The sequence below is a fragment of the Sus scrofa genome, chromosome 15 (assembly GCF_000003025.6).
Source record: "Sus scrofa isolate TJ Tabasco breed Duroc chromosome 15, Sscrofa11.1, whole genome shotgun sequence".
Taxonomy (NCBI): domain Eukaryota; kingdom Metazoa; phylum Chordata; class Mammalia; order Artiodactyla; family Suidae; genus Sus; species Sus scrofa.
This window is the reverse complement of record NC_010457.5, coordinates 23,386,204-23,458,292: the sequence shown is the minus strand read 5'-3', so window position 1 is coordinate 23,458,292 and position 72,089 is coordinate 23,386,204. Positions and strand designations below refer to the sequence as shown.

Below are 72,089 nucleotides of genomic sequence, written 5' to 3'. Positions count from 1 at the left end.
ATGAAAGATCTTGTGTCTCAGCGGACTTTTTCTGCATTTGAAGCAGTTTACAGGAAGGCAAAATTGGGAAGGAGGGCTGTAATGACATCTGGGATTATCCACTCATCCCCGCAGGCTAATTTGCATCCTACACCCTATCTGATCTGCGGGGACCAGGGGATTTAGCCCCAGATCCGTAGCTGAATCATCAGCCCTGGAATGACCAATAGTTGCAATTTCTAACCCCAGAGGAGCAAGAGAAAAAAGTACTTAGAAAACAAAATGAATCCAAGAAATTTAAGTCTCTTAATTTGGAAAGGTTAAGAGACTTAGAAATTAGGAAACACCTAATTAGGAAACACCTCCCTGAGCGTATATGTTAGAAAAATAGATCAAGACCAGATGACACTTGGTAAATTTAATGTATAGATTTATAGGATGAAGATAGAGGGTCATAAAGAAATATCCTACCAATTAGTTGCTTGTTAGTGAAACTGAGCTGTAAGGTGTTCCAGAAAAGCAAGAACTATTTTGCAAAAGGCATGGATTTAAATACAAATGCTAGGGAAAAAAAATCCCTCACTGTCCTGCTTTGCTTTCTTGGATGAAAACACCAATTCCACCCAAGATCCTTAGGGGCAGAAAGTCTTATGATTTCCAGAAGCCCTAGACTTTCATTCCTCCCTGGGGCAGGGGATGGGGAGATTGTACTGAGATGAACTGAGATTCTTGAGCCGCAGGAAAGGCCCCGGTGCTTCCTCTTGGTCCCTCTATCCCAGGCATGATAACTGGCCGCTAACTGAACTTAGAAGTGGGAAGTGGGGGAATAATACTTTCAAGTCGCCCAAATCATGCCAGCTGGGCTCCCCTCTGCCTCGTGCTTTCTCCTCCCTGCCTCTACTGTTTTGATCTTTCTCTTCACTGGAGTTTGATTTTCTGCAGGAGGTAAGAGGGAATTATTATCACGCCTGTCATGGATGTTCTTTGATGTTTATAATTTCGTATTCCAACACATTCCAGGCACACTCTTTTATCTCTGCAAGTTTGAATTCTCTTTGGGGCTTTACGGAAAGTCTGCTCTATGCATGCTCTTCCTTTAGTCAAGCTTAACTTTTATCCTTAAAAATACAGTTTTATTGTGCATGGAATTATTTTCCTTCTAAGAAATTTTTCTTTCGATCCCTAAGGGTTACAGAGAAAGCAGGGAACTTTCAAGATTCTCCCTCTCTTTTCTTTTTCTTTCTTTTTTTTTTTTTTTTTTTTTTGTGCCTTTTCCTTCAGCATCTCCAAATACTTCCCAAGTGATGATGTGACCTGAAGCTCATGTTTGCCAACTGAGAGGAAACGAAGGGGACGAATGAAGGTGCAAATCCACCTATCAAGGTCAGGAAGGACATGCTGATGTCCTGCACAGTGGTCCTCTTGCCTCCTTGCAGCTGTCACCCTAACAAAGGAGTGGTGACCTTGTCACACCCTGCTCCAAACAAGGCCCAAGGTAACACGAAGGGCCCCTTCCCTTCTTTCCTCATCTACCTCATTCTCCCACTTTCTTTTCTCATGTCCTTTTTAAGTCCTCAGAGTTGACACCCAGCTCCCCTTTTTTGGACCAAAGGACTTGGTCCCCTGGGTGCTGGGGAAGCTACCACAGACAGTCCTCCACCCCCGGCTTCTTCTGGAAGTGCCTCTGCTGAAGGGAGTCTCTGGGCCAAGATTGCAATCCCTTTCAGGAGCCCTCAACCATACTCAACACAGAGTACAACATCTTGGCCACTTTTCCCAACTTGAAACTCAGAAGTGTCACCTTAGCTTCAGAACCCCCAACGGGCTTAGCGGCAGCTTTTGTGAAGCCTGCACCACAGCTCAGCTTATCCCTCAGCCCAAACCATCCTTCAAGTTCCTTTAGGTGATGTTTCCCCTGAGTCACACCCCAGTAAACTCACTGCACACTGACCTCTATCCCAGCATCTGTGTCCAGCTGAGTAGTGGTGACGAGGTAGCATGCCAAAGACACAATTTGATGGAAAAAAAGGGGCATATTAAATAGGCTGAGAGCAATGCAAGATTATGGCTAACAAAGAATTGTAAGTTACCATTCAAACAGCACATTCACGGGAAAACATCAGTGGGGTAAGAGTAGTGAAAGGGGCTTCATGGAGGAGGCGGTGTAAATGCTGGGACTTATTGCTAGGTAGGGTTTGAAAAGAAGAAGGAACAACACTGGTTGCTTTAGATAGAGGGAATCACTCAGATTTGAGACTGAATATCCTTAGTTTGTGAAACAGGAGTTACAGGAAGGCAAAGCAGACACCATTTGCCAGGGGTTAGGGGCAGCTAGATAGGTGGTCGCGATATGCTAGATTGTAGTTAAATATTAGCTTTGGAAGGACTTTGACAGCCAGACTGTGACATCCAATACCCACAAGTGATGAGAAATAAATAGGCCTATTGGAGCAGGTGAGGACACAAGGAAGCTTAACTAGGTATTGATGAGTCTGATTCAATGTTGGGGCTTGGTGGACAGAGATTTCACAGTAATGCTTGATGCCAGTTGTTGAAAATCATGCCTAATTTTACTTATTTTAACAAAAATCCACTATTTTCCACTTTGCTATTAAGGGGAAACTGAACCCAAATTTCACTATGTCTATAGCTGTTTTATCAAATTTTTTTTTTATGACATATGGAAGTTCCTGGGCCAGGGATTGAATCTGAGCTGCAGCTGCTGTGACCTATGCTGCAACCATGGCAATGCTGGATCCTTTAAACCACTGTGCAGGGCAAGAGATCAAACCCATGCCTCCACAGGGACCCAAGCCGAGGAGGTAGCATTTTTGACCACTGCACCACAGTGGGAAGTCCATGTTTTAATCAACTTTTGACTGTCCCATTGCAGTTACACTTTCTCCCTCCTGGGATGTTGGCACATAATGTGGGGAGTTTGAGAGAGGTACCAGGGAATGTGTGGCTATGCCTTTCCCTCCTGGGTATATATTTTTAGGAGTATTATTTTTCCAGCAGTTTTTATGACGATTTAGTGTTGGGACTAAATTGGAGGAAGGAAAGCAGGTGGGTGAAAATTCCACTGATGCAAATGGGGCCTGAAGGGAGCTTGGAGTCTAAGCAGGATCAGTGTTGTAGAGTATGTCACATCTCATTTCTTTTTATGGCTGAACAATATTGGATTGAAATGTATAAACTACATTTCGTTTACCCATTTATCTGTTGATGGACACTTGGGCTGTTTCTACCTTTGGGCTATTGTAAATAATGCTGTGATAAGCATAGATTTGCTGTAACAAAGTCCCTGTTTTTGATTCCTTTGAGTATATACCTAGGAGTAGAATTGCTGGGTCACACGGCAACTCTATGTATAACTTACTAAGGAGCCACCAAACTGTTTTGACAGCAGCTTCTCCATTTTACATTCCACTAGCAATGTGTGAGACTTAAAAACTTCTCCACATCCTCACCAATACTTGCTATTTTCCATTTTTAAAGCTATAGATATCCTGGAGTTCCTGTCGTGGTGCAGTGGAAACAAATCCGACTAGGAACCGTGAGGTGCTGGTTCAATCCTTGGCCTGGCTCAGTGGGTTAAGTATCTGGCATTGCCGTGAGCTGTGGTGTAGGTTGCAGACATGGCTCGGATCCCGAGTTGCTGTGGCTGTGGTGTAGGCTGGTAGCTGTAGCTCTGATTAGATCCCTAGCCTGGGAACCTCCATATGCCTTGGGTGTGGCTCTAAAAAAATAAAAATAAAATAATAATAATAATAAATAAATAAATAAATAAAGCTATAGATATACTAATAGGCATGATGTGGTATCTCATTGTGGTTCATATTTCATTCTTAATTGTGGAAATTATTTTTTGCATAGTTCTTTCCCCTTCTTTTGCAACAATTTTAATACACTAGCTCTATTTCTTGGATTTTTATTGTAACTCTTTTTAGAAACAGATAAACTGGACTTAAGCCACCTTAAAAGAGCTCACATTTTGTGTTACAAAGCTCTCCATTCAAATTGGTTTTCACTTCTCAGACGATCTTGTCATGGAGGATTTTCTCTCTTTTTCTGGTTTTTCTTTTTCAAGTCTCCTGTGTTATGCCTGTACGGTCCAGTGGAGACTTCTCTGTTTCCCAAGCATTTTGACAGTTGAACTCATCTAGTCAAAGAGCTGCTAGTCCTTGTTGTCTCTTTTGAGTAACATGTATATTCTGCTGGCAAGACATGAAATTTGCAGTATCATAGTGTTCTTTATTGAGGGTGAAATGATACAGGACTATGGAAGTTGCTACAACCAGACCCACCTCTTACCCTGCCATGACTGGCTCCATGATAAATCTGGAAATTGTCAGGCTGCCTCTCTTTACACTTCCCTAGCCAATACTAACCATTATTTTTGCTCATGACTTTAGGAAGGGGTAATGGCATTCAATCACAATGGAAAATAAAACTCTTTTCTTTCTTTTCCTTATATGCTTTGAACATGAGATAGAAGAAAGGTTTTTTTGTTTTGTTTTGTTTTGTTTTTTTTTGTCTTTTTGCCTTTTCTAGGGCCACTTCCCGCGGCATATGGAGGTTCCCAGGCTAGGGGTTGAATCGGAGCTGTAGCCACCGGCCTACGCCAGAGCCACAGCAACGTGGGATCCGAGCCGCATCTGCAACCTACACCACAGCTCACGGCAATGCCGGATCGTTAACCCACTGAGCAATGGCAGGGATCGAACCTGCAACCTCATGGTTCCTAGTCGGATTTGTTCACCATTGCGTCACAACAGGAACTCCAGAAGAAAGGTTTAAGTGTTGAATGTTGTTTCCAAATCTTAAAAAAAAATAAGCAAAAAAAAAAAAGAGTTTGATGAATCTGTTAACCTTTCAAGAGAAAACACTAGATAAATTAAGATCAGAAGGGACGATTTCAACATAATAAAGGTCAAATATGAAAACCCATTGTTAATATCATGTTAGATGGTGAAAGTCTGAGAGCTTTACCCCTAAGATTAGGAACAAGATGAGGATGCCCACTTTCACCACTTCTGTTAACCATAGTTATAGCCACAGCAATTAGACAAGAAAAAGAATAAAAGGCATCCAAATTGGAAAGGAAGAAGTAAGACGTGCCACTCAAGATATGATGTTACATGAAGGAAACTCTAAAGATTATTACACACACACACACACACACACACACACAGAGTTAGAGCTAATAAACAAACCCATCAAATTTGCAGGTTATAAGATCAATGTGCAAAAATGAATTATATTTCTATACACAGACCATGAGTTACCCAAAGAGGAAATTAAAAAACAATTTCATTTACAGTATCATCAAAAAGAATTAACTACTTAGGTACAAAATCAACCAAAGAGGTTCAAGACTTATAAAATTACAAAACAAATTGCTAAAAGAAATCTTAAAACACCCAAATAAATAGACATTCTGTGTTCATGCATTGGAAGATGATATTGTTATGACAGAAATACTCTCCAGAGTGGTAAAATCACAATGGCCTTCTTGCAGAATAAAAATATGATCCTCAAACTTATACAGACTCTCAAAGGGTCCCAAATAGCCAAGACAATTTTCTAAGAGAAAAGTTGTAGGACTCATAAATTTCCAAGTTCAGAAGTGACTACAAAGTGACAGCAATCAAAATAGTGTAGTACTGACATAAGGATAGACACAGTAGACCTCTGAAATAGAGAAGCCAAAAATAACTCCATATATTTATGGCCAATTGATTTTTGATATTGATGCTAAGACCATTCAATGAAGGAAAGAACATCCTTTGCAAAAAAAGGTGCTGGTACAACTGGATATCCACCTGGAAGAGAATGATGCTAGACCTTACCTCACACTAGCCACAAAAAATAACTAAAATACATCAAAGGCCAAAATGTAAGAGCTAAAACTATAAAATTCTTAGAAGACAATATGGAGGAAAATCATCATGACATCATTTGTCATCAGAGACATGAAAATCCAAACCACAATGAGATATTGTTGCAGAAACCAAAAAAAAAAAAAAAAAAAAAAAAGACATGGCAGTGGAAGGAGAAAAACCAAACTCAGAGATGTGGAAAAGCTAGGTTTATTCAGCACCAGTGCAGGCTCAGAGGAGTCACCTCCAGAGTCTGAGCACCAGGTCTTTGTTTTCAGCAACTTTTATACATTACAGGGTCTTGTTTTTCCCATGTAAGCATCCCCCTTTCCCCCCACCCCACCTTCCCAGAGCAGACAGTGTTCCTCCCTAAAAAACTGAGCAAGCAAGGTTACAGAAGTGGAACTGATGAACAATGCTGGAAAAACAATTAGCAGGGCTGCTGGCTTGGACATATGGTGCATAGTTACTACATTATTACAAGAAGGATGGTATGAGGCTAGCTTTTTTGCGGCTGCCTTTTTAGCCAAGGAGGGGTTTTTCATTAGTTAAAACTCTTATTTCAATATCACTTCACACTTTAAAGGATGGCTATAATTAAAAGTCAGACAATAGGATTTCCCTGGTGATGCAGCAGGTTAAGGATCCTGCATTGTTACTGTGGCTCTGGTTACAGCTGTGGCTCGGGTTCAGTCCCTGGCCTGGGAACTTCTGCATGCCTCAGGTGCAGCCAAAAAAAGAAAAAGTCAGACAATAAGCAGGGTTGTTGATAATGTGAAGAAATTAGGACCTTCATATATGGCTGTTGAAAATGCAAATGGTGCAGATACTTTGGAAAACAGCCTGGCAGTTCCTCCAAAAATTTAAACACAAGTTACTCTTTGGCCCAGCAATGCTACTCCTAGGTATATTCCCAAGAGAAATGAAAGCATGTGTTTGTACAAAACCTTGTACACAAATATTCATAGCAGCATTGCTTATAACACATAGATACAGAAACTATCCAAATGCCCATCAATGGACAAATGTATAAAGTGCATTTATTCGGCCATAAAAAGGGATAAAGTGCTAGTTCATGTTACAACGTGGATAAATCTGGAAAACATGCTAAATGAAAGAAGTTAGGCACAAAAGGCCTCATACTGTATGACTCCACTTTTAAGAATGATACAGAATAGGCATATTTATAAAAACAGAAAGTAGGAGTTCCCATCGTGGCGCAGTGGTTAACGAATCCGACTAGGAACCATGAGGTTGCGGGTTCGGTCCCTGCCCTTGCTCAGTGGGTTAACGATCCGGCGTTGCTGTGGCTGTGGCGTAGGCGGGTGGCTACAGCTCTGATTAGACCCGTAGTCTGGGAAACTCCATATGCCGCGGGAGCGGCCCAAGAAATAGCAAAAAGACAAAAACAAAACAAAACAAAACAAAACAAAAAAACAGAAAGTAGATTAGTGGTTGCCTGTGGCTGGAAGCAGGGGAAAATGAAGAGACTGCTAATGGTACAAGGGTCTCTTTTTGAGATGGTGAAAATGTTCTAAAATTGATGGTTGCCCAACTTTTTCTTTCTTTTTTTAATTAAAAAATGTTTTTTGTGTGCCCGAGGCATGCAGAAGTTCCTCAGCCTGGGATCAAACCCTCACCACAGCAGTGACCTGAGCCACAGCAGTGACAATGCTGGGTCCTAAACCTACTGAGCCACCAGGGAACTCCATGAGTCCATGAATATGTGAAGAATATTTTCAGTGGGTGGACTGTATGGTATATGAATTATAATATATAATATCTCAATAACACTACCAAAAAAGAGTTCAAAGGGACTAGACCCTTCCAGCCCTTCAGACCCTGTGGCCGCCCCCTAGCCTCACAGTTTCAATGCTCCAGTTTTAGCTGTTGACCCCAAGTTGGCCCCACTGGTTACTTTAGGGCTTCCCTGAGTAGAGGTCCATTGGCTGCTGCATTATTTCCCGCTGTTGCCTCCTGCCCTTTACTACTAATAAGCAGGTCTGTGCTGTTTGCTGCTTTGTCCCGCCCACCTGTGTTTTGGGATTCAACGGGACACTTTGTAACCTACTTTTTGTTGTAATTATTTGTCTGTGGCTTTTTCATTTTGCTCTCTGGTTGCTCTATTTTTTTGTGGGGGTTCAAAAAAACCCAAAAAATTATTCTGGTATAGCTACCACCATCTTCCCAGAATTCCTGCAGGAGATCTTTGTCAAGTACCCCTTTTTGACATGAATTTCAAAGGTATCCAACCCCTCATCCCCACCCCACAGGTCTTTTATCATCTGAGCTTCGTGGATGGTGACTTGGAGATGAGCAGGTGAGGATTTTGGGGGTGAGCCGTGACTGCCCACACTGCATTTTGTATGAGCTGAGGGATTGCACTTGAACTTCCTGATTGATCACAAGGGAATCCATTGAGCCCCTAGTTTGAACAACCTCGAGGCTCTGCAGCAGGGCTGGACTTTCCCAGGTTGTTACTCATATTTTCTCTTGAGCTTCTTCGATAGTGAAATTCAGCCCACCTATCACTCAGAGAACATCGCTATGGTAACCTATTCTGGCATGCAAAGCAGTTACTTGGAGTTGAGGGAAATGAAGGTGAGCCAAAAAACTGAGAATTCCAACCACTCTGTCCCAGTTTATTTTCTAAAAGCACGTAAAAGAATCAAGGAAACCAAATGTGCAGGGATGTGGCTGTGCTCCGTCCATCGCAGACGAGGAAGTGTATTTAGCCCAGCTGGAATTCGCAGGGGACATGACTCTAAAGCCAGCCAGGAGTGCTGGTGGATTTAATTCCTTGCAACACTGGGGTTGGCAGAAGCGTCTGTAATGAGAACTGCCAGATATCTGACTTTGGGTCAAAATAGAGGTCATTTTAAAGGCTTTTCTGTGGAATTATATTAAGATTTAAGCTCCAGTTTCTACAGCTCTGAACCCTGTTCCAAGGCTGAATGCAGAAGTCCAGTTTTTTGAACAGTTTCTCTCTTCCAAATGGTTATCAGGAATCCCAGTATCCACACATACAAATAAGTCTTTCGACTGGAAACGGGAGAGAGATGCTACATGAGGTTCCCATGACTGCTATGGCAAATTGCCACACATTGAGTGGTGTAAAACAACACAAATTTATCATCTTACCAATAATCAAAAGTCCAAAGTGGGCCCCTCTGAACTCAAGTCAGTGTCAGCAGAGCCTTTTGGAGGCTCCAGGGAGAATGTTTCCTTGCCTTTTCCAGTTTCTAGAATCTGCCTGCATTACTTGCCTTATAGCCCTTCCTCCATCTTCAAAGCTGGATGGGTAATATCATCAGATCTCTCCTTGGAGTTCCCCAGTGGAAGAGTGGGTTAAAGATCTGGCAGTGTCACTGCTGTGGCACGGGTTTGATCCCTGGCCCAGGAACTTCTACATGCCATGGCTGCAGGAAAAAAAAAAATCTTTCCCTCACTCTCTGATCTCTGCTTCTATAGTCACTTCATCTTCTCTGACTCTGATCCTCTTGCCTTCTATAAGAACCCTTGTGATCATAGTGCTATCCAGATAATGACTTCCCCTCTCAAGGTCATCTTTCAAGCACATCCAAAAAGTCCCTTTTGTCACATGAGGCAATACATTTGCGGTTTCTGTGGATTAGATGTGGACATCATGGGGGGCGGGTATTATTCTGGCTGGCACAGACCTCAACATATCCTCAGCACTCATATCCTAACCAGAACCTGGTCTCTTCTTCTGCTTTCCTATGAAGCTGAAAATCTTCCAGGTACTGGTGCCAGGGGAGCTAGAATGCCACCTTACATCTCAAAGCCAAGGAGGCCCAGGGATGCCCTGAGGAAGCAAACTCTTGTTAAGTGTTACTTAGTATGGGGAAGAGGTCCAGCAGGAAATTGTCATATATAAATCCATTCCTCACCTGCCAGCCTTCTATGAGGCTTTTCTCCAGGGACTGTCCTCACTTTCTCTTCCACCTTCAATCTCTCTCTGCTTTGACCAAGGATACACCCAAGCCTCTTCTCCCCTAAAAAAGCAAACAGCACTACCTTCCCAGGACACTACAGCAGCCCTTGACCCAGACAAAGTGGTAGTTCATTCACCCTTTTATTTGGAGTTCCCATTGCGGTTCAGCTGGTTAAGAACTCAATATAGGATGCAGATTCAATCCTTGGCCTCACTCAGTGGGTTAAGAATCCGGCTTTGCTGCAAATTCTAGTGTAGATCGCAGCTGCAGCTCTGATTCGACCTCTAGCCTGGGAACTTCCACATGTGGCAGGTGTGGTCCTGAAAAGACAGGAAAAAAAAGAACCTTTTATTTAACAGGAAATCAGTGCTCATTACACAGGACACGTGTGTCTGCTGTACAGGACTCATCACTGCCCTTCATTTTTGTGTCAGCCTACAAATGCATCCTACCCTTCTCCACATACAGAGCCCTGGGTATTTTCCCTGCTCTGGCTCACCTGTCTTTCTTACTACATACCTCACTCCTCATCATCCTCTCATGCAGCCGAGCTGGGTGTTTCTATCATTTTCTCTTGGCACAAGCAGTTCCCATCGCCTGGAATATCCTCCCAGTCCTCACTCTTCTTCTTAACCCAAGAGATCTCTCCCGACTGCTCCTGTCTCATGTCATTCATGAACACCCAGGCAGCATTAGTGTCCCATCCTTGGGGTTCCCAAAAGGCTCTTCTCACAGTGGATTGCCTTCTGTGTGTCCCCCTCCCTCCCCCCACAGACCCTGAGCTCCTTGAGGTCAGGGACAGAGCTGCTCAGCTCTGCTGCCCCAGCATGAAACACAGCTCCTTACACAAAGGAATTACTCAATACGGTTCTCATGGATGAATGAATGGTTCCAAACGTCCTGCTCCAAATTCTCTTCAAACTTCTGGTCCTCCATGCCCCCTCCCCGGAGATCCAGCTGAATTCTCAACGATGACTTACCCCAAACGAAGTTCCTCTTGTTTTGCATAAATCAGCACCTCTTCTTGATTTCCTTTCTGTTCAATCCCTATTTATTAAACTCCTACTCTGTGTGTTAGATACCAGGGATTCAAAGATGAGTGAGAATCAGGGAGTTCCTGTCGTGGCTCAGTGGTTAGTGAACCTGACTAGGATCCATGAGGATGTGGGTTTGATCCCTGGCCTTGCTCAGTGGGTTAGGGATCCAGTGTTGCCATGAGCTGTGGTGTAGGTCGCAGATGCAGCTTGCATCCTACGTTGCTGTGGCTCTGGCATAGGCTGGCAGTTGTGGCTCCGATTCGACCCCTAGCCTGGGAATTTCCATATGCCACTGGTACAACCCTAAAAGACAAAAAGACCAAACAACAAACAAACAAAAACAACCAACCAAACAAAAAAGATGAGAGAGATACAGCTACACCCTCAACGATGGTCTAGAGCAGGGTCTCCCAATCTCCATGTTACTGACATTTGGGGTGGATAATTCTCTGTTCTGGGGGCCTATCCTGTATGATGTAGGATATTTAGCAGCATCTCTGGCCACTACCCACTAAGTGCTGGTTGCATCCTTCTCTCAATCGTGATGACTAAAAATGTTTCCAGACACTGGCAAATGTCCCCTAGAGATTGGAGGCAAAGTTGACCTCCATTGAGAACTATGGGTCTAGATGCAAATATAAAGAGACAGAAAAGCAATTTCATTATGAGGTAGATACAAGCACAAAGTGTAAAAATGACCTGTAAGAAAATTAAGTTGGAACCTGGAAAATACTTGTTATCTATGCTGATGAACTGACCAAGAACCTAAAGTTTTACCACATGAAATAATTAAAAGGCAACAAAAGAGTATTTTCATAATGGGAAACGAGGGGGTTAAAACTTGTCCAGTCCTTGCTATGCAGCAGCTGCTTTGCATGAGTTGATTATTTCATTCTCACAACAATCCTGCTCTCCATTATTTAACTCTTGGAGATGGTTCTTTTCTCTTTACAGCACCTTGTTCTTGTGTTTATCTCATACCCCTCTCACAGTAAGCTTGTAGAATGGAGTTGGAATCACCCCCTCCCCAGGGGATCCCGCCTTCAATAAATGCTCAAATGCAAATTATCTAAACAAAAGTGAGGCCACCGCTCCTAAGGTTCCAGGCCTTTTAAAACTTTCCTCTATCAAGGCCGCTCTGGTAGCCCTGCAGCGGGAGCCTCAGGGCTTAGAGTCAAGCGGCCTGCGACTGGGCTCAGGTGCTCAGGCTCCCTGCTGTTTCCTGTCTACATCTGCATCTGAGGACGCCCGCGCCTGCCCTGAGTCGGAAGGAGCCTGGCTAGTGGGCACCTCTGCTCTCTCTATTCAGCCTCCCCTTTCCTCACGACCGGGGAAGGAGCCCCCCTGTCGCCCTCCTCTGCCGCCGAAGCAAAGACGAATCAACCCCCAATCCCAGGGTAGAGGGGCCCTGGGAGCGCAGCCCCCGCCGCAGCGGCTGACAGCTCCAGCCCAGCTGAGCTGCCCTCTGCTGGCAAGATGTGGAATCACAGAAACAATGCGACATCGCCCGAGATTTATTGATCTAAAGTGTCTGAAGCCATGGCTTATTATTTTTTAGGGCTGTAACTGGGGCATATGGAAGTTCCCAGGCTTGGGGTCGAATTGGAGCTGCAGCTGCCAGCCCACACCACAGTGACGGCAAGGCGAGATTCGAGCTGCGTCTGTGTCCTACACCACATCTTACCGTACTGCCGCATTCTTAAACCACTGAACTGGGCCAGGGATCGAACCCCTGTGTCCTCGTGGATACCAGTCGGGTTCTTAACGCACTGAGTCACAACAGGAACTTCCTGAAACCATGACGTTTTGATAGTGGGAAGAAATTGTGAGAAAGAAGTCTGAGAAAATACTATTTTCTTTGTTTCTGATCCACCCGACCCATTTTCTGATGCTCTCAGTAGCAGCATCAATAGCTGTCATTTCTAAGAGTTGACTGCCTGCTGGATTCTATGCTTAAGGTTTCCCTTGCACCCTTGCATTTAACCCTGTGGCGGCCATAACTTCCTTACATTACGTAGATGAGGAAACTGAGGCAAAGAGAGAGAAGTCACTGTTCAAAGCCTCAGTCAGTGGTGGAGCCAGGATTCCAGAAGATGAGGTTGTGACTCCAGAAGTACTGCCCTGGAAGGTTTGATGAGGGCTGTCTGGTGGGTTTCAAGTGGAAACACTCCACATGAGGCCCTGAAAAATGCAACCCCCCAGGTTTTCCTGCCCTCCCCCAACTCCAGATCAGAGCAGTTGCCCCTGATCTTGTTCCTCCTTTGCCAGCGTCCTTGCCCTAAGTTTTGTCCTGGCTTTGCTCCAGATCAGCCATTTTGCCTGCACAAGAGGTAGGAGGCTCCAGTGAGGCGAGTGTGGATGGTGGGAAGCAACTTGAACTTTCTACCCCATAACAGAGTGGGTGGGGAGGAAAGGAGGGTGGGAGAGAGGGACCAAGTCACTGTGTTTGAGGTGCCTTAGAGGTTATTCAAGTTCTTACTTATAAGCACAAAGAGCCACTCTGAATGATTTAAACTGCAAAGGAGCTAATTGATGATAGCGGGTGGCTGAAGACCCCCCCTTGGAGAGCAGGGGGGAATGGGGCAGGTGGATAGCGGGTGGGACACAGCCCAAGTCAATCCCACAGTCAATCAGGCCTTCAGTCCTGCTGCTGCCTGGAGACCTCTGCTCCCAAGGTCTCTGGATCATGGATGAGGAAGCTGCCCCTTGCTTCAGCTCCATTTTTAGTACTTGGTTCAGCACCTGGGGACAGATACTTTCTGGTTAAACCTAGGCCACAGCACTGCCCTGGCTAGAGGGAAAGCTTTTCTGCTTTCCAATGGGAAGTAATCCTGATGACCCACCAGGATCATCCACACACAGTAAGATTAGATGCTGGGTAGCCCTTCAAACAAAAAATTTCAGTGTTCATCCAAACAGTTCCTCACACCCTCCCACCCCCCTTAACTACAGATGAAGATGTTGAGTCCTAGAGGGGTGAATAACTTTCTTCTCAATGACTTCTGTGCTGACACCAACCAACTGGATCCCAATGGACTGGAGCAAAGTTGGGATCTGAGGCTTTGGCTTGGTTGGGGAGGGAGGCATGGGGGCCAAGGTGGTCATGTTGTCCTACATTGCATCTTCAAAGGCATAGCTGTTTCTCAATGGCAAGTCTGAGTCAAACATGTCTCTTCTGGCCACCCTGCTTTGTGGCCGACTATAAACACACCATTTCCTGTGTTGGGCACTTTCACTTTGCAGGATGAGAGGTTTAGCAAGAGCCTGTATGTGTACATATCGGAGACCGAATATTCCTTCACCTAGTTGTGCACGAGAATCCTTCAGACTCCCCTGCCCCGCTAAGGGACTGTACGACAATCTCCCGGGCAAGGGGCAAGAAAACCTTCATGTTCCTGCCACCAAACACCCAGAACAAGCCAGAGTAGACTCAAAAACGGCATGAATCTGACAGTGGACTTAGGGAGGTACTGCAAGATTGGAGCACTTCTCCAAACCCGGGTCCGATCTTCAGAATTCCAGGGAACCCAGACTGTCAGAAATCCATGGTCTGTCTCCAGGAGGCCCAAGCTTGCTCAGGATTTCTGCTGAGTTCCTGTGCCTGGTGCTGCTCGGCAAGCCTTCTGCATAGGGCTCAGGTAGAGACAGCTAACAGGCCTAAAGTGCTTTGTGCTGGGCCCTGTCCCAGCAATTAACGTGTCACTGTATTCAGTTCTTAGCACCTTACCAAGTAGGTTTTGCTACTCTTTGTCCTACTCATTTCACAGGCCCGAAAAGGGGCAGAGGTGGGATGTGAATCAGGGATTGATTCCAGGCACTCATTTTTAACCATGGCATGTTTTTGAATAAACAAGATCCTTGTTTGGATATGCTGAATTCAGCTTTAACCTGGCCAGCTAAGACAATATATTTAGAAATAGCAGTGACTTATTAAGCACCTGCAGCCCAGGTTGCTTCTGCATGTTAGGGATCTGCTGGGGTCCTGGCCCATGCCGCCTGGCCTTGCCAGAGAAGTCACTTAAACCCATTTGTCAAGTTAATAGCCCCACAAATGCCACTAGCAGCTGAGCTCTTAGCACAGGAACCCAAGGAGGCTTTCAGCCTTGTTCGAATGAGCCTTGCAGATGGTGCTGCCCTGACCTTGTGTCCAGTTCCAGTGACAGGCTCCCTCACAGGTGAGGCTGGCCCGGCTGGCCCAGTCTGCTGTCTGCATGTCCCCAGCCTGGACCAGTCAGCCAGCAGAATCCTGCAGAGGACTCCCAGGAAGGCCTGAAGTAAGCTATTACCATAGTAAAAACAATCTTTCCACCCGAGATACACTGTTCTCACAAAATCTCTGTAGACTGACTCACTCAACTAGAGGCCAGACAGACAGTGGACACACTCAGATGAGGGAGCCAACCTGGCACGCACAGGCATCCAGGCAGACCAAGCAAGGCACAGTGACAAATGCTACGACACTGATCCAATCATTTAATGACACAGGAAAACACGTTATGAAACAAGCTACAAGTAGAGGGTAGAAGATGACTCACTTCATTCTGATAAAAAATGTACACAAAACACTGGAAGGTTATGTTATCAAAATATGGACAGTATTTACTGCTATTCAGTGATTAAATATTCTTCTCTTTGCTTTTGTGTATTTTTTGAAAACATTATTATCTCTGAAACAAAGAAAAACAAGTTACTGGAAAGAGAAACATTATTAAATGCCAGGAGTCCAGCAATCAAGGTCTGACACCCAGGATGTGACAGCGGTTGAGCCCAGATGTGGAATGATACCGTCTTTTCTTCTCCTACCGGAAGGCGGTTTCCTGGACTGTTTCTTCTACATTTGACAGTCTCTGCATACTTAAGTAACTGGTACGACAGCAAAATTACGTCAGGAACTTTGGTTTTAAATGACTACAAAACGTAACAACCATTCTGTAGTTACAAAACATACTGGAAACAAAAGAAAACACATTGGAAATCTAAAGTCCCTACAAGAATCCCCATTCGACTAAACTACTGACTCTGCTGCTCATTCTGACTTCTGTTCATTTTCAGTTTTCACCACAAATCTGTTTTTGTTTCATGGATCTGGAAGAGGCAATTTTTCTCAAAAAGATGCTTTGCCTTCTAAGTACTCTGCAGATTTGCAGGGGCTCACCAAAATCCAAATCACTTAAAACAAGCAAATGCGACTGAGGTGTTACCGCTCTCTGCCTTACCAAAAAAAAAAGAAAAAAATTAGAAAAAAGTCTGTTAAGTTACCAAATGGAGAATAGAATATTATACCTGCAAATGAGGCTAAAAAATCTCAGACCTTGCCTGCACTCGACTCTCAATGATAGGACTGCTATGGATGCTTTATTCAAGTAACAATGACAACACACATTTCTTAAAAAAATAAAATGGAGAAAGGCTCATTGTTTTAAAATCCAGCATATATAAAAACCAATGCCACCTTTAACTAAAGGAGCTTCTTAGCTATTCACCAAAGAATTTCATTTTTAGAAGGGGTCAACAAACTACTGCTAAGGTCCAGGAAACAGTCTAAATCAAAAAAAGTTAAATGGCAACAATTTTCTGTATCACCATCACCACCTGTCCAGTGTACTAGGTCACCTGCCTTTTATGGCAGGCTGATACACAAAAATCTTCAGACACTAGGAAGGAACAGCACCAAAAAGAATTATATTAAAACAGTAACAAACTTGGGAAAATAAGATTTAAACTTAAAAATATACTATCATCACAAAGACTAAAAAGATCTCTTGCTTTTGCCCCCAGGCAATCAGGAAATACTGATCTCTTTTAGATCCCCAAATAGGAGACTCTCTGGAAATAACAGGGCTCAGTGCCTGCAACCCAAGTCAATTCATAAATCCTAAAGCAACAGAAATGCCTCTGTTAGAGCATGGGGAAAATCCACTTCAGGATGTGTCTTCAGTGAGAGAACTGCCTGCCGTCAGATGGTTTCTTGCTGATGTGTTTGAAGATCCTGGATTTCTCCACCTTCTTGGCTTTCTGGTAGCCAAATCCCCCGCCACCTCCTCTCTTTTTAACTTTGCCGTCATTGCTGTTCACGTCTGAAGGGGAAGTTAAGGAAATCAAGCAGCACTGACAATGATCTCCAATCTATCGTCTACAGGAGGACTAGCTGCTGTACCCACAGTGCCTACCCTCCTCCTTGAGCTACAAAACACATGTACATTCCAATCAAGAGTGATTTTTAAGCCCAGTCTAAGAGTTAGACAGTTACTTATAAGAAGTTAAGAGGTTTATCAGCAAGTGTGTAGGAACACATTAAAAAACATCCCCGGTGTCAAAACAAATGACTTTCCCCTCCACCTGGACCTGATTCAGGAGTGCTTAGCAAAGTGAGAGTGGTTTTTCCTTCCACGTGGCTCAGCCTGTGTTCACAGCAGACACTTGATGCCTATGATGGTGACGGCCACCCAAAATGCGGTCCTCCAGTCTCCGTGGGAGTTACTACCACAGTGTTAGTGAGCAGGCCTCACTCTAGCTGGCGGTTTCGTCTATTGAAGCACACATCACATATCATAACAGAAGCAACTAGACATATTCTTTGCCTTAATATTTTCAATGATTTTGCAACTTCCCAGTATGAAATCTGCCTCAATGGCTATGAGAGGATGAAACTCTCTGAGAGGCTTCATCTTCTGTCTTCAGCTTCTTCAATGCATCCTGCTCCTCCGTGTACCCTGTACAGTGAAGCCGCACATTCACCCGAGCCCTGTAATGTGACCCCTGTCGTGCTTCTCCCCAGAATGTACAACTATGTGCCTGTCGAATTCCCTTTTTTTTTTAGAAAGCCTGAGCCATGAACTAACTGTCTGGTTTCCATAGTCTTCACTATTACAACGAATCTGTGCCTCCCCCATGTGAGCCCTGACCTGTGGACAGTGACTGACGCCTGGGCTTCCAAGCTGCAGCCAGAGCACATACACACCCAAGTGCTAAGCCCCCACAACCCCTGTCAAGCTCCTGTCCCTTAGTTCCCAGACAATTCCTAACAACAAAGAAAAGGATACTCAAATCAACAAAGGGAGGCACCTTGAAACCAAATGAGAGAGCAACCTGAGGCAAGTTTAAGTTATTAACATTAAAGATCTGTTTCAGAGAATGGGAATCGTATGCTCGGATGTATGACTTATATGCTTCCTGGGCTGACTTATGAAGGAAGTAGTTCTTTTCAATCAGTTTTTCAAGCTGAAATAGAAAGAAATATTGGCTTTAATAAAGTGAAAAAGCATGTTTCATATAAAACATTTTGCTCCAAGCTTTGTAATATCTGCAAAACCAGGCTGCAGTAAGAATAATGACCAAGTTCTTGTGGGGTGTGGACTGAAGGAGGCAGAAAGCACAGGGACGTGGGCGCCAGCACCGTGTTGTGAGACCCAAACAATCACAGTCCAAACCTCTGGCTGCATGGAAAGGGAGACTCAGAGGACAAAGACTATCAACAAGACACTACAGAGGCCATGCTGGGATGACCCCCACCCCGGCATACCTGAGACTGAATGTCAGAGATCTTGGACCAGGAAAACTCAAATTCACTTAATGGAACCTAGAAAACAAAAGCATGCAGATTAGTAACCCAGGATGGCTCCAATGCAGCTCATCAGGCACTGAGGAGATGGAAGGGTGACAACAGGTTGTGGAATTCCCTCGGGACAGACATCTGCTCCCTCTTGGGAGCCAGTTGGAAAGTCTTACCTTTCCTCTGCTAAGTGCACATGAAGCATGCTATGGAACCCTTCTGAAAGAACAGGTGAGGAACTAGACAGAGACCAGGAGGCACTGAAGCCTTTTCCTCTAAAGATCTCTGTGGATGCAAGGAAATGAAGCAGCTGGAAGGTCCCAGTTAAGAGAACCAGCAGTCCTCAGGAACTGCCCTGAGGTGTGGAAGCTGCCCCCACACTGCCCTGAGGTGGGAGTTTGCAACACCAGGTCACAAGGACCACAAACTCCTACAGGAAGGATCCTTACCAGCCATGACTTACTAGATAACTGGAAAAGTGCCAGGCCTATGGTGGGTGCTGAGGAAGAGAACAGCTGCCTGAGTCATGGGCTCTGCCCTCAGAGCCTGCAGCCCTGGGGAGACACAGTAAGTAACAAGACACCTGGATGAGCACTCGTGCTGGGCTGGGGGGGGACATGAAGGAGGGCAGGTCAGCAACGGCCTCCCAGGGGAGAGAGCCACCAACGGAAGCAGAGGTGATCTAGAGAACCAGGAAATGAGCATCTACAGAAAAAGTGCAAAGGATGGAGGACACTTCCTAGAACAGCTCCTAGCTGGGGGTAGAGGACTTGCCAGGCAACACTGCACCAGGAAGGTCAAAGAGGAGCAAATGTCAGGTAAGACAAGTGTTCACAAGACTTAGCAACAGAGACCAAAGCCAGACTGGGGTGTGTGGGAGACAAGAATGAGGAGTTGAAATATAAACCACTTTTCAAAAAGGCAGCTGGAAGAAAGGCGACATGCTAAAACTAGTGATAGGAGAGGGGTTTAGGCTGGAATTGTTGTTTTATTTTCTTTGGGGAGAAACTTGAGATGGTAAGGAGCTAACTGCAAGGGGAGAGATGGAAAACAAAACAGAGTCAATGAATAAGGGGCCGAAAGAGAAAGAGGTGGTTGTGGATGGGCCCCCTGGGGCCTAAGCCGCACAGAGAAGGTTGCAGGAGGCAGTGATGACCGGGTGGTTGTGAGGGACCTCAAGGGGCAGAGAAAGCTTCAAATAGGGTGAGTGTGAAGATACAACGGGGGAGAAGAAAGGTGGGGGATGCAAGACGCACCCTGCATGACACAGAGCTCAAGGGCAGGGCTCTGGAGGGGAGTTTTCTGCTCACCTCTCCTGGGCTAACCCACAGAAATCTCATCAGCTAAACTGAAGCATAAACTGTCCTAACAGCAGGGCAACAACTCAGACTCCAGGACACACTCAGAGGTCATGCTTAAGGCCATGTGCAACGACAAACAATTCCTTCTGAGATGAATCTGTTCCTAAGTTAGGCTTTTCCAAGCAAAGATCTTTACCTTGGATTGCTTCAAATAGCGAAGGAAACCCAGTTCTTCAGGGCGCAAAATGAGCAAGGCATGCCCTCTTCCATTTAGGCCTCTGGCTGTTCTACCAACACGATGAATATATTCCTTTGGGAGAGAGAGAAAACCTTAGGTAATACCCTGGTTTCCACGGCAACCTGTCTGCCTTTCCAGAACTTGCAGGGAGTGGTCAGAAGTGTGTCAGCACATCAGTGTGAGACGGTCCCCCATCCCCACCTGGTGGTGCCACACAGCCCATTGCCACACTCCCCAGAGCCAGCCCACCACTTCTGCAGGTACCATCCCAAAGAGGTAACAAGGCCATGACTGAGGCCAAGGAAAGCTCAATAGATATTCACACAACTCTATGATCTAATCAAATGACTATTAAGTACCCTTTAACTTCAAAAGAGCTCTTTGAAACATGTTTAAATACTGGCTTATGGTTTATAACCTATTGTTTGTTGAAAATCCCTACTAAAACTTATTTCACTACAGAAAGAATTGTATTTACCTCTGCAAGCAAAGTTTATCTTCTCCTGACACCTACTGCTCTTAACAGATCCTTTCAAGTACGTAACATTCCCAACTCAGGTCCTCCCAATGCCTCTCAAACACTATCAGTGTCAGAAAAATAATGCAGTCACTGTACAATAAAGCAGGACTAGAATAACTAAGGGATAAACGATTGGCTGTGGATTGTGGTATTTCTCAGGGAACCTGGGGAGAAACCCTGAGGATGCTGGTTACCTTGGGGTCATCTGGAGGGTCATACTGAACAATCCAGTCGACCTCAGGAATATCCAGCCCTCTAGCTGCCACGTCTGTACACAACAAAATCCCGGAGTCTGCATTGCAGAACTGGAAGAATGTGGTTGTCCGCTTATTTTGTTTCTGCCTTCCCTAGAACCAAAACAAAGCATCCATTAGAACAGGAAACTTGCGGCTGTTTGTGGGAGGTCTTGATGTAGAAATCCCGAACTGCTGACCTATGTTCTATTTCCCCAAGTGATGGCATCCATTCCTCCTTCTTCGTCTTCTCCCCTTCACCCCTGGCAAAGCTCCTTCCACACACGGCAATCACGAACTACTGCCCCAACTACTCAAAATGATGTTTAGAGAAAGGGGCAATACCTCAAACCCCACCATCTACAGAACCTGATGAGCGTAATCTGTTTTTAATAAACTCGCCATAATCACTTACATGAATGGCCAAGACAGGCAAATCAATGTAGTTCAGCAACTCGTAGTGGTATTTCACGGACTTACAGGATGAAAAGAAGACCATTAGTTTCTTCTTTCGGTTCTTCTTAAGGAATGTAAAGAGCAGGAGGAATCTCTTTTCAGAAGGACAGACAACATACCCCTAGAAGAGGTTTAAGTGAACAGATACAAAATAATCAGACATTTTCAGCTTCTTGAACCAATAAAATTTGACGGACAGCACAGATTAATACCGCACATACACTGTTATGCCTCACCTACAGCAAAATTACTGCCTTAGTCATAACAAAGCATCCCTAAAATAACACTAGTTGTAACTCTTCTGAATCCTTTTACTGGCTACAATCACTGGATACTAAATACCTTTCATTTTTCTGAGACTACCGGTTAGCAAGTTCTTGCAACTATAAGGTACCAATGGCTCTATTAGTTGGAACCCTCAAAGCATATCAATGACTCACTTTTAGAAGGTACTTAAATGCAAGATCTCAAGTAACCACAGCTTAATAAGCACACTGTCCTAAATAAGATAAAGTTGGGTGAATGTATTTTTAAAAACTAAACAACCAATGAAAGGCTTTTAAGATAAACTGTTACAAGAAATATTTTATCCATCAAAAGACTCAATCATAAAGTTCCGTTTTCTTTTCTTGCTGCAAGAAAGAATGGAAATTCTTGGGCCAGGGACTGAATCTAAGCTGCAGGTGTGGCAATGCCGGATCCTTTAACCCACTGTGCTTGGCCAGGGATCGAATCCGCCCCTCCGCCATGACTCAAGCCACTGTGATTGGATTCTTAAGCCACTGTACCACAGTGGGAACTCCCAAAGTTCTATTTTTAATCAGCCTAGTTTGGATCTTTTGCCAACTCATTTCCATAGCTATGTGCTTGAAACCAGCCTCTCCACCTAACTCACCGAGCACCTTAGGGCAAGAAATTATTTAAACAACAAACTTTTTTTTTACTCATGTAAAATTAGCGTTGATATATTAAGTTAATGAACCCATCTATCTTCTAGATGATCCTCCAAGCCCTTGCAAGGAAACACCAAAGGAGATCCTTAACACCGAAGGTACTGACAGGACGCACCTGCTCAAGACCATCCACTGTCGCATTGGCTTTATCATCATCAACACCAACATACAAGGGCTCCTTTTTCAAAGAAATCCTCGCCAGGTCTTCAACTTTACGAGTTTGTGTGGCAGAAAAGAGCATGGTCTGTCTGCGTGCTGAAACACACCCAAATAAAAATAACCCCAATCTTTGAGGGAGTCTTTAGAATTGCTTCACAGCTAAAAATGCTCTAAGTAGAACTATCAGGAATGAGAGACAATATTAACTACAGACAGTAAAAAAGGAACACCACGGACAACAACATTATAACTGTGACGACTAGATAAAATGGGCAATTTCCTTGAAAAGAAACTACTAAAGCTTGTTCAAGAAAAAATCAGAAAACCTGAATAGCTGGTATCTGTTAAAGAAACTGTAGATAAAATCTTAATGTAAAGAAGACTCCAGCCCCAATAGATAATCAATTCTATTGAACATTTAAGGAAGAAATATTACCAATAGTTCATAAGTTCTCCAGGACATTGAAGAGAGCTTACTTCTAAGATCATACTTTTTACAACAGTTTAGCTAAGTGAATCCAGAAATACATATAAAGGATAATGCATCATGATCAAGTGGAGTTTATTCCAGCAATGCATGTTTGGTTTAACATCTGAAAACTAACCAATATAATTTAACATACTGATAGGCTAAAGAAAAAAAAATTGATCATTTCCATAGACACAGTAAAAAGCATCCATCAGAATTTAACACTTTATTTTTAGAGCCGCACCTGTGGCATATTTAAGTTCTTGGGCCAGGGACTGAATTCAAGCTGCAGCTTAAACCTATTCTGCAGGGGTACCAACACCGGATCCTTTAACTGTACCCGGCCAGGGATCAAACCTGAGCCTCCGCAGCTGGATTCTTAACCCACTGCACCACAGGAGGAATTCCACCATTTATTTCTCTCTTATTTATATATTTATTTATTTAGGTCTTTTTGCCTTTTCTAGGGCCGCTCCTGTGGCATAAGGAGGTTCCCAGGCTAGGGATCTAATAGGAACTGCAGCCGCCGGCCTACACCACAGCTCACAGCAACACCAGATCCTTAACCCACTGAACAAGGCCAGGGACCGAACCCGCAACCTCATGGTTCCTAGTCGGATTTGTTAACCACTAGCCACGACGGGAACTCCCCCACCATTTATTTCTGATTTCAGACAAATCTTAGCACATGAGGAACAGGAGGGATCATCCTCAGTCTGACACAGGGCATCTACAATAAAAATCTACATCTCATCTCATACTTCGTGACGAAAGACTGAATGCCTTCAGGGGAGTAAGACAAAGACATCTTCTCTTTAAATTCTGTTCAGTATTGTATTGGAGGTTCTGGCCAGTGCAGTCAGGCAAGAAAACAGTTACGTGAACAATTTTATTTATTTTTAATTTGTATATGACATGACTGCCTACATAGAAAATAAAATGACTAGCTTCATCTGAAGGGTTGGACTGAAAAATCCAGTTGGGTATAGTTATAATTACATTGCTAGACAGTATTTGTGCATATAAACGATTAACAACGTGAAACAGAAATTTTAACGAAAGACTCAGGGATATTTCACAAAAGATAATAAAAAAACCTGTATACTGAAAGCTCTAAAACACTGGTAGAGAAACCAGGGAGCTAATAAATGGAGATTTATCTCCTTCATGTGCTGAATGACTCAACACCATCTTCCACCAATGATCTATATTCAATTCAACCCTAAGATCTCAGAGAATGATCAACTGATTCTAAAATTCATATAGAAATGTCAAGGACAAGAACAGCTAAACAATTCTGAAACAGAACAAATTTCAAGGGTTAACACAATCTAATTTTAAGACTTAATAGGAGGAACTGGAACTTCCATACACTGCTGATGGGAATGTAAAACAGTACAAGTTAAACATACACCAGCCATTCCATTCCTAGGTAATTACCTGACAGAAAAGGAAATATATGCCCACCAAGGGAGTTTTAGATGGATGTTCACAGCAACTTTATTTGTAACAGCCAAAAACTAAACGACACAGTCATTCATCAACAGTTAAATGGATAAACAAGTTGTGGCAAATCTATACACTATAACACCACTAAGAAATAAAGCAAAGAACTACTGACAGGTGTAAAGGTACAGGTGAATCACAGAAGAATTTGCTGAGCACAAGAAAACAGATAAAATGCAGACTGATCTGCAGTAACAGAAAGCAGGTCAACAGTCATCTGTGAGAGAGATTTGAGTGTTATGTAGCTGCTGGAAGTAGGAGAGGGTTGTTGCTGAGAGTGGGAGGGAGGGACTACAGAGGTGCTCCAACAAACTTTTTAGGAATTCCCGTCATGGATCATCAGAAATGAATCTGACTAGTATCCATGAGGATGCAGGTTCAATCCCTAGCCTCACTCAGTGGGTTAAAAATCTGGCATTGCTGTGAGCTGTAGGACAGGTTGCAGATACAGCTTGGATCTGGCGTGGCTGTGGCTGTGGTGTAGGCCAGCAGCTGCAGCTCTGATTTGACCCCCAGCCTGAGAACCTCCATGTGCTGCAAGTTTAGCCAGAAGAAGACAAATAAACAAAAACAAAAAACTTTTCAGCATTATGGAAATGTTTGCTGTACTGATTGTGGTGACAGTTTCAAGGTGTAAACAGGTCAAAACTTATACATTTAAGATGCGTACAGATTATTACATCAGTTATACCTCAATGAAACATTAAGAACTAAATCACATACCTGAGCCATGGTGCTATTACAGACATATGCAGTCTATAATGTTTTAAAGACTATAACCAAGGTATAACCAATGGTGGAAAGGATGGGAATGAGACCCCTGTCTGGACTGTTTAACTAGCACTGTAACCTCTCAAATGGTGAAACCCCTGTAGTAAGTTACCAGTGAGACTGATGCTTATAGTGCAAACTACCTCTATGGTTGATTGGCACAACCATGTCACTTGCGTATATTAAAATTCTGACATTAATAGTTTTCACATAGGAAAAACTCTCACCTACTTCCATAGCTATTTTGCAAGCCACATGCAAATGCTAACTACTTACTTGGCAGAAGTTTAATAATTTGCTTTAATTCTTCTTCAAACCCAACATCCAAGATACGATCAGCCTCATCAATAACCAGACACTGTAGGTTTTTATACATAAACCCCGGGGTATTCTAACAAGACAAAGGACAAAGAAAAACTGTTAGCTGTCAAGTTTGTTTCACACAAGGCAAAAGATGGGTACTACACAACAATGTTCCCCTACCTGCATGTGGTCCAGGAGACGGCCTGGGGTGGCCACAACGATGTTGATCCCATTGGCAAGCTTCTGTGCTTCAGCAGATCTGTTGCTGCCACCCATTATTAACCCGTATGTGTGCACATGGTACGTCATCAGCTCCTTTAGAACACCAAAAGTCTGCATGGCCAGTTCCCGAGTGGGGGAGAGAATAAGGACTCCTGTTCCTAAAAAGCAGAAAACGGACATATGGTCAAAGTCAAACTGCAGTTACAACCATGAGCCCACAAACAGCTACAACAGACTTCCAGTGAGATACTGGCAGAAACAACCAGGTCACAGGCTTACCATTCCTGGGCATGAATCTTAACTTAACAATGAGCTCAACTGCAGGGATGAGAAATGCCAGGGTTTTGCCACTGCCTGTTTTTGCAGCTGCCAGAAGATCCCTAAAAAATAAAAAGGAAAAGGAGACAGATGTTGAGTCTACTCATGCAACGAGTATTTACTGAATACCTACCAGTACTATCACAGATTTTTAGGCACCAAGGCTGATCAGAAACAAGTCTCTCCCTTCTCTACCCATGAAGTCATTTATGTGAGTTAAAGACTTAACTCAGAAATAACAACTGTGCTAAAAACAGAAGTGAACACTTTTCTCTAAACACCAGTCAATAACCTAAAGCCTTTAATGAAGGTTGGATATTTTACCCAATACAGTACAAAATCAACAGAAATACTGGTATTTCCTTTCCAAACTATTAGCACTAAGAAGAGGGACACTAATGCTCAAACCTCAATGTTACTCATACCTGCCTTCCAGAAGTGGTCTGATACTCTTATGTTGAATTTCAGTCATGTTCGTAAAACCCATTTCTTTGATTGCCCTCAGAGTGTTCTCATTGACAAGATCAGTCAGCGAAGCAAATGAAGTATCCTCAAAAGCTCCTAAACAGAAAAGAGTTTACCATCAGCAAATTTACCTTAATACAGTTAACACTGCTATAGTTTCCTAAACTAGTGCTGCTGATTAAAAACATTATGACATTGGTGTTGAGCTTAGAAAAGTTTCTTCCAGTATGAAAAAACTAAATACCAACTATTCCTACGTAATATCAAGAAAAAGACCCTGTACTTTTAAAGTTTCTCCACTGCTTATGGTTGTGTAACTTAAAGTTCAGAGCTAATACTGTAACAAACTAATAATGACGGAGGTACAATTAAGGGACTTGTATGAAATGAAAACGCCAAGGCTGGGGGTGGGGTGGGGGAGACTGTTTGTGGGAAGAGAGTTCAGAGAGAAATCAAATGGTTAAGAAATCTGAAATAAAATGAAAGCATTCAGTACAATCAAATCTGACTATGAAGTCAAATAAGATTAGTTATTCTCACTGAGAGGAGTCAGGTATAGCCACAGATGTCAGACTATACTCACGTTATCAGGAGTGCAGTGGTTCCCCAGCAGGGGATGGCACCAGGATCACCGGGGACCTACTGCCCCACATGCCACTGCGGCGATAACCCAGGTATTAGCAACTTTGGCACTGCTAACATTTTCGGCTAAATAGTTCTTTCTTGTGAAAGGCTGTATACATGCATTACAGGATGTTCTGCAGCATCTCTGACCTCTACCCACTAGATGCCAGTAGCCTGCCTACCAACCAAGCATGTTGGTGGCCAATCTTCACGGTTTGCCTGGGACAGAGGTAATCTGTGGGATGCAGGACTTTGAATGTGAAAACTAAAATTAACCGGTCCCTTTACATGGGAGGTAAGATTACCTTGGTTGAGAATAACTACATAACCTTTGCAAATCTGATTAAGTAGGTTGGAGGATGGGCCTCAATATTTTAACAAACAGAACCCCCAAACCAAACAACTCAAGTATCTCCTAGACAATTCTAGTTGGGAGCAACCAATTCTAGCCTAAATTCTTGACTTTGGAGATAAAGAGTAGAGCCAAAGAAGGAGACCCTGGCATAAGCCCCTCAATAATGTTAACGTCCTCCTTTTCTTTTAGCCACTGAGCCAGCATCAAACCTCTGGGCTTCAGACATCCCGGCCAGTGATTTCCCCACTACAGCATGGACTGAGCTCTGGAAAGTGACAAACCAAAGGAACAGAGGACCCCAAGAGCTGTTTGTATGTCTGTCAAAACAGTCAGTGTTAGAAATAAAGAGAGGGGAAGACAAAGAAACAAGGAGTAAGCATACAATGTGGAAGATAAAAAAGCAGCAATTAGATATAAAATCATTTCTTCAATACTTAGATTTTCAAGGTAAATTAAATGTCACAACTGGACCTTCAAACTATAGTCCAGGGATGCATGACATTTCAAAGAAGATCTACCTGGAAAACGTTGTGGAAGTTACCTGTTAGTCCCAGGGGCAGGCTGGGAACCTCAGTGTCATCATCCTTGTCTGGCTTTTCCATACTGTTTTCTGTTTCTTCAGGAGCCTGGGCACTGTCTCCAGGTTCTCCTTTATCTTCAGTTTTTGCTTTTTTTGAATCTTGGGTTTAAAGGACCAAACAAACAAAAACAAACAAACAAAAAAACCTTCAATTTTTTTTTCTTAAAAATACCAATGAGATCACAAAGTAAAAGTGTGATGCAGAAAGGCATATTTTCAAATGCTGACCACATTTCCAGTTTCAATTTGCTAAGAATCTCTTTTTCATTGGTTGAAAAATATGGTTATATTAAAAAAACAGGGGGAGACACAGACTTGCCAAGAAAACATTTTTAGGCTTCTTTATACACATACACACATAGATACATATATATATGTATATATGCAGTTTATGGGCCAGGGATCAAATCTAAGGCGCAGTCGTGACCTATGCTGAACCCTCGGCAATGCCAGATCCTTTAAAACACTGTGCTGGCAATCAAACCTCCATCCTGGTGCTGCAGAGATGCCACCAATCCCACTGTACCACAGTAAGAACTCTCCATCACACTCTTAAATGTTCCACTCTGGGTCAAGTGGGTTACCTACCATACCAGGCTTTTAAAATTTTATGGCTGTTAGGATGCTAGTATAACAGAGCTGACCTAAACCAGAACTTAGGACTGTCTGCAGTCCACGATTGGCCTCTTCCTTGGACCTTCTACTACTCTTCTGGAAAATGGTCAGCCCTGTAGAACGCAAAAAGCCATGGCTATAATCATCCTTGTCTGGTTTTTCATCCTTTGTATGTCTGTCAAAATAGTCAGTGTTAGAAATACTGCCATGGCCATAATCAGCAGGTCTTCATGGCTTATCACTTCTGTTTTCCAAAAAAAACCCCGGTTTTTAAAGGTTACCTACAGGACTTAAAACTCCCAGCCCTGTGATTCTATGTTAGAAATAATGTCACTTCCTTAGGCATACTTAGAACAAGAATCCTAAAGGCATTAGTAATTTTAGAACAGAATTACCATCACTTTATATCAAAACTGTCATGTCTAGTCCTTATGCTTCTTCTTGTTTCACTTTTTGCATAAACAATTTTTCCTAACTTACAAATGGACTGTAGTCTATATGCAGTAAAAGGACAGTCATATATGTTTGGAAAATTTAAAGCTTCTTTCTAAATGAAATCTTTATTTCAGACAAGAGATGAACAGGACATGCTAACCCAGGTGCTGGCCAACTTTGTCTAAAAAGGGCCGAATAGTAAACAGTTTAGGCTTTGTAAGCCTTCTGGTCTGTCACCATGAAGGCCAAGTCAATAAATGGGCATTGCAGTGTTCCAATTAAGCTTTATCTGTAAAAACAGGCAAAAGGCTCAATAGTTTGCTGACACCTGTTCTGTACTTCCTTGCAATCTCTGCTTGCTCATATAACCATTAAAATGCCATTCTTTCAATAAGCTTATTCAATCCAATAATCTTCCAAAAGAAAAGAGCCTTCTCCACTTCCCAAATACTATCCTGGCCATTCGACTTGCTTGGAAACGTTCCATTTATTCAGATGCTTCCTAACTGCTTTTTTATACACTTTGTATATCCAAACGATCACTAAGTTGCCTTTCAAAGGTAGGAATTTATCGCAGGAAAAAGGAATGGGTAAAAAAAGAAGTAAATAAAAAAAGAATCATTAACCTGAAGTCCTGAGATACAGAAAGACCCAAGAAGACAGACTCAACTACCAGCCCAGATTCCTTTAGTCTCAGTAATTCTACAATTCTCTTTGCAAACAGATAAACCTAAAATACTACGTCATAGGATGCTCCGTTTATCAGAAAAAGCCCAGTTAAGTGCCAAAAAAGAAAGCACCGTTCTATAATTCTAAGGATATTCTTATTTAAGAATGAGGTTTTCTTCCAGATTGTCAGGAAATGTAAAAGTTAAAACGCACCCCCCATCCCCTCTTCAATGTTCCCTTTAGCTACCAGAATAGTTTCTGGTATGCCAGTAGGTACAGGGGAGACCTGCATGTCACATGGGCATAATAAGGAGAGGAAATAACTTGAAAAATGGCTTAAGTTCAAATAAAATATAGTACATACCAGGACCAGCATCATCCACTATTTTTCTCTTCTTCTTTTTCTTCTTCTTTTTTGATTCTGAATTGAGAGACTGTGTTGCTGCTTCATCACTGGTCAATATGCTAGATTTCTTGGAGGGTTTTTTAACATTTTCCCCTGTTTCTTTAGATACATCTCCATTTTGGGCTTCTGACAAGCCTGCATTCACCGACTCTTTCCTGGACTTTTTAACTTTTCCACTTCCCACTGTTTCTTTAGATATATCTCCATTTTGGGCTTCTGACAAGCCTGCATTCACAGACTGTTTTAGGGATTTTTTAACTTTTCCACTTACCACTGTTTCTTTAGATACGTCTCCATTTTGGGTTTCTGACAGGTCCACATTCACAGAGTGTTTTAGGGATTTTTTAACTTTTCCACCTCCCACTGTTTTAGATATGTCTCCACTTTGGGTTTCTGATAGGTCCACATTCATAGACTGTTTTAGAGATTTTTTAACTTTCCCACTTCCTACTGTTTCTTTAGATATGTCTCCATTTGGGGTTTCTGACAGGTCTGCATTCACCGACTGTTTTAGGGACTTTTTAACTTTTCCATCTCCCATTGTTTCTTCAGACACATCTCCATTTTGAGTTTCTGACAGGCCCACACCCAAGGTCCCTGTTAAAAACAGAATACACATTATGACAAAGGAGAGGTTTACTTAGAAACAGAGGAATCCCAAATGGGAAGAATCATGGCTTCCAAGACTGAAAGGATTTCGTTTTTACTTCCCTGTCATGTACATTAAAACTACTCCCAATTTTACAGTGTTCTACACAGGATAAATAAATTTAAAAAAAGAAAAAGAATCAATGGAAAGGGAAAGCTGCACTCATTTAACTTAAAAAAAAAAAAAAAACCCACCTCTTTGTCTATAAGGAGTTAAGTCTTGGCCAAGAATACTTCGAAGTAGTTAAATATTTAAACAGATGGGGCCAGACAAGGGTAGTCAGAAATTTACACTCTAATATTAGATATTTGATAAATATACTTTCCTAGATGTCAATGAATCAAAAATTCTGTTGATGAAACCACTCATTTGTCTCAATACTTTCCTATATAAATGGCTGTCTTTACAAAATTTTCTGTTTATATATTGAAAAGACACCACCTCCTTTTCTTTTCTTTTTTTTGTTTTTTAGGGCCACACCTGCAGCGTATGGAAGTTACCAGGCTAGGGGTGAACTGGAGCTGCAGCTTCCAGCCTACGCCACAGCAACTCCGGGTCCAAGTCATGTCTACCACCTACACCCCGGCTCACGGCAATGCTGGATCCTTAATCCACTAAGCTAGGTCAGGAATTGAACCTGAACATTCACGGATACTAACTAGTCAGGTCGGTAACCTGCTGAGCCAAAATAGGAACTCCCACAAAGCACCATCTTTTAATTGTTACCTTTAACTACCCAGAATTCGTTAGTAATGCTTTGTTATTCTATAGAAAATGAAAATATAAGGGGATTTTAAAACATTATCCCCAAACCCTGTTCTCTCCTCCAGGGGTATTTTCTTTCAATCAAATAGTCTCTGTAGACAATAAACTAGGGTAAGGAATTGTGGCCCCGACATTACTAACCAGTAATGTTACAACATTACCAACATAATAAACTAGGAGGTTTACTCTTACACAGGACCTAAAAAGGTTAACATAACTTCAGGATGTCTGGCTTACTGTCAGGAAGTTAGCACTGCAAATGAGGTAGGTCAAGAAAAGCGACAATCAAACAGAATCCTGTTTATGTTAAGTCTCTGTTAAGGATGCAAATATATAGAAGCTTTTGAGAAATTTATAACCGAAAGTTAGCAATGACAGGAAGAGAGAGCATGAGAGTATGCACATGCGTATACATGTGCAGAAAACACTTTTGGAGCTGAAAGTGAGGAATTTTTACAGGACTGAAGATAGCGTGCAGGTGAGTAGGGGCGGGCAAAGGTATCAGAATCGCTCTGTGAAAACACTGACACCCAGTTTGATTTGAAGCGATACAGACATGAAATGTGAAAGGAAGACGCGTGGAGAAGAGACACTCCACGTGTCTGAGTGGAGCGGGGGCTGCGGATGAAGTGGACCCAGAAGGTGGTAAGGGAGTCAAAAGGAAAATGGTAAAAGTGGGACAACCTGGTTCATCTGGAAGCACTGCCGGAGGCCTGGAACTCAAGAAGCCTCCAACCCGAACTCTATAAGAAGAAACTGCTGTTCACAAACCTTACGGGGCAGATCTGGGGCCACGCGGAACGTCGGCACCTGCATGGGACCTGACTTGAGGCTGCCTTTTCACCCTCCACAGCACGCGTGGCCTGGGGAGAACTGCCAGGGCTACGTCGGGGCCGCAGTGCCGCCCCACCAGCGTCCCCCAGCCCAGCAGTCGCGCAGCGAGCCACGGCCCACGCGCAGGCTCCCTCCGCAACCCCGGCCACCGCGAAGCTCAGCGCTACTCACCTTGGAGCTTTAGGTTGCGCTGTCTCAACTTGAGGTTACGCTTCTCGATCTTCTTGCGCAAAAGTTTCATCGGTAAATGAGACATGTTGGCGCTGAAGCTCCTTCCCAGCCGCGCCACAACCCGGCTTCTCTGCTCTCCCGGGTGACGTTACTTCCTTTCCGGCCACACGTGCGAGAGTCCGCCAGCCGGAAATGCGTCACAGGAGCGCGCGCGGCGGACGCAGTGGAAATGGGTCCGGACAGAAATGCTTCCCGGCGCGTGCGCCGTTGTACCTTTGGGGAACGTATACTCTGCAGCGCCCTCTATGGCAGCGGAGGGCCGGCCCTGCACTGGGTTCCCCTTGTGTCGGAGCCAGAAGCACACTGGGGCGATTTGGTAGTTGGAGCTTCCCTGGTGGGTAGAGAAAAGAATCAAGGCAGAGGGCCTTAGGGAGTCTCCATTTTAATGTTCCTACCCTCTTTGGATCCCGGACGATTTAGGTTGAGTAATACCTAAAATTGATACTTAAGTGTTTGCAGACTTGTTTGACCCTTTTCTTCTCTTTCTTTTTCTTTCTTTTTTTCCTTTTTTTTTTTTAGGGCCGCACCTGCAGCATATGGAGGGTCCCAGGCCAGGGGTCTAATCGGAGCTGTAGCTGCTGGTCTACACCAGAGACACAGCAACGAGGGATTCCAGCCATGCCTGCCCTCTACACCACAGCTCATGGCAATGCGGGGATCGCTAACCCACTGAGTGAGACCAGGAATCGAACCCGCAACCTCGCGGTTACTAGTCGGATTCGTTTCCTGTGCGCCACGACGGGAACTGCGACCCTTTTCTTGAGTGAGGAAAACACTTTCCATGTCACTTGGGACACAGTAATCCACACATAAATATAACAACACTTCTCAAAGCAATACACCTACTCTTGTTACTCTTGTTTCACTGTTTTTCTTTTGCTACTGTTATTCCATCTTAAATTCTGAGTCCATTAAATATTCTGATTAGTATGCATTTACATGGATTTTACTTCAGTATTTATAGATATTGGCTGCAGTTTGAAAAACAGGGATTTATAATCCCCAAATCTCACACCCACAGACCTTTTAGGAGTCCAGGCCAGAAATTACAATCTGGCTGTGTGTGGAAGTGGGTACATTAAACAAACAAACAAACAAACAAAAAACTCCCAACCAACCAAACAAAAAACAACTGTTACCAACTGTTACAAACATTTAAATATTTAGGATAGGTCATATATCTTTTCTTTAAGAATTGGTCCCAATGGGCTCAAATTCCCTTTGTCAGTAATCAAATTGAGCCCAACAGTAAGCAGAGGGTCAATGAAGGCTAGTATAATTTGTTCACTTGGAGTGACAGGGCATGAGCCCTGGGGATTAGACAATGGAGAGGGAGAATGGAGAGGGAGAAAACTTGGGAGGAAGTTGAAACAATGTAAATAAATTGACTGATAAATAACATTGAATTGGGCTGGAGAACCAGGCAAACTGTGGTTTGGTTAAATTGTTACTGATTAGGCAGGATGAATCAGAAATTTAAACTGGCACAGAAATTTAAACATCACCTGGGAGAACCATGCCAGACAGACAGACAGACAGACACAGATATATGTATATACATGGACATATATAGCTCAATTTATATATGCCAGTTAAAATTGATATTATCAGTTTAAATATACATATATATAAACATTTTTTTTTTCTTTTTATGGTTGCACTTGTGGCTTATGGAAATTCCCAGGCTAGGGGGTCAAATTGGAGCTGCAGCTATAGCCTATGCCACAGTTCCACAACACCGGATCCTTAACCCACTGAGTGAGGCCAGAAATCAAACCTGCATCCTCACAGAGACAACATCTTGTCCTTAACCTACTGAGCCACAATGGGAACTCCTACACTGTATTGTTTTTATTTAATTTTTAAAAATGCATTATGACATTTTGACATCTTAAAAAACCCTTTCTGGCTGATGTGAGACTGCCCATCCAGAGACTAGTCAATTTTTAGAGATAGCAAAGATTCGACCGTGAGTATGCCTTTAATGTGCAAAGTAAGGAATCCAGAGCTATATCTTCTCCACCTGGCCTGCATACCCCAAGAAACAAGAGTCCTTGGCTTTAATCATCCCAGAGCCAGGTACCAAGCAACTAGGGACACTCCTATAGCTTTGAACCCACCTAAATTTTTCAAACCCATCAACCCCAAACTTTCTCTTCTCCCTTGCCTTGCTTTTGCTGAGGAAACCCAATAAAGGCTGTGACCTAGGGTCCTCTTTGGTCCTGCTCCTTCTGCCTGTATTGAATGCTGGTGCTTTCCCAACTGGTCCTGCATGGTGTCCTATGCCTCTTGTTTCTGATACCCATGAGTATAATAAACTTTCTTTTCTTGAGCCTCTCCTGTGTTTCCTGCCGTTTCCTGTGTGTAGCCACACCTATCACATAAAAGACCACAGAATAGACATACATATCTATTTCTGTCTCTATATACATACATATATATTCTCATGTTTACACACTTGGGTCCATGACTTTAAAATTCACATCATTGCTTTTAGGTGCAACAAATAATATATCTTCCATATGCTCTTCAGGTGTACAAACTGCTTAATTTTAGAGATTGACAGGCTGTTGATGTCACTTTTCCTCCTAGATTTTTAGGAGCAGGATGAGAGATTGTAAACTTTCAAAATTGTGGGTGGAATTTTTAACAGAGTGAATTTTCAAGACTAGGTCCACTAAATAAATGAGCATCATTGGACTGGATTCAGAAAGTATCTCTGAAGTTTGGGGAGGTGGCAATGAAAAATACGTGCCTCTGAAATCCTTCCGTCCCTCACTGCTAGAGCTTATCTTAATATCTACTTACTACGTGTTTTTAGCAGTCTTTAAAACGTTTTGCTTGGGCTTTCCATCTCAGGCATCTCCCTCCCCAGAGTACATTCATTTCTCACTTAGCAATACATTTATTCACTCATTTTGCAATTATTTTCTGAGCAGAGTAGTGCTAAGAGTATGTGATGGGTGCGTGCTAGGTTCTGGGAACAGAATTATGGGTAAGATCAATATGGCTTACCTGTGTGGATCTGACAGAGCTTACATGGAAAAGAGAGTTAAACAACTGTGCCAAACTGTGCAGTGATAAAGGAAGCATGTGGCAGGGGCAGCCCCCAGTCTGGGAATGGGGTTGGGAACAGAATTCCTCACTCAGTCCCTGCTGTGCATGTGGTCTGGGTAGAAGCAGGCAGAGCAGGGAGTAGAGATGCTGCCCTTTATCTACCTGCTAGAAAAATCTACATTTAATGTAGATGTGCCGCTCTCATACCATTCTTCTAATTTCACTTGACATCTTTAAATCTTAGACAAGGGTTTGTAAAATACAAAACGAATCTGTGTATACATGCTTTCTTCCCATTCAAATAAAACAAAAAAGCCTCACTTCACAGGGAAAAGAAATCCGTCTATTTCACAAACCCCTTAGAATTTGAGTCAGAAAGAACTGACTCACTCTCCAATTGCTGCATTTGGATACTTGAAATTATTTCCTAGGAAGTTTCAGATGTTATTTTCTATAAGCTTAGCCACCCTATAGTGTGTGGGAAAGTGCTGCATTGCTGCAGGGTGTTGTACCCTTCATGCGGCTTGACTCTGGCTTTCTATATTTCTGCATTGTGCTAAACAGATGGCAGATGCTTAAGAAATGTTGTCTTCAATGAGATGATGGGTACGATAATCAGGGACCATTTTAGGGAGCATTGGCACAATTCTCCGAGTATTACTGCAGTGCTTCTAAGAACTGGGGTGGGTATGAAGTACATAACAGGAAACTTTCTCTCCATAAGCATTTTCATTTATTACTTTAAAAAAATCTACTTTGCCAGTACTGTTTTGGGCCTTGGGGATCCGCGGTGATAGACAAGGTCCTTGTTCCCAGGTAGCTTACTGCCTAGAGAGGGGAGACATATGGATCAGGCAAATAAGTGAACAAACAAGGTAACTTTACATAGAGCTAAATGCTGGAAAGACATTAAAACAAGAAGATGCAGTATGATAGAGAGAGATGGATAGGCGGCCAGGGGAGCAGGCTACTTAGGATGGAAGGTATTTTTTTGTGAAGACAAAGTCAGCCATGCAAAGATCTGAGGCCAGAAAAAAAAGGTAAGCAAAGACAACTCTTCATATTTTATTAAATAACAATGCAGGGCCACAGAGCAACTGTGTAGGGAGAGTCCAGGGCTTGGGCTGGGCTTGGGGAGCAAGGCTTCAATAGGCATAGGGGTCAGGGTGTGTGAGATCTTCAAAAAAGACCTTCCTTTGACTATGTGTCCTGAGCCCTCCAGTCTGGCCACTGATGAGTCACAGACCGACCCTTGCTTATCCAGCACCTTGTGGAAATAAGAGTTCAAAATTGGGATTTACTTTAATACACTTTTTATTTGGCATGCCTTTAGATTTACAGAAGTATTGCCAAGATGCTCCCTTCCATGCAGGTCTCCCTTATGTTCGTGTAGTTATAAGACATCTGTCAACATTAAAACACTGACATTGTTAAATTGCTATTAACTAAATTACAGATTTATTCAGATTTCACCAGTTTTTCCATTAATGTCTACTTTCTGTCCCAGGATTTAATCTAATATACCATCACATGTACAGAATTTTCTTAAACAGGATTCTTGCCATTTCCTAGACAACCTGTATGACTAAATGAGGATAGTGGCGACCAGCTGGAAGCTAGTAAATTCTATATCCTATTTCCTAACATACCATTTTTACTGGTTCTTTACAAGCCAAGGTCTCCCCTCCCCCCAGTTCTTACTCACCCAATACTTCTCAGGGTAGTGTGGAGATTCAAGTAGTAGTTATTTCATGGTAATTTTAACAACCCCCAGGTCAACTTATTTCCCTAAAAAATTTTGAAAATGGAACACTTTTGGAGAATGATTTTAGGGAAGCAAATGCTATCTCCCCACCCTCTACCTAGCTATTTTACTGCAGTGAAAAGGATAAGTCTGACTCTTCACCAACTGATTTTATGCAATTTATCAAACTACCTACCTGTATTAAACTTATTGTCTAGGTCTTTACCTCACAGCTAATTTTCATTTTTTTTTAAATGGCCACACCAGTGGCATATGGGTGTTCCTGAGCCAGGGATCAAATCCAAGCAGCAGCTGCAACCTACGCCACAGCTCCAGCGAAGCTGGATCCTTGACCCATTGTGCCACAGCGGGAGCTTTCTAATTTTACTTTCTTGAAGACAGGAAAGTGGTTTCATTCATCTTTTGAGACCATCTGCATTTAGAACTTTCCATTCATTCACTGATACTTTCAAACTAGTATCTATTAATCAGTGATGATGTGTCAGGTTATTGGCTAGGTGCTGGCAGTATAAAATTAAGTTAGCCAAACCTCCCTCCATCAGAATGTCATGTTTTTGGTGGAAGTCAAAGATGTCTTCCTTCCCATGTGGACTCCTCGGGCCTGCACAGTACCTGGATTATGGAGATCCTCAATGAATGTTTGACACCCTGTTTTGAGAGTTTTGAGCAGTGGAACCAATAGAAGCAAGATGATTGATCAAGTGGCTGTTGCAATGGTTCAGTAGGGACATTGTGAAGGTCATGGGCCTAGAACAGTGTGAGTTTCAATGTTGTTTCTGAGAAAGAATGAGCATAAGTATGAACATAAGTGGGAGTTAAGAAAGAGGCGGTGAGTAGAGGATGCATCTGAAATTTCCAGCTAGAGATGTGTGGCATAGAATACAGGAAGAGGATGAAAGCTTGGAGGATGGTGGTGGAGAGCAGGAAGGGGAAAGGGAAAATGAGTTTAGAAGGGAATATTTAGTTTGGGGAAAGTTCCATATAATAGATAGCCTACAAATATGTCTTGAATGAGTGAAGGTAGGAATGGATGGCTGCTTGAGTATCAATGGATTCAATGGGGCAAATGTTTTTCCCATATGAAATTTTTAATCTGTGATACCAATTGCTGGAGCAGGTAAAGGAGGGACAAGAATAGGTGGCACAGGAACTAGGTCCTAATTGTGGATAGAATTTGGTTGTGGAATGGTATAACAGAGATGTAGGTAGGGTTGAGCCTCCTGTCAGCAAGGGAGTAGGTGCAGGAGACAATTTGAGGGCAGTTCTGTAAATAATAGTGAAATAAGGACGTGGGAACAGATTGTCAGGTCCTTAAGTAAGAGGCTGAAGTTTGGGTATAATTTATGACAACATAGGCTCTTGAGAAAGCAGTGGGGTGACCAAAGTTATGCTTTTGGAGGACTTTTTTGTCAGCAATGTTGAGGTGGAACTGCATCTGGGAGAGAATTGAGACTAGCTGGTGGCTGTTTTTTTGGTCTAGTAATAAAGCGATGGGATTTCCTGGTGCTTGTTTCATGCCCCCAGGTGGTCTCATTGCTTGGCATACCCTCCCCTTCTTTCCTGCCTCCATTCAGTCTTGCCCACTCCTCAGCCTCCTTTCTGTCACCCTCAAGACTCAGCTTCAATTCAGCCCACTCTGGAGAGCGCCCCCAAACTCTCTGGGCAGGGCTGCTCATTCCCTCTTCAGAACTGCCTGTGAGTTGTGTTTTTCTTTTTTTAAATTAAAAAAAAAATTTTAGGTTTAAGTATAGCTTATTCACAATATTATTTACGATTTACAATGCTGTGATAATTTCTGCTGTATTACAAAGTGCTCCAGGTATACGTGCATATCCATTCTTTTTCAGATTCTTTTCCCATATAGATCACCACAGAATATTGGGTAGAGTTCTGTGTGCTATATAGCAGGTCCCTGTTGGCCAGTCATTCCATATACCTCAGTGTGCATATGCCAATCCCAAACTCCCAGTCCATCCCTCCCCCCACCACCTGTCCCCTTTGGTAACCATGAGTTTGTTTTAAAGATGCTCCTTTCACATTGCATCATAATGCATTCTCTATCTTTCTTTTTCTTACACTGTCAACTACTTAAAGATGGGGATACTATTCTTGGGTTCCAGAACTCTGCCTAGCACATAGTAAGCACTCCTTAAATTGATTTAAATTATGTCAGATAAATTAGTGATAGGGAAAAATGGAAAGAAAAGTGTGAATCAAGGTTGTATTTAGAGGATAAAACTGGCAAAACTTCCTAATTAATTTAATTAAAGCAAGAGCTGTCACCTAGAGAGTTGATGTATTCATTGAGGGTGGAGCAGGGATAGTGAGATTTGTGGGAGTACTAAATTCATTCTGGAACAGCATCATATATGTATAAGTATATAACAATATCTAATGTATAAGTATATTCATGTTTAATATAGTATAAGATATACCCACAAGTATGAATAAATCATATATAACTGTATTATATATATAATGTAATCTATGTGTATATTTTAATATATATAGTATTTTATAGCTTCCAGGCTAAAAGTTTTGATTCCAGGAGAAAAATTAAATTTAGTGGTTAAGGGCTCAGGTTTGGAGCAAGAGAGATATAAGCTTGAATTCCAGCTCTGCCATTTACTGGCTATATTACTTTGGGCAAATATTTATTTGCTTTTAGCTTCAATTTCTTTATCTGTAGAAGGGACATAGCAATAACTATCCCATGGAGTAGTGTGAGGAGTCAATGAGATTATGTATGTTAAGCACATTTAGCTTGTTCTTAGCTTATATTAAATGACAACCTTCATTATTATTCATGCACATGGAGCAGAATTAATAGGGACTTAAGTAGGAGTAGGGACATCCAGTTAAAACCAATAACTGTGGGGAAGCCCTGGAGCTGAGGACTAGACTATCTACTAGGGTGAAAAAATATGGGATAAGGGAAATGGATCTCTCATAAATTCATGTCATCATTTTTGAGTAAGTTTAATTAAACCATACTTATTAAAGCATCTGGTGGAATAATTTCTGTATTTCATACTGGTAATTTGGGTTGAAATTCTAACTACAGTCATATGACTAATTGGGGAGAAAATATCCAAATAGGATCACTTTTCTTCATCAAAGGAAAGAGAATGCATTGACTTGGAGTAGAGGGATATGGTTATTGAGATGGGATTTTCTTGAAACTGCACACTCAACTGATGCTTCTTATAGAGGAAAAAAACCTGGTTATTGAAGGCTGAAAGGAGTGTATCTTCATATACCTTAGTTGAACCTTATACCAAAAATATGAAATTAAAGAGTAAGCTGGTTTGATTCTCTAGCCTATGACAGAGAACAGTCTGCTGCAATCTTCCAAAGGTTTCCTTGTTGGGTTTATGCGAAGATGTGCAGAGACTAACTCATTCTATTTGCCAGGACATTTGACTTATTTTCCCAAGTGGAGGGGGGATGGTCTAGGAGCCTGACCTGGGAAGGGAAAGGCAGAGTTACTATGTCCAGAAGGACTCACGGAAATTGGGATATCAGCTTCTCAGAGTAGAGGCTCTGGGGGGCTCTGTAAGGGACCTTCTCTTGGAAGAAGGTGCATCTAGGTCCCCTCTGACACAAACATCAAGCTTGCTAAATGCAGAAGACTTTGATTATACATTCCTATGTATTCCACACACTTTGGAAGGAGGCAGTGACACAGGGAAAACAATTCCACTAAAACAAAGGAACGCAGTGCCCTTGGTATCAGGAAAGTAGAATCAGGCCCATCATTGGTGGAATCGCCATGCCCTCTCCTGTCAGGCCTGAATCTGAACTTAATCCTGCAGCTTCAGATTAAAGTATTTTTTAAGTCAAAAAGAAACAAGAAGGCACATTTTCTTTAGATAACTTCATACGTCAGTCTGTTTGTCCTTTACAAGTTATTTCCTAATCACCATCTATGAAAAATATGAACTGGGAGTTCCCGTCATGGCACAGCAGAAACGAATCAAAATAGGAGCCATAAGGTTTCAGGTTTGATCCCTGGCCTTACTCAGTGGGTTAAGGATCTGGCGTTTCAGTGAGCTGTGGTGTAGGCTGGCAGCTGTGGCTCTGATTCGACCCCTAGCCTGGAAACTTCCATGTGCCGCAGGTGAGGCCCTAAAAAAAAAAAAGGAAAATACTAACTGGGAAATATTAAAATACTGATGATGGCTCAGTATCCAGTCTGGCCCAGGATTCAGGCATAAATCCAAATGGAAATTATTTATTTCCTTTGAAATTGCAGTATTTATTGCTAATTTATTGCTAACGGCTCGTTTCTATCCAGTACACACTGGGCATATTTTTAATAAGGTATTTATTAGTGATACTAATGAATTTCACATTTTATATAAAGTATTCATTAATGGTATTAAGACACTTGATGGCTCAAGTTTGAGTCACTGAGTTAGCCTTAAACTTGAATTATTCAGCCTACAATTTTACAAATATACCTCCATTTTGGACTGGGATAGTTTAAGATACACCTTGATATTACTTCCATATTAATTGAATACTTTTCCCCCTCATGCATCAAATCAGCCTGTAACTGGTTTTAGTGGGGATCTCAGGCTTATTGGGGTGCAAACATTGTAGGGTTTGGCTTTTTAACTCTTACCCTGTCCTGTTAGGTCCCTGTATCTGCTGTGTTGTGAGGGTCATTAATGTTTCAGTTTTATTCTATAATTTTTCATCTTTAATTATTAAAAAAATCTACCTATTGAATATATCAACCTCTTACTCAACTCAAATCTCCCTCCTCCCTCTAAGCCTTCTAGATATTCCTCTTAAAAGTTTTGAAGGGGTCGAATGAGGCATTTGTCTGCTACTTTCTTCTTCCTCTTTCTGTGCTTGTTCCTTGGACATTGCAGTGAAGAGAAGGAAAAGGGAAAAAAATGTAGAGAGCCATCTACTTTCTTGATTTTTCATGGTAAGTTAGTTTTCCTTTTTGTGGTGGTGTTGGTTGGAAGTGCTTTCTTCTTAGGCAAAAAATCACATATTGGCAATGAAGGAGTTTATTTTTCTAGTCACCATCCCTTATCTAGTTCCTTACCTCAAGGATGGAATGGGGGTGGTGGTGGAGGTGGGGATGGGGGGTGGGAGTTGAGCCCCAGAAGTTTCCATGGACTGGTGGCCTTCTGTGATGCACCTGTATCCTAGTGGACCCCTAGGTGGCAGCCTCTGTGTGTCTCCCTGTCATGTGAATGCCTTGTCCCAAGCAGTAGACATCTCCAGCATCTTCAGCATCAATCTCATCTACATTTTTTGGGCCCTTTAGTCCCAGCAATGGTTTATCTTCCACCAATTTTCTTAGAAAAAACATAGCAAACAAGTTAAGGTGCTAGAAAGTGTACATGGTTAGTTATTTCCTCTTGCCTTCCCCCACGCCTTTCCTCTTTCTTTAAGTCTTCTCTGCTCCATCTAATATAAACAAGTCTTACACTGGGTGCTTCACTATCTTGGGCTTGTTTTTGGAAGTAGCTGGCTATGAATTCACAAGCATGTGACTTCCTGAAGCAACAGGACAGGTGCAGACAAAGGAAGGCCTGAGCTATGAGCAGGGTGTGTTAGGTCAGTGCCTATCAAGGGGAAATTTACTGTGACTATGAAATAAGAATGTTTCTTTATTCTCTTCCTCCTTTTCAGCTGGCATGCCTTATGTCTGCCTGAGAAGGATAATCAGCTGGTATCTCCAGTACTTACAAAATCTTCAGAGTCAGGCTATATAAACTTGAGGCAAGTTGCTTACTTTTGTGTGCTTTGTTTCCTTATCTACAAAATGAATTTGATGCTAGTAACTGCCTCCTAGGGTTGCTGAGAGAATGAAACCAGTAAATACATGTTAAGTGCTTAGAATAGTCCTATCAATAAATGTTGCATGATGTCAATAAGGTGATCCTCTGGCTTGCTATTTTTTGTTTGTAAAGAAAGCCTTATGCAGCCTAGAAGCAGCCAGAAAGCTCATCAAAAATATGCTTATTGTACACTGAGCTCAAGGTTCCAAGGGTACATATTCTATTTATTTCAGCTCTCAGCATGGTGCCTGGCATATAGTCTGTGCTGAGAAGGAAATGATTGAATGGACGAACATGCTCTCAGTCCTGCTTTACTCCTTGGCATGCCTCTTGAGTACGTACAGATGAGGTGTATAGTACAGCTCAGACACCTTGGACAGGGGCAGGATGCAGCCTCCTAGAGGCTCAGAATTAAACCATAAGGCCCCGAGGGCCTGTCTTACTAGATTAACTCTCCCCAGATCTTACCATTTACTTAGAAAGCATCAAAGAATTTTGTTGTTGAGGACCTACTTCTGTGTATTTCTACTGGAAGCAGCATTAGCACTGCAGATCTTTCTACTTGCTGTCAAGGCTAGCAAGCAGGGTCAACTGAATAATGAGCAGATTAATCACAACTTCAGATGCTGCTTCTAACTCATAACTTATAGACTGACAGGTTCATAATCCTGAAATCCATAATTTTCCCTAGAGTACAGGGCTTTTCTATAATAAACTATTCTTTTTTTTAACATGAAGGTTTTCAATAGAAGAAATACAATTGTTTTTTTTTTTCAATAGAGTGTACTGCAGTTTTTTATACCTATTCAGCTAAAAATAATATGTTTCAAGAAGTCATGATAAGAGATTGATTCACACACATACAATCACAAAGAGAAATATGGGATAAACATCTAGACTTAAGTCACTGCTTTCAGTTCATAAAATAACTTATGGCCATAGAGTCACCCAGAAGTGTGCAGTTTACCCTTGTCATTATAGTTGTGGGTTTAAAGTTTTTTTTTTTTTTTTTGTCTTGTCTTTTTTTTGTTGTTGTTGTTGTTGCTATTTCTTGGGCCGCTCCCGCGGCATATGGAGGTTCCCAGGCCAGGGGTTGAATCGGAGCTGTAGCCACTAGCCTACACCAGAGCCACAGCAACGCGGGATCCGAGCCGCGTCTGCAACCTACACCACAGCTCACGGCAACGCCGGATCCTTAACCCACTGAGCAAGGGCAGGGACCGAACCCGCAACCTTATGGTTCCTAGTCGGATTCGTTAACCACTGCGCCACGACGGGAACTCCGGTTTAAAGTTTTTTGTTCACACTCTGCTCTTCAACTAGTGTCTGAGAAAATACAGCCACAGTTGCCCAAGTTCTGCACTTGTATTTGAAGTCTTGAGAATTTGGATTTTTGTGACTGAAACAGTGTATTAAAAAACACTTTTTTTTTTTTTTTTTTTTTTTTTGTCTTTTTAGGGCTGCACCTACAGCATATGGAAGGTCCCAGGCTAGGGGTCTAATTGGAGCTTCAGCTGCCAGCCTACACCACAGCCACAGCAACATCAGATCCCCAATCCACTGATTGGGGCCAGGGATCGAACCTGCTGTGTCCTCATGGATACTAGTCGGGTTCTTAACCCACTGAGCCACAACGGGAATTCCCTAAATCATACTATTTTTAACAAGACTCGGAATGGAACAAATAACTCCTTTAAAAGTTCATGTGGCTCATAGTCTTTGATTACGGACCTTTTCAGAAGCTTAAGGACTAAAAAGTTATCAAGATAATAGTAGTACATAATAAAAAGAAAAAAGTATTGCGACATTTACAGTGAAAAATAAGTCTCCCACTTCAGTCTTAATCCCAGTGGCAACTTCTTTTAACTTTCTAAGCTCTCTCTTCTGGTGGGTATCATCGCGTTTCTAAGTAACTTATATATCATTATATTTTCATCTAAAAATTTTAGGCTTTTCTGGGTTTCTATAATGATTGATAGGAGCTTTTCCCTATCTTAAATCAGGTCTCCTCTTAATACTTCCCGATATATTTATCTTATATATTTTACTTTATTACTATTTTAAAAAAATGTTGTAGTATCATGAACATTTCATAACCATGGAAGTATATTTTTTTGCAGAGCCGTCCCATCTTGAAATCTATATCCTATTGCTTTATCTTGTCTGTTTGCACTTTGGACCTGTTACCTAATGCCAAAATTTTCAATAAATTGGGGCAGATTTATATGGTTTGATGATGTCTCCTTCTAAATCATAAGAAATACGTTGAGAGGAGAGACTTAAACATGTATCACTTACAATGAGGAAACTCTAAAAGTTATTAATCTTTATTCTCCTGTGATTTGTGCTAGAATGAGCCCTCTTTTAGCCCATCATGAGTCTAGCATAGTTTTGGCTACTTCTCAGTGTTTTTTGTAACTTGGAGTAACCCAGTCACTCCTTCTGGTCCTATAATCACATTGAAATGAAGCAGTAGAGATCTGAATAATTACCAGGTGGCTAATTACCCCCTGCTTGTGAATAATCTGCAGGCAGGCAGTTGAACTGGACCCTCTTTTGTTGCCTCTTCCAGATTGACTTTTATGACAAACTTGTATTCTGGTCCCTTAAACCATATCTGAGAGCTTATGACACACTGCGTAGTTTGGCTCTTACTTTAGCATTGATATAAATGAGAGTACAAGCTTAACTTGGTAATTATTACAGAAAAAGGAAAACAGATAAAGTACAAGGTAATCGTCCTATTGGCTATTCCAGAGTTTCTTTAGTGCCCAGCCAGGCATGGAGCTGTCTGCTTTTTCAGTACACAGCACCAGAGGAATCAGGTTCAGTCATTCATTCATCAAAATTGTTTGAGGGCCTGTGTGCTGGTATCACGCAAAGCACTAGGACCACAGTGGTGTGCGAAGTCCAGACACAGTCTCTGTGAGGGCTCTGTGGACGATGGAGGCAGGAAAGCTCAGGAACTGACAGAAAGCTCATATGGCTGGTGCTTGGACAGCAAGACAGAAAGCAGCATTAGGTGAGGCTAATAAGGTGGGTAGAGGCTAGTGCCTCCTAGGATTTAGTTTACATGTTAAATTAGATTTTGGTTTTAATTCTAAAGTCTATACATCCAGTCACTTGCGATGGAACATGATGGAGGATAATGTGAGAAAAAGAACGTGTGTGTATATAAATATAAATACATATACATATACACATACATATATACATACATACATACATACATATATATATATATGATGGGGACACTTTGCTGTATAGTAGAAATTTATGGAACACTGTAAATCAACTATAATGGAAAAAACAAAAATCTTAAAAAAAAATAAAGTCCATGGAAAGCCATCAAAGGGTAGAATGTGGGATAATCAGATTATCTGCTAAAACTTCCTGCAGTGTGAGGAAAAAATTAGCGGAGTTGGGATGTAGGGTGAGTGTGGGGAAATGATGGCCTAGGGGAGAAATGACTGTATCTGGATTAGCAGGTCTGTAGTAGTTATGAGAAACATGAGGTTAAACAGATAGACTTTAGAATGAAGATGGTGTCATGGTGACTCATAGGACTCTAGCTTGTGCAGTTGGGTGGGGAAGCCATTTACTGAGTTACGGGACATGGAAGAGGAAGCGGACCTGGTTTGAGTAGGGTCAAAGTCCCAAGTCTGGTCTTGGAAGGTAAAGATGGGGCCATTGGAACCATGAAGTGGAGAACCATGAAGTGGAGTAAGCAGTTGGAGCTTAGAAGAAGCTTATAAGAGGTCTGCCCTTGATATAAACTTGGGGTCATTTGTGCAATGTAAGGGATAGTTTTGTAACTGAATAGGCAAAGAATGCGGAAGATAATAAGGAGAGAGTCCAGGATGGAGCCCTGAGGAACCTTGACATGCAGTGTAGGATTGTGGTTCCCAAAAGTGTAGTCCCAAGACCAGTAGGAGCAGGATCACCTGGGAACCTGTTAGACATGCAAGTTCTTGGGCCTGACCCCAGACCTGCTGAATCAGAAACTCTGGGGGTGGGTCCCAGGAATCTGTGTTTCAGCAGGATCTCCAGCTAATTCTGATGCTCCTTGAAGTGTTCTTACAATTTACACCCCTGGTGTACGAATGGGAACCAGTAGCTAGAGAGATTGGGGTGGGGGGAGAAGAGGACATGATATCACAGAAGCCAAGAATAAAAGATGAATCAAGAAGGTATTAGTCCACAGCAAAATCCTGCTGGGAGATCCACTGGAAAATTTGGTATCTGATGGCTGAGTGACAACAACAAAAAATTTAACTCACCAATTTTAATATCATCAAAGTTACTCTGTGCTGCTCAGATTTTATAATTCCTATGAGCTTATTTCAAAATTTATGATTGGCTATAACCCAACATACTAAACGATGGGTAGAGTCTATTATTGACTATGTTATAGTCTTGCATGTAATCACAAAGAGGGATAAATGGTGAGAGTAGGGGAAGATGGGTGTAGAAAGTGATCCTTCGTAGTTTGGACTAAGTCACAAGCAGACGTGGGTGCAGCCTGACTGACTGCCTAGCTTCCAGCTGCTGAGAATAATGGAGGAGTTCTCAGCCCTGACTCTTTAAGAATGACCTGGGTGGAGTTCCCATTATGGTGCAGTGGGTTAAGGATCTGGCATTGCTGTAGCTGTAGTGTAGGTCACAGCTGCAGCTCAAATTGGATCCCTGGCCTGGGAACTTCCACATACCATGGGTGCTGCCAAAAAAGAAAAAAAAAAAAAAGAAGAAGAAGAAGAAGAATGAGCTGTGGAGATTTTACATAGTGTTGAAGTCCGGGACTCACTCCAGGTCAATTAAATCAGAATCTCTGGAAATAGGCTGGCTTTCTCATTTTAAAAACACTTCCCAGTTGATTACATAGCCAGCTAAAGGTTGAACACCTAGTGCAGGTTCTATGGTGAATTAAAGTTCTACTGATTGGCCATCTACCTCTCAAGCAGATTTAGAGGTATGGTTTATTGGATCAACCTCACCCAGCTAGGTAAACATTCCAGATTTCATAGGCCATTGATTAACTCCTCTTTTAGGTTATAGTTCCTGGTGAAAATCAGTTGTGTATTCCTTTCTAATCCGTTAAATCTACCACTCTTAATGACACATTGACACTTAAAAAATTTAAACCAACAGTAATTCATTTGTCAGTGCTGAGAATGAGTAAATAAGGAGATTGCATGAAGATTCATGAGTCTGTATCGTACAACACTGAGCATGGTGTTGTGCAATATGCTTTTAGTTAAGATTATCTAAAGAGTAAGACAGGGAGGGTTATGGGTGTCAAGGTACTAAATGTGCTTTTTTAAAGTCATAGCAAATTGAGAGGCATGAAAAAATTTTTATTGTGGGAGGCTACATGCAGAGAGATTGAATCAATGCTGGCTGAGAAAGACAAACTATACACACTAAAAATGCTAAGCGTCATGTAGAGGAGATATTAGTCTGTAGAACTTGGTCTTGAGCCCTGGCTACTTTGGTTTATTTGATTTATGGTCATTTTTTATTTGATGGCCAAGGTTTATAAATTACCACCAGGGGGCCCTGAAAGCATTTCTATCTGATTTCAAGGACTATAGTCTCTTTCAATGAGCAGAACAGATAAAAGATCCCCAATGCAAACTGGAGGGGTGCCTTGGTCCCTGTTTAAAGCTTGGCTTTCTCTATGGGCACCTTCACTCAGAGTGTAGCCGCAGCTACTGTAATGGCTTTGATGTACTCTGGGTTTTATCAATTTTTTACTGCAGTGTTGAATAATCTTTTATTCCTTGGCTTCTATTTGATGAGCTAAGGTTTTGTGTAAATTTGATATTCATTGTAGTAAGAAAAAAAAATGGTTCATTTCTTCTTAAATTAAAGGCAAAAAGAAAAAAGTTAACTTTTTTCTTTACCTTTTTTATTGAGCTGAAATAACTGGGGATTTGCAAAATCTATTCTAAGTGTGTGAAAAGTTTTCTTCACACCTCATTCTTTGTATCAAATCTATCCTGAACTTTCCTTTAGATCTACTTCAAGAACCTTGAATTATTTTCAAATGAATAATTAATTGTGGTACCTACAAGGCAACATTAATTGCTCAAAGAAGACATGATTTATAACCATAAAATATTTTTGTTAATCTGAGCAATTCGTTTAAATTTTTGGAGAAATATTTCTCACATTCAGATATCTATCAAAATACTACATATCATTTCAAAATATTGTTATTTTTACTTAAATGACCTCTTTTGGAGAGGAAGGTTTCATACTATTTTAAGTGAGATATAGGAAATAAGGCTCTATTATGGTGGAGAAATAAAAGACTATCTGCTTATTTTGCTTATATTTTAAGTTGACTTCTGTAGATTTAGTATTACTTATCTGAAGTATGAGTATTCTCAAGTATCAGAAAGAGTTTTTTTTTTTTTTCTTTTTTGACTGCCCCTGTGGCATATGGAGTACACAGGCCAGGGATCAGATCCGAGCTGCAGTTGCAACCTATAGCTGCTGCAGCGCTGGATCCTTAACCCACTGTGTAGGGCCAGGGACCAAACCTGTATCTCATCGTTCCAGAGATCCTGCCAATCCCATTGTGCCACAGCAGGAGCTCCTAGAAAGAATTTTAGTTTTATTGAAACATACATTGAATTTAAAATTAAAGTATCAAATGCAAATATTTAATAATACATGAATATATTCTAGTAAAGCTTGAATAAATATAGAACTAATCCAGAAAGTTCTCTGGCCCTGAGTTCAATGATAAAGAGATAAATGCTTGGCAAGCATTGGCAGAATAGATTCAAGCATCATTCAAGCGTTACAAATCTGGTGAGTTCCTTAAGATATTGTTGGCATTTCAGATTTAATACATATGTGAAATCAGATACTACATTTAGTTCCATTAAAACTGGTTTCTCCAAACTCCACAGTTTCTTTACAGACAAAATAATTTTGTGAGGTGAAATAAACCTGGAAGTTGAGTTTGCAGGATGCCTAAGACCTGTAGAGGAATATATAGTCAGGGTTAAGTTACTGAACTGCATTTGTTTCTATAACTGGTCAATGGTTGCAACTGAGTCTGTGTGCCTTTGTGGTTTGCTTGCTCTGTGTCTACCTGTATGTTTCAGGTTTTCCTCTTTCAAATGCATTCAATGCATTCTTTTACCCAATGATACCAAAAATGATGTCAGTTTGCTAAGACAACTGCTGTTAGTAGGGCTCCAAAATTCCAGGGGTGATCATTTTATATTGGATGCAACAGTTTATTTCTGGGGACGATGTGTTTCATTCAGTGAACTCCAAGACTATTGGGTTAAATGAAGGGCACAGATTTCATGTTTGTTTGTGGAGTGGGGGTGGAGAATAATTTTTTTTTCACCAGTACTTATAGATTAGTATTTTATATGAGTAAATTTAAACATCAATTCAAATATTTGCATTTGAAAGTTAACTTGTAGATATATGGTCCTTAGACTGAGAGATTCTAGAAACATTTCTTCAATTAAGGAAATGGAATCTGCAATGCTGATTCAGTCTCCTCTTGATGGTAGAGAATTTCTTTACTTATCTAGAGGTGACTTAGCTTCTTTTTTATTGAGGTATAGCTGATATACAATATTACATATTTCAAGTGTACAATGTAATGATTCACAATTTTTAAAGTTTATATTCCATTTATAGTTTTTATAAAATATTGGCTATATTCCCTGTGTTGTAGACTATATTCATATAGCTTATTTATTTTACATGGTAGTTTGTATCTCTTAATCCCCTTCCCCTATGTTTCCCCTCTCCCCACAAACCACTGGTTTGTTCTCCATATCTGTGAGTGTTTCTTTTTTGCCATATTCACTAGCTTGTTTTACTTTTTAGATTCCACATGTAAGTGATATCATACAGTATTTATCTTTCTGTGTCTGACTTTTTCTTTTTTCCTTTCTTCGTTCCTTCCCCCCTCCTTCCCTTCCTTCCTTTCTTTCACCACACCCGCAGCATATGAAAATTCCCAGGCCATGGATTGAACCTGAGCCTCAGCTGTGACCTATACCACAGCTGCAGCAACACTGGATCCTTTAACATACTGTGCCAGCCCATGGATTGAACCTGTGCCTCTGTAGCGAACTGAACTGCTGCAGTTAGATTCTTAAACTACTATTCCACTGTAGGAACTCTGTGTCTGATTTATTTCATCTAGCATAATATCCTCCAAGCCCATCCATGTTGTTGCAAATGGCAAAACTTTATTCTTTTTTATGGCTGAGTAATATCCCATTATATATGTATATGTATATACACATATCACATCTTCTTATCCATTCATCTGTTGACACACACTTAGGTTGCATCCATATCTCGGCAATTGTGAATAATCCTGCTATGAACATTTGGGTGCATGTATCTTTTTTGTCAAATAAATACCCAGCAGTGGAATTATTAGGGCATATGATAATTCTATTTTTAGGTTTTGAGAAACTTCCATACTGTTTTCCATAGTGGCTGTACCAATTTATATTCCCATAAATAGTGCATGAGTATTCCCCTTTCTCCACCTTCTCACCAACATTTGTTATTTGTGGTCTTATTTGATAACAGCCATTCTGACAGGTGTGAGGTTATACACACACACACACACACACACACACATACACACATGTATTTGGTATTGAGTTGTATGAGCTGTTTATATATTTTGTGTTTATATATTTTGGGTATTAACCCCTTATTGGTTACATCATTTGCAAGGATTTTCTTCCATTCAGTAAATTGTCTTTTTGTTTTGTTGTGGTTTCCTTTGAAGTGAAAAAGTTTTTAGCTTGGCGTTCCCATTGTGGCACAGCAGAAATGAATCTGACTAGGAACGATGAGGTTGCGGGTTCAATCCTGGCCTTGCTCAGTGGGTTAAGGATCCGGTGTTGCCGTGAACTGTGGTGTAGATTGAAGACGTGGCTTCGGTCTGGTGTTGCTGTGGCTCTGGCATAACTCCAATTGGACCCCTAGCCTAGGAACCTCCAAATGCTGCAGGGAAGCTCTAAAAAGACAAAAGACAAAAGACAAAAAAAAAAAAAAAAAGTTTTCAGCTTAGTTAGTCACATTTGTTTATTTTTGCTCTTACTTCCTTTTCTTTAAGAGACAGATCCAAAAAACGATTTTGTTACGATTTATGTCAAAGAGTGTTTTCTACTAGGAGTTTTATGGTTTCCAGTTCTATGTTTCCATCTTTAATCCATTTTGAGTTTATTTTTGTGTGCATTATTGAAGAATTTCTTATTTCATTAAAGATTACTTATCTTCAAATGTACATTTGGCAATCTGTAAATCAGAAAAACGGATGTGTGACTATCAAAATAGATATTCAAGGTCCAGGATGTAAAGTCAAAGTCTTTTATTCAAGAAAGAGCTTCTCAAGTCCAAGTGTCTGGACTGCTGATCCACCCATACTCCCATGAAGACTGGCGACTTCGATTTCTCAATCTGCAGAGACCAAAAACATTGGGGGTGGGTGGGAGGAGGAGAGCAAATACAGGGAGCCAAGTTGATAGGCAGCAAGAAGCAATTGCTGACATCAAGAGGGACTCTATAAACTTATTCAAACTTAAAAAAAGGACAGCAATCATAATTTAGTATCATTGAGCATGGGCGTACCTTTCTATCTCTCAGCAGCCCTTGAGAATGTCACTGTGCAGCATCAGACGTTTCTAATGATGATTCTTGGAGTCTTAGTGTTCTGTGTTGTCCCAGGAAAATTGAGTGGGTGGGACTCTGCCATACCCCCGTTTCTCAGTTCAACTCTTCTTTTTATCTTATGTTATTGCTTATGTTAGAATTGTGTAATGAGGCGTCTCAGCTGAAATGCATAGTATTTGAAAGCTCACGTTTTAGAGTATAGTTTGGTTCCATAATGAGGCTGAGTCATAAAGAAAAGATTAAATTATGCTCAGCATTCTATGTGTAAAAGGCAGAGAAAGATATAAAATATTTCAGAAATATTTGCATTAAAAAGATGAAAATAAAAGGTCTGGCATGGTTAGCACTAAGTAAATATTTGTTGAGTGGATGAATTACTAATGCAAAGAGAGAAACTCAATGTATCAGAAAAGTTGCTTTGCCTCACTTCACTGAATGAGTAACACAGGACTGAGTGTGGCTCCTTTATTGAAGGTTGGTGTGTTTATATATGCCAGGGTTCAATCTTTTAAGAACAGCTCAGATAGAGAAGAGGTAGCATTTGGCAAGGCACTTGTCCAAAGTGCCTTCAAGTATCATTCTGCAATCTTTAAAGCATCTTTACGAAATACATTGTCAAAGCATTTGAGGTGAAAGCTGATGATCCATTCTCTTGCAAATGTGCCATTTGAGACTAACATCAGCTCTAGAGGAAGTACACTGTGTTTTGTCTACATGACTGATATATTTAATTAAAGAGAAAGGTACTTATTTTCTTAAAGGTAATTGATTCATTTGTTATTTTGTGTATTAAGTATCCAGTGTCAAGAATGAGGTAGAGCTAAACATGGAATCTATGTGTGTATGTATATATATATAACATACATAAGCCACTATATATATATAAAATATGCATGAATTATGCATATATTATATATTTATACTTGACATATATGTATTTTACAATTTTAACTATGTAGTTATATATATAACTGTAGTTAAACTATATGTAGTTATATACGTAGTTAAAATTATAAAATACGTGTATGTATGTAAACACCACATGTACATACATGTATGTGTATGTATCCTTGGTTTCATCTTTTGACTGCACAGCCTAAAAAATTTTGTATCTGGCCCTTTACAGGAAAAGTTTGCCATCTCCTGTCCTATAGTCTCACCATCTAACACTTGGAGGTTGCCAGTTTTTTAAATTTTAGCTATTCTGATGGGTCTGTAATTATATTACACTGAAATTTTAATTTTTTTTAATTTAATTTCTAAATAAATTGCGTACCTGGCCATTTGGTTGTCATCTTCTAAGCGGTGTCTCTTCAGAGCCCTCGTCCATTTTTCTTTTGGGGCTGTTTGTCTTTTTCTTACTGATAATAGTTCTTTATATGTTCTGGATAAAAATGTTATCAGTTTTGTGTTGCAAGTTTCTTCTTTTACTGTATAATTTGCCTTTTAACTTTCTTTATGGTCTCCTTTGATGAACAGAAGGTCTACATTTTTCTTTGCCCATCTTTTCTTTTAAGGTTACGTTTTGTTTAGTAAGCTTTTTCTTACCTTGCTTATGCAAATAGTCCCCTAAATTAGCATCTAAAACGGTGGTTCTCAGAGTCCCCTGGAGGGCTTGTCAGAGTCCACCTGGCTGGGCCCCACTGCCGCACTTTCTGGCTGAGCACTTCTGGAGCAAGGCAAGAGAATTTGCAGTTCTATTGAGTTCTCTGGGTGGTGCTGACGCTGCTGGTCTGGGGTCTACACTTTCGGGAACCACTGATCTGGAAGCTTTGTTGTTTTACCTTTTACATTTATATCTGTGATCCGCTAGAAATTTTGAAGGGTCAATTTTCATTTCTTTCATATGGACATTAAAGTACCATTTGTTGAAAAGATAGTCCTCCCTCCACTGTTCTGTGGACCAAGTGTCCAAAACCTGTTTCTGGGCTTCTCAGTCTATTTCACTTCTCTCTATGCCTGGGCCAGTACCGCACTGTCTTATTACTGTAGCACTATCCTAAGTTTTGACATATGGGAGAGTATTATCACCCATTCTTCCTGTTCCCTCAAAATACATTGATGGGAGTTCCTGTCATGGCTCAGCGGAAATGAATCCAACTAGGAACCATGAGGTTGTGGGCTCGATCCCTGGCCTCGATCAGTGGGTTAAGGATCCGACATTGCCATGAGCTGTGGTGTAGGTCACAGACACGGCTCGGATCTGGTGTTGCTGTGGCTTTGGCATAGGCCGGCAGCTACAGCTCCCCTAGCCTGGGAACCTCCATATGCTGCAGATGAGGCCCTAAAAAGACAAAAAGACAAAAAAAAAAAATACTCTGATGATCAGCTTTTCAATTTACAAACACATACACACACACACACACACACACCTATTAGAGTTTTGGTTAGAAACAAATTAGGAGTTCCCATTCCTGTTGTGGCTCAGTGATAACAAACCTGACTAGTATCCATGAGGATTCGAGTTTGATCCCTGGCCTTGCTGCTCAGTGGGTTAAGGATCTGGCATTGCCATGAGCTATGGTATAGGTTGAAGACAAGATCAGATCCCACATTGCTGTGGCTATGTGTAGGCCAGCAGCCATAGCTCTGATTCAGCCCTAGCCTGGGAACTTCCATATGCTGCAGGCGTGGCACTAAAAAGACAAAATAGTAATAATAATTATAAAAGCATGAATTAAATCTATAAATCAGTTTGGGAGAGTTGATATATATATATGATATCAAATCTCCTAATTCAGTGCCTTTTTTCCCTAAGATTTCCCCTAAAGAATCTTTTTTGGACATTTGCCCCCCTGATTATGTCTCACCTCCGTGAAATTTTAATGTCACAGATATGCCGTATATCTGTGCCTTACACATAAGAAGAGTAAGATTTTTGTCCTTTCAGAACCAGTTTTTATCCTTTCGAAGGGAGATTTCACCTCCGTTGTGAATATGTATCACAATCTGGTGTATAGCTATTTATTTAGAAATATTTTGATTTCTCTTAATAATGTTTTTTAATTTTCTTTGTAGGAGACAAACACACTTATTTTTAGGTTGATCCCTAGGTATTTGGGAATGTAGGGTTCATGCACTTCTGGACTGGCTGTGCGGCTCCCAGGCGGGCTCAGGGGAACAGATGTGGTCACTGCTATGCAGGGCACCTTGGCCTCTTGACTCCACACCTAAGTCCTGGCTACCTGGCTTTCCCACCTCATCAAATCTTGATGAGGGTCCATTTCCCAAGACATATGATTGAAAGTCCTAGTGTAATTCCAAATCTATTTGTCATTTGCGCTATAAAAGAGAGTAATATATATGGTTTTAAGGCCAAAACAGGCATTTGGAAAGGACGGCCCTATCTTGGAAAGCATTCACAATTAAGGCATAAACAACTGTAATTACTTTTTCATGGTTTACAAGAACCATATGAAAATGTATCAGTAGATGGCACTGTTTCTTAATAGACCAAGATATAAACCGGTGGAGTAGGCTGGAAGAAAATACATTTTTGTTAAATTGGAATTAAGAATAAGACAAATAAAACTAGAGAAAGTTCTGCAGAATCTCCTGTGATCTACTTCTCTGGTGAGCTTAATTAAAGTCAATGGAGAAGCTTAAGCTCTTCACCCCCTCATTTGTGATGGGCTGCTGCTCTGTGTCTTTTCCCAGGCCAGGCCAAAGCGACACCACATGGTGTGGTTGGCGTGGTTGGCGAGACCAGAATAAAAATCACCCAGATGGGAACCCCAGGGGGCCTTCTTGAGTATGGCCCCATGCTCCACACAGGAGGCAATACTGGTTCTCACTTTCAGAACCATTGTGTGGAAGACAGCATGAAACGCAGAAGGAATAAAATATGTCATATCGCTTATATGTGGAATCTAAAAAAATGATACGAATGCATATATTTACAAAACAGAAATAGACCCACAGACATAGAAAGCAAATTTACAGTTACCACAGAGGAAAGAGTGGGGGAGGGATAAATTAGGAGTTTGAGATTGACAGATATACGCTACTGTATATATAATACATAAACAACAAGGTCCTACTGTGCAGCACAGGAAACTATGCTCAGTAATTTGTAATAACCTATAAGGACAAAAAGAATCTGAAAAAGAATATATATATGTTATTTATACATATATGTATAACCGAATAACTTTGCTATACATCTGAAATGAACACAACATTATAAATCAACTATACTTCAATAAAATAAAACAACCCCTGAAAGCCTCCCCACATGTGTTTTCTGTGTAGCCGAGGGGAAGATCCTGTTGCAAGTCCCGCCTCTGCCACGTGCTAGCTACTTGCTCTTGGCAAACCATTTACTCTCTCTGACCTCAGTTTCCTTACCTGAAAAACGATAATAATACCTACAAGACACAGGGTGTTGTGAGAGTCAGTGAGGCGACATCTGTAGAGCTCTTAGCCTGGCACCAAGAACTGACAGCATGTGTTTGGATTAGTCCATGCTCTTTGGAGCTTTGAAAGTGGCAGAGAAAGTAGACCTTGGAGGATGTCAGTTGCAACTGTCATATGCCCAGGTGACAAGTGTTGATTCTGGCTTCTTGCATTACTCCCAGGTTTGAACTCTGCAACTCGGGCATATGGACTTCAAGAGAAGAACCCAGACCTACTTGTTTCTGGCTCCCCCTGAGGAGCTTACAAAAGGCTTCAGTTCCTCAGCCCTAGAGATTCTGATGTAATTGGTCCAGGGAAGGTCGGGTCTGAGGCGACTCCAGGAGACATCTGTGTTGAGATGCCGGGGTTACAGTGTGCCATCTTTACATGGTGTCACCTGCAGAGGTGGGGCCAGGTCTCAGGCTTGGGATGTGATTGCAGGTTAGTATGTGAGTGTCTGGGAGGTGCTGGAACCACTCCTTTTCTCCTGGGTGCTGTGCTGTCTGCTCAGTAGCTGGCTCCCAGGTAACTGGCTCCTAGGCAGTCCTCTAGGCAGAGGTGCAGTTAAGATACAAGGGGCATGTTTTTCCCCTGAGATGTACTCCATGAAATAGAGAAATAAAGTTCCAGGAGCAAATCATAGAGAACATCATGAGATACTGTATTTTTTTTCACCTTTTTTCTGTCTTAGTGTTTTTGCCTCTGCATGTGCGTATGTCTGTGTACATGTCTATTTGCTCTTTCTTGTGTGTTTGTTCTGTTTCTGTCTGTGTCTATGGGTTGCTCTGCTCTGTACCTATTTGCATCTGTTTCTGTCTTTCTGTCTCTGTCTCTCTATCTTTCTCTTGATTCCTCTGTTGTGCAGGGTCTGATTTACATGCCCAGTATGTTAGAGAAATAGAACCAATAGGAAATCATACAAAATTTTATATATTTATAAAATGAGGGATTGGCACACATGATAATGGGAGCTGACAGGTCCCAAGAGCTGCAGTTGACAAGCCTGAGACCAAGAAGAGCTGCTGTGTGAGTTTCACTTTCAGTACAAGTCCAAAGGCAGAAGACGAATGTCCCAGTTCAGAGATAGGCATAGAGATTCTCCCTCACTCAACCTTTCTGTTCTGTTCAAGCCTTCAACAGGTTAGATGGGGCCCACCTGCACTGGGGAGGGTAGCCTGCTTTCCTCAGTCTACTGATTTGGATGCTCATCTCATCCAGAAACACCCTCGCAGACATACCCAGAATAATGTTTGACCAAATATCTGGACACCCTGTGGCCTAGCCAAGTTGACACACAAAATTTACTACCACACTGTAGAAATTTGTATGTCCACCATCCTAGAATTTCTGCATCACAGAAGTCTTATCCCGGCTGACTGAGGGTCAAACTCGGCTCTCAGGCACGGCCTGTTGGTGCCTGCCCCCCATGCCTATGTTACATCCAAGGACAATACATCAAATGAGCTTCATTCTGCATGTCACCTTTCTGGTCATTTTTCCAGGTCATAATCAGGTAGGAGGTCACTGAGCATGCAGCCCCTTTTCTATTTTAACAGAGTATAGCAGGACTAGGTTCAACACAGTCTCTTTATGTCACGGAGAAAATCTAAACACGTTACCAACTTGCGCTGACAACAGCCACTCAGCTGAAAGAATTCAGCAATTTGACTGCACAGCTACCTGGTCTCATCTTTGTTCTCTGTCTGGAGATGAGAGCTCCATTCCTGATTGACGCCTGTGGAAAGAAGAGGATTTCAGTCATTTGTACCCTTTTTGCCAGGGTGAAGCCCAGGGAGTTCTGGTTGTTTTCTTGTCCATCAGGAAAGAGCATTTTCCTCCAACTCACTGTCTCCCCATCCTGACTCTCCTTTTTTTAGGTCATCTCATGCTCCTTCCTCGCAGGAATTTCACCTGCATCCCCAGATCTCTAAATCCTTTATCAAAAAGGACACACACCACAGGGCTGCTTCAGATGTAAACTGTCTTCCGGAAATAGCTTCCAGTTTGAAAAAAGAGTTTGTCGGTATATAAATTTTAGGATATTTAAAACGGAACTTAAAAGTTTTAAAAACAAACCTCTATCCAGTGAGAATAAAAGAAAAGGCAGGTCTACAATTATAATAGAAATATAACACCCTAAGCTAAAGACTATGTAGTTATGCCAGTGTTTTACATTCTTTTCTGAAAATCTTTGGGACAAATCATTACAATTTTCTTGTTGTATCTGGTTCATTGAAATGTTTCCAATGGTGCTGTGTTTTGGAAAGTGTAGGGTGAAAAGCAGTCTCAAATATTAAAAATTAAGAAAAATATGTGCCCTTGCTGCTTGGAGGGTTGGAGGTAGAGGTAAAGGTTCTGGGACAGAGAAGAGATTCTTGTGGGGGGCAGGGACAGTGGGAAGCAGAGAAGATGAAGTGAGGAAAACTTTCAGGGCTTCTTCCCTCAGGATCCTCTTTGCAACCAGGTCGGTGCTTAAACCACCTGAGAAAATGTCCTTGTGCCTCCAATCTCCAGGAGAAATTTCAGAATCAGTCCAGGCCATTTCTGGTCAGTCTGGCGGTATATCCAGGCCTGCGATGGGAACTGGGGTAAACTGGGGCCATTAATTCTGCTGCAGTTCTTAAAGCCTCTCAATCAATTTAAGGGCAGATTGGTTTTTTTGCAGCTCAAAGGAATCCAGCTTTTAAAATAAAAACTGAATCAAGAGGCAAGGATGGTCCAGTAACATTCTATGTTTTAGGGTTGGCTGAACACAAATCGGGAATTTGGGTAGTGACGCCGAGGAAATAGACAAGAAGAAAAACAAAGACGTATATGAAAAGGACAGAGCGAGGAAACCGTAGGACTCAAAACTGCGAAGTATGGTGTCAAAACAAGGAGCTGATCCATGTCAGATCACTCCCAAGCCCACTCTCACACCTGAGATCCTGGCTCTCATGCCAGCACCCTGCACCCCCCATGCCAAGTATATCACAAGACTTTTTTTTTCTTTTTTTTTTTTTTTATGTACTCTGAATATTCTCAGCCTAGCTCTCAGAGCTGCAGCTGTCAGCCTACACCACAGCCACAGCAATGAGGGATCCATCTGAGCTGCGTCTCTGATCTACACCACAGCTCCAGGCAACGCTGGATCCTTAACCCACTGAGTGAGGCCAGGGATTGAATCTACATCCTCATGGATGCTATGTTGTATTCTTAACCTTCTAAGCCACAACAGGAACTCCACTCTTCTAGACCAAACTGTATTCAGGCTCCTCTGGGTCCTCTTTTTTGTTTTTTCCTTTTCTTTTGAATGCCTCACTTGTGGCACATGGAAGTTCCTGGCCTATGAGTTGAATCAGAGCTGCAACAGCAGGCTTACACCACAAACATGGCAACGCCAGATCAGAGCCACATCTTTGACCTACACCACAGCTTGCAGCAACACTGGATCCTTAGCACACTGAGTGAGGCCAGGGATCGAACCGGCATCCTCACAGACACTATGTGGGGTTCTTAACCTGCTGAGCCATAATGGGAACTCTTGAGCCATCTTCTTTTTTTTTTTTTTTTTTTTTTTTTTTTTGCCTTTTCTAGGGCTGCTGCCATGGCATATGGAGATTCCCAGGCTAGGTGTCTTATCGGAGCTATAGCCACCGGCCTACACCAGAGCCACAGCAACGCAGGATCCGAGCCTCGTTTGTAACCTACACCACAGCTCGCAGCAACGCCGGGTCCTTAACCCACTGAGCAAGGCCAGAGACTGAATCTGCAACCTTATGGTTCCTAGTCGGATTCGTTAACCACCGTGCTACAACGAGAACTCCCATCTTCTTGACTAGAAGACCTCTTCTTGACCCTGTCTTTAGTTCACTTAGTCCAGTTTAAACAGAAATTCTGCTAAGTCCTTTTAGGGAAAAATTTTCTACCCTTGATATCTAATCAAATCCCCCCTCCTTCCCCAACGTCTTATCATCTTGGTCTGCCTTCAACAAGTGTACTGTTGAGTTAATGCAGCAAGATTTCCCCTTTTTTCTACTATTTCCTCTTAGTAAATTTTCATCTACTGAACTTCACCCTGCTCTTTGACTGTAAACTCCCACTTGTCTGTGTTATATTCAGGGTTGAGACTGACCTCTCACCCCTACTGCCACCTTCCCAGTGCAGTAGTCTCTTGAATAAAGTTTCCTTACTGTCTTAACAAGTGTCAGACTAAGTTTTTCTTCGAAAAGGGGCAGCTTGACTTTGCATCCCTAGATTCTAACACAGGACCTGGATCATAATAATAAGCAATTAATAATGCTTGATTAATAATTTTTGAAGGTGTTACTGTCACAGTTTCCTTGGTCTCTGTCTCACCGTAACAAAGCATTAGAATGGTGGATCTTTACAAATTTATTAAAGTGAAGATACATTTTCAGAAAGGGAGTGAGAAAACTGCTGTGTGCACGGGTTAAAAAAAAAGAGGGCCTGACTCACTCTGCAAGAGTTTTTATACCCGACGATGCCACCTGAATGGAGACCCAATTTGATCTTCTGATTGGTCTTGGGCAGGATACTTTATCTGCATGGGGAACAGGTTTTACAGTGGCTGGGTGAGGAATGGGGGACATTCCTTCTCCAGTTGGGAGTGAGCAGCTCAGGCTGGTCAAGGTGGGGGAAGGGGCATTACAATGAGACATGGCCAGAGGCTTTGGGGTTCAAGGGGACTTGAAGCCTGTAACAAAGGGACAAAGAAATGAAAGAAATAAATAGGCTGCTTTGTTTATCGAAGCCCACAACCTGGGTTGAATTCCTGTTCTGATATTTACCAGCTATGAGATCATGGATAAGCTGAACTTTTTTGTGTTCAGCTTCCTCAGTTATAAAGAATGAAAGTAATATAAACCACTGCATAGAGTTGGTCTGAGGAGCAAATGTGAAGTGCAAGATACTTGGTTTTTGATCAATAATAGTTGTCATGGTTATTGCTATTAGTAATAATAACAGCAAAATGACCATCCAACCTGGGGTGTGTAAGAAGGTGTAATTCTGTCTAGAATTTCTCCACTTTTTCCAAGGATTTCTTATTCTGTTACAGACTAAATTGTGCTTCCCCCCATTCATAAGTTGAAATCTTAACCCACAGCATGACTGACTATATTTAGAGATAGGGCCTTTAAAGAAGTAATTAAGGTTAAGCGAAGTCCTAAGGACTGGGGGCTAATCTGACAGGAATGATGTCTTACAGGAAGAGAAGGAGAGGGAGTTCCCTGGTGGCTCAGTGGGTTAAGGATCCAGCATTGTCACTGCTGTGGCAAGGGTTTAATCTCTGGCCTGGGAACTTTGGCAGGCTGTGGGTGCAGCCAAAAAAAGAAAAAGAAAAATGGGATAGAAGGAGACGCCAGACCTCCTTCTCTCTCTCACGCTTTCTCCAATATGCACCAAAGGAAGGCCATGTGAAGATATAGTAAGAAGGCAACTATCTACAAGCCACAAAGAGAAATCTTGCTAGAAACCAACATTGGCACCTTGATCTTGGACTTCCAACTTCCAGAACTGCTAGAAAACAAACTTCTGTTGTTTAAACTGCACAAGTCTGTGGTGTTTTCTTATGGAAGCCAGTGAATATTCTAAGGCCCATTATTGACAATTAGCTCCCTACTATGTAAACAACCCCTTTTCCCCACCTCACATGGTAACTTCTCCATCCATCATTGTGTTCTTTACTTATTCAATCTGATGTTTATCAGTTTCATTCAAGCCTGCATACCCTTCCCCAGAATGTGGCTCTACAAGACTATGATTATCGTTTCATTGAACTATCTTTCAGGAGTTCCCCTCCTGGCTCAGAGGGCAATAAACCTGACTAGTATCTTGAGGACCCAGGTTAAATCCCTGGCCCCTCTCAGTGGGTTAAGGATCCGATGTTGCTGTGAGCTGTAGTAAAGGTCACAGATGTGGCTCAGATCTGGCATTGCTGTAGCTGTGGCATAATCCAGTGGCTGCAGCTCCGATTTAACCCCTAGCCTAGGATCCTCCCTATGCCGTAGGTGTGGTCCCCAAAAGACAAAAGAACAAAAAAAAACCCCCCAAAAAAAACACAAAAAACAAAACCCAAAATACCATCTTTCAAATGAAAATTGGTATTTCGTATTTCGAATTTATGATTTTATGTGACCAAAGGTCTAGTTAATTTTACAAACCAAGCTTGGGATGGTTAGAAAAAATTACAGAGAAGTAGCATAGATTGGGAAGGCTTCATGGAGGAGCTATATCATGTGTTAAGAAGGAAGAGGAGTTTCATTATTTTGTTCAAAGAGAAGGTGGAAGCCTGCATTTTTTTTTTTAAAGTGCTGAGCCTATTATGCTTGTAATTTAGTTTTAAAAAGAGTAATCCCTTTCCATAACATCATTTGGATGATTAGATATTCTCATTATTTATTGTCTAACAAACCACCACATAATTTAATGGCTTAAAATAACAGTAATTATTTACTTTGACCATGAATATGAAGTCTGGGCAAGACTTGACAGGAACAGCATGTCCCTGTGATGAGTTCTGGGACAGGTCTACTGTGGGCTGGAAGAGTCACTTCCAAAGTGGTTCATTCGCAGGCTGCCAAGCCTGCAGGCTCAACTAGACTCTGGATCAGAGCCTCCCTCTCTCTCCAGAGGGGCCTCCCCAAGGTTGCTTGGGCTTCCTTACAGTATAGTAGACGGAATCCAAGAATGAGGTCTTAAGAGACAGGAAGAAAGTAGAAGTTGCCAGTGTTTGACGACTGGTCTTGGAAAATGGCATTTTGTCATTTTGCCTTAATCTATTGGTCAGGTTGTCATGGAGATTTCAGAGGAGGGGCCCTAGACCACTCCTTTTAATGGGAGGCCTGTCAAAGAATTTTAGGTCATGTTTTAAATCTGGCACAGCAGATGGTATATATCAGAGGTTCTCAAATCCTGTATTGTAGAAACATTTTGAAGTTAAAAATATAAAACACCAACACTTATGACCACTTCAGGAGATTCTGGTTTAATTGGGCTGGAGGAGGCCTGGGAATCTATATTTTTTAAAAAATTCAAAGTGATTCTGGCATGCAACCCTGGTCTATGGGCTAAAGTTCCTGTGTACAAGGATTGGTAAAAATGAACCTTGAATCTCAGGGTGACAATGAGGCTCCCGAGCCATCCTGAGCCTGATGCAGGAAGACACAGCAGAAGGAGTTGATTCAAGAGTTACTCCAACACTAGTGCCTACAAGATAAATTGCTTCCAAATGGGTCTAGAGGAAAACCTTTCAAGCAAATAGACCTGCCATCATCATACATGATTTTTCTCATTTCACATTTTACCTGCAGTTGGTAAATATTACCCCCCAAATCAATAATACTGCCATATTGCCATAATCTAATTTGTCTCTTCTGATTGTGTGAAGTCTGGCATCACATTTCCAGACCTCGGAGAGTGATGTTAAACATTTATAGTGCACTTAGTCATCTGTCAGAAATGTACAAAGGCATAATGTCTCATTAATAATTATTAAATCATTGAGTTACACAGAAGGAGATGTTCCTCTCTTTACTTACATAATGACCAGTAACCACTAAAACGTGGGTCATTTGTGATGCACGACCAACACATCTGATAGTGGAAATCTGCTCCAGGAAATTAATAAAAAAACTTATTAAGAGATAGGCTTTTAGAAAGGAAGAAAACATACATATAGATGCTATAATATTGAGCCAGTCCAAATTGATGCTCTCTGCCCGTTTAGAGTCAGGTTAAAATTCAGGCAGGTAATTGCTAGGAGTGAAGAAATGTGAAAGGAAATGATCTTATTTGCTTTCAGAGGTTAGATAACTCATTTCAAAATGCCCTGCTTTGGGCTTTTATTCCTAAGTCTATGCATCATTTTATGAATAAAACAGATACATATTTTGATTTGGAATGCAGATTTGATGGAAGGTGCAATCTGAATTTTTCAGGACCAGGATTTTAGTTCCAATGCTGTCCATGAGGATTTTTTTTATTTTTTAGGAACTTTTAATACCAGGCAATGTCATTTTAGCAAGCTATAATGCAAGAGTTGAATTACATCTGTTGTAGATTCCACTCCTCCATCTCCAATATTCAGCCCAGAGAATTTAAAGATTTGGCCTTTAAAAAATTTTCAAGTGGAGTTCCCTTTTGGCTGAGTGGGTTAAGGATCCAGCATTGTCACTGGAGTGGCTTGGTTTTGATCCCTGGCACAGGAACTTCTACATGCCTTGGACATGGCCAAAAAAATTTGCCATCTATATTTGTCTTTTCAGAAGCTGATATAATCAATTCTTCTTATTTTTCATTTTCTTCCTTTCTTCCTTTCTTCCTTTCTTCCTTCCTTCCTTTCTTTCTTTCTTTCTTTCTTTCTTTCTTTCTTTCTTTCTTTCTTTCTTTCTTTCTTTCTTCCTTTCTTCCTTTCTTCCTTTCTTCCTTTCTTCCTTTCTTCCTTTCTTCCTTTCTTCCTTTCTTCCTTTCTTCCTTTCTTCCTTTCTTCCTTTCTTCCTTTCTTTCTTTCTTTCTTTCTTTCTTTCTTTCTTTCTTTCTTTCTTTCTTTCTTTCTTTCTTTCTTTCTTTCTTCCTTCCTTCCTTCCTTCCTTCCTTCCTTCCTTCCTTTCTTCCTTTGCCTTTTATCTTTTTAGGGCCTCACCAGCGGCACATAGAGGTTCCCAGGCTAGGTGTGGAATTGGAGCTGCAGTTGCCAGCCTATGCCACAGCCACAGCAACGCCAGATCCCAGCTGCATCTGCAACCTACACCACAGCTCGCCACAACACCAGATCTTTAACCCACTGAGTGAGGCCACAAATCGAACCCACATCCTCATGGATCCTAATCTGGTTTGTTAAGCCCCGAGCCACGACGGGAACTCCTTATTTTTCGTTTTTAACCTTAACTTTCTTTGTTCTGAGTAAAAGTGAAGCTTCTAATCTTGTGTGTGTGATGATTGCATGATCTAGTCCACCAAGGTGGTTCCAGGTTGTGTGGAATTGTTATGGACATCCCATGTCTGCTGTTTTGACCTGACTCAACGTCCTGTGGCACCAACATTCCCTTAGTCAAACTTTTGGAGTCTTTCACATCTTGCTCCTTACCTTGCTAAATCTAAGCTTTGGCAAAAAGTATTAAACACACAATATTTGCCTTTGGGGTTCATCCTTCCAATTCTGGGCCAGTTATCAGTAACCACATTCCCTCCTGCATTAGTTATCCCTCTGCACAGTTATTAAGCACGGTTTTTCCATAGACCTTTGAACCATTGTGGGTTGAAGCACTTGTTAGTTGCTTCTTCTGAGGAAATTGTCAGAAGGTCTTGTGTGTGTTAACCATGTCTCCCAGGGGTTTTGGGAAGGAAGACCACATTTAAAATGTCTCTCAGAGAGTTCCCGCTGTGGTGCAGCAGGCTAAGAATCCAATTGCTATGGCTTGGGTCACTTGGGAGGCTAGAGTTCCATCCCTGGCCCAGAGCAGCGGGTTAAGGATCTGGCATTGCAGCAGCTGGGGCATAGGTCAAATTAAGCAAAAGTGAAAAAAATGCCTCTTCAAATTTGGTAAGATTGACTATAATGTTAGTTTGCCTGAACAAATCAATTTCTCCCCCTCCGTTGTCCATAAATGATTTAGAGCACTTATAAGGATACATTTAATTTTTCCAAACACCATAAATAGAATTAGGTGAGAAACAAGAAGAACATTTACTGGCGGATATATGAAAAAGAGCCAGGAATAAAAGCAAAATAAAAATGCAGACCATACAATCTGTTTCTCTTCTAACAGATGGGCCTCAAATTGCTCTGAAAGTATTCTAGAAACTAAATGAAAAGGAACGTTTGATTGGTTATACTATTTGGAGTTCATGAGAATAAAAACAAACCCATTCCTAAGGAGATGCACAATTCATTTTGATGTTATGGCAAGAATAACCTTCCTTTTTGGATTCTCTCCAATGAGCACACCACTTTGTAATGCAACAATGTCCTCGACCTCCTCCGGGTAGAGACCTGGGGTTCCCATGGGGTGTCTCTTGCTGTGTTTCTCAATGTAGACTGATGACAACAGAGCTCAAATCAGTGAAAACCTTGAGCTTATGAAAGGGAAATGTGGCAAAGACAGTCTTAATTCACACATTTCTGCTGGTCCAGCTTAATTCGAAAATGGACTTTAGTATACCAAGGTGGAAGGATAAAAAGGAGAGATTTTACACATTCTCCAAAATTAGTTTTTTAAAAAATTTCCCGTTGGAGCCTCCTGATTTCTTTCTTTCTTTTCATTCTTTCTTCTTCCTTCCTTCCTTCTTTCCTTCTTTCCTTCCTTTTTTCCTTCCTTCCTTTCCTTTGCTTTTTAGGGCCACATCTGCGGCACATGGAGGTTCCCAGGCTAGGGGTCTAATCAGAGCTACAGCTGCTGGCCTACACCACAGCCACGGTAATGCCAGATCTGAGCTGCGTCTGTGACCTACACCATGGCTCCCGGCAACGCCAGATCCTTAACCCACTGAGTGAGGCCAGAGATTGAACCTGCAACCTCATGGTTCCTAGTTGGATTCATTTTCACTGCGCCATGATGGAAAGTCCTCTTTCTTCCTTCCTTTCTTCCTTCCTTTCTTCCTCTCTTTCTTTCTCTCTCTCTCTCTTTCTTTCTTTCTTTCTTTCTTTCTTTCTTTCTTTCTTTCTTTCTTTCTTTCTTTCTTTCTTTTCCTTCCTTCCTTCTTTTCTTCCCTCCTTCCTTATGGTTGATTTATAATGCTGTGTCAATTTCTGCACCCAGTCATGTATACACACACACACACACACACACATTCCTTTTGTTATATTATCTTCCATCACGTTCTACCGCAAGAGACTGGATATAGTTCCCCGTGCTATACAGTAGGACTTCATTGCTTATCCATTCTAAATGTAATAGTTTGCATCTACTAATCCCAAACTCCCCATCCATCCCACTCCCGCCCCTTCCCCTTTGGTAACCATAAGTCTGCTCTCCATGTCTATGATCTGTTTCTCTTTTATAGATAGGTTCATTAGTGCCATATTTTAGATTCCACATAGAAGTGATATCATGTGGTATTTGTCTTTCTTTCTGACTTCTTTCACTTAACATGATAACCTCTAGTTGCATCCATGTTGCTGGGAATGGCATTATTTCATTCTTTTTAAAGGCCAAGTAGTATTCCTTTGCATATATGTTCCACATCTTCTTAATCCATTCATCTGTTGATGGACATTTAGATTGTTTCTGTCTTGGCTAGTATGAATAGTGCTGCAATGAACATAGTAGTACATGTATATTTTTGAATGAAAGTTTTGTCTAGATATATGCCCAAGAATGGGAATGCTGGATCATGTGGTAGTTTTGTATTTAGTTTTCTGAGGAACTTCTATACTGTTTTCCATAGTGGTTTTACCAATTTATATTCTCACTACAGTATAGGAGGATTCCCCTTTCTCCACACCCTCTCCAGCATTTACAATTTCATTTCCTCTAAATTGAACTTTTGACAAATGCCAGGAAGCAGACGCATGTTTGATGTTATACTTCTGGGCAAATGCTTAATATGTGTGTATTTTGTGTCACCCATTAAGTATGGATCCAGAGGCCCTAACAGATAGTGGCTGGGGATAAGATTGACACAACTTGTGAAAACAGAGGCTGAGTGGGCTTACTTGAATCAATGTCCATTTCACTCTGGTAAGAGGTGAGTTTAAAGAACCCCTGTGTGCCAGGGCAGAGGGCTCAATATGTGTTACTATCTCTAAGCATTTTTGCAATTACTGTTGCAGGAACATGAAAATCGAAGCAGTTGGGCTGACAGATGATCATAGTCTAGGTGAGTCATTGCTAAAAGCAGAAGGAAGGAAGAAGTAAGATGGCTGTTTTGTGCAGATTCTAAGATACATCTAAATGGAGCTTTCTGGCAAAGCAATTGGTTTCCTTGTCCCTTTATTTATGCAATACATAAAAATGCACAATTTGTTTTATTTTATTTTTTTCATTCTCATCTTCCACAGACAGATTGAGTTCCCTGTGCCTTCCACTGAAGGTTTTGGAGCTCACTCTTTGTTCTCTGGCTTCCAAGCACCACTGACCCTCAGAGTGCTGGGGCCAAACTTACTCACACAGTCACATAAAGACTTCAATTCTATGTTCCAGTAATGACAGAGGTCCTGGTGTCAAGGAGAGCATTGCTTCCATTTTCTTGTTTTTCAATTGAGTAATAAAGATAATGGTCAGGAATTACTGTTAGCAACATAGAGATGAGAAGATCATTCTTACTTCCTCACTAGGATAATTGTGGGGAAGCCATAACTTTATGCTGAATGATTTTGAGTCCTAATTACTGAAACAGAAAGGCTGTTTTTTAAATGTCAGTAATGGTAGAAAAAGATCCTTTATTCTTAAAGACCAGCGGGGAAGGAGCAGTACAAAATGTTCTCATTAAAATATACCTTCTCTTTGTAAAATAGATGATCAAAGACATCCCAGCGTTTCCATCACTTTAGGAGATGTGTACATACAGGAGGAATGGCACACAGGAAGACAGATCTTTACAAGGACACTTGGAAGTTCCCAGAGTAAGAGAAAAGTGAAGCTGGAAGACAATGTCTAGCCCAGCTCCCGCATTCTGCAGGTGAGACTGTGATCTGTGATCTTTGTAGACTGTGGTCTACAAGGGGCCATTGCTTATAAATGTCACAAAGTTAATAGCAGAGCAAGTATGGAGGTCAGGGCTCCTCTTTCTAAATCTAGGTCCTGTAGGTGGTGTCCAGGAGATGCTGCTTGCCCCATCCCTCCTTGTTCCTATGATGTCTCCCCTGATGTTGCCATCCTGTGTCCAGCCCCTGTGAGACAGGTGGTGACTCATGGTAATCACATTCCCCTTGGCTGGTGGGTGTGCTGTGGACCATGATGTGTGAGAGAAGTTTTGCTAGTGCCTTTTGGAAAAGTTTTGCCTCTGTACCAAGAAGGAAGCACTTGAAGTTAGAACCCTGTAGCTAATATTCCCTTGCTTTCTTTTTTGCACTCTCGTGGGAGAAGGCAAGGCTTAGAGTTGTGACAACTCCCCTTGTGACCATAAAAGGGGATTGTTGCCTTTGTATTGGTGTCTGCAGACCAGAAAGGGAAAATTAGTCTTATCCTTGTGGACATAATTGATCTTCTGAGCAAGGCTGTGACTGACTACATCTTCTGATTAGGTTAGCAGAACAGTCCTTTGCTTTCCGTCAGGCAGGAGGGTGCTGGTATATTGAAGAATATACACCTAGGACAGGAGCATTCATAAAGGAAATACTGGAAGTAATTTCTCGTCTCCTGAGCCTCAGCTCAGTTCTTGAGACAACCCACTGCAGGAAGAACAACAGAATCTCTAAGAGTGGGAAGTGATAGCTTTTATTTATCAAATAGAAGGATGCTTTTTAGAAAAGGTGAAAAAATGCTCTTACTGCTGCAATTCACTGTAGCCCTTTTATTGAGTTCTTTGATTCTAAAATCTATTTAATTAACCAGTAATCCTTAATATAAAATCCCAGATACTGGAGAGTCTAGGAAGTATACCTGTGTTTAATGAGGGAAAGAAAAACTTTTACTTCTTAGAGTTAATTCCTTTAGGTGTTACCAGGTGAATTGATAAAATGAGTTAGTGACTTACTGCTTTCCCCTTGTGTCTCATTTCTGTAAACCCTTATCAATTATTGAATGAGAAAGGGACTCTCTTTCCTTAGAGATCTTCAGGTCAATACATGTTAATTGAGAACTTTCTATATGCTAGAAACTGCGTTATGTGTTGAGGGAACACAATGCACACACTGTAGTATCTCCTCTGAAAAAGATTACACACAGTTATATTTGAATGTCTAACAGGAAGTGCCATGATATTTAGATATGTATGTACTACTATGCTGGGATCGAAAATGGTTTGGGGGGAAGGGGCAGTCTTGCAGTAGGGGCACTAGGCAGAGTCAAGCAGGACATGTGGGAGTTCCCCAGGCAAAGCTGCTGTGAAACAAGCAGAATACAACTTGATTTTTTTTTTTCCTTTGGCCATACTCGCATAATATGGAAGTTACTGGGCCAGGGATTGAATCCGAGCTGCAGCTGCAGGATATACCATATCTGTGGCAAACCCAGATCCTTAACTCATTGGGCTGGGCCTGGTATTGAACCTGCACTTCCACGGTGATCTGAGCTACTGCTGTCAGATCCTTAACCCACTTTGCCACAGAAGGAACCCCCAACTTGAACTTTTGGAGCTTCAGGCAATCCAAGATTAATTGGAATGGTAAGGATGGTGAACAAAATTAATTTCCTGTCCTTCTGGTGTAGTAGATTCCATTTGTCCAAATTAGTGGATTTCTTAGCCAATATCACCCTGTACATACATACATACACACAGGGTGAAAAACATATATACTAAAAAGGAGTAACATTGGCTATTTTTCAAAACTACTTTAAAATTTCCATACTTGATCAATATTAACCTTTCACGTTGGTTTGGGATGCATGGATTATTCCATCTGTAAGGGCTAATTTCTTTGGTTATTCCAGAGAGGGTTCAACTCCACTTTTAAATGTGTTTCTCTTTGTCGTCTTCTCCTTAAACTGGAAGATGGGCTGTGTCTTGCCTTAACAGCAACTTCTCAATTTCCAACACATTTACTTTGTGGGGGAAAGCAGGATTGGGATTTTCTGACACAAATTCCAAGCCTCAGCTTTCATTATCAGCTTTGCATCCCTCTCTCCTGGGATACTTTCTGAGATAATTCTCGGTAGCCTATTCTATCTCAGGTTCTTAAATATGCCTGGGTGACTGCCACATGTCATGGCAAGACTGGCATAAAAAAAACCTGCCACAACAAATGCCCAACAAGAGGGGAATGTCTTTGTCGGTTATGGCACAGTCATACTATTAAATGCATTGCTG

The 72,089-nt window shown here is 41.6% G+C and overlaps 1 protein-coding gene across 1 annotated transcript; it reads right to left on the bottom strand.

Moving 5' to 3' along the window:
* On the bottom strand, positions 15,308-32,619 carry DDX18 (DEAD-box helicase 18). The gene is made up of 14 exons (XM_005654164.3): positions 32,424-32,619; positions 29,963-30,601; positions 27,841-27,978; positions 26,281-26,416; positions 25,817-25,917; positions 25,496-25,695; positions 25,289-25,403; positions 22,223-22,362; positions 21,114-21,275; positions 20,660-20,812; positions 19,904-20,017; positions 18,377-18,433; positions 17,898-18,075; positions 15,308-16,931 (listed from the first exon to the last, which is right to left on the bottom strand). The coding sequence occupies exons 1-14, from the start codon at positions 32,506-32,508 to the stop codon at positions 16,789-16,791; spliced, it is 2,361 nt and encodes a 786-aa protein (XP_005654221.2). The 5' UTR covers positions 32,509-32,619; the 3' UTR covers positions 15,308-16,788.

What these genes read in the sequence shown, in the direction of transcription:
- DDX18 (XM_005654164.3), bottom strand. Translation starts at nt 32,508, where the DNA reads ATGTCTCATTTACCGATGAAACTTTTGCGCAAGAAGATCGAGAAGCGT. An exon ending in AAGATTCATGCCCAGGAATG is followed by an intron (nt 25,696 to 25,816) that starts GTAAGCCTGTGA and finishes TCTGCTTTTTAG; the next exon opens with GAACAGGAGTCCTTATTCTC. An exon ending in TGCCTGTCTTGGCCATTCAT is followed by an intron (nt 20,813 to 21,113) that starts GTAAGTGATTAT and finishes TTTTGGTTCTAG; the next exon opens with GGAAGGCAGAAACAAAATAA.